The 72,089-nt window shown below is 44.2% G+C and overlaps 3 non-coding genes across 3 annotated transcripts; all 3 read right to left on the bottom strand.

Moving 5' to 3' along the window:
- Positions 1-14,488: 14,488 nt before the first annotated feature.
- trnas-gcu (transfer RNA serine (anticodon GCU)) lies at positions 14,489-14,570 on the bottom strand. Its single transcript has one exon. It is a non-coding gene; the product is annotated as a tRNA-Ser (tRNA).
- Positions 14,571-17,566: 2,996 nt separating this feature from the next.
- Positions 17,567-17,648, bottom strand: trnas-gcu (transfer RNA serine (anticodon GCU)). Its single transcript has one exon. It is a non-coding gene; the product is annotated as a tRNA-Ser (tRNA).
- Positions 17,649-35,144: 17,496 nt separating this feature from the next.
- On the bottom strand, positions 35,145-35,227 carry trnas-cga (transfer RNA serine (anticodon CGA)). The gene has a single exon. It is a non-coding gene; the product is annotated as a tRNA-Ser (tRNA).
- Between the last annotated feature and the right edge of the window lie 36,862 nt (positions 35,228-72,089).

A 72,089-nucleotide genomic window follows, 5' to 3' on the forward strand; every position in this document is an offset into this window, starting at 1 on the left:
CTTGCCTACTATGGGGAAACCGAGTAGTCATGTCCCAGAGGGGCAGAGAGGTGTTTATCAGAGAACTTCACAATGAGCACCCGGGCATTTTCATGATGAAGGCAATTGTCAGGTCACACATTTGGTGGACAGGAATTGATGCAGACCTGGAACTTTGTGTACGCAGGTGCAACACGTGTGCTCAGCTGGTCAACGCACCTAGGGAAGCCGCCCTTGGCCCCTGGTCCTGGACTGCCGAACCATGGTCACGCATCCATGTGGACTACGCAGGTCCTTTCATGGGAAAACTGTTTTTAGTTGTAGTAGACGCCTACTCCAAATGGATTGAATGTGCCATTTTAAATTCAAGCACATCCTCTGCCATGGTAGAAAGTCTACGGGCAATGTTCGCCGCCCATGGTCTACCGGATGTCATGGTCAGCTACAATGGCCCGTGCTTCACAAGCATTGATTTCCAAGACTTCATGGCAGGCAATGGAATCAAACATGTCAGAATGGCACCGATCAAGCCGGCTTCAAATGACCAGGCGGAACGAGCAGTGAGAATAATCAAACAGGGGATGCTCAGAATCCAAGGGGGTTCCCTTCAAAGGTGCTTTATCACGCCTCCTGTAGGCCAATAAGTCCCAACGACACTCGCTCACAGGGGTTCCACCCGCAGAGCTGCGAATGAAAAGGACTCTTAAAACCAGGTTGTCCCTATACACCCTGCTATGAAATAAATTGTTGAGAGCAGGCGTCAGTGACAATGTGACTACCATGACAGGAATGCGAGTGCGCCATTATTGATGTCAATACACTGTTTTTGTCCTTAATTACGCTGCAGGGCCCAAATGGCTTGCAGGCACTGTGATTGCCAAAGAGGGGAATTGGGGTTTTGGTAGTTAAACTTAACAATGGACAAATCTGCCGCAAACACGTGGAGCAAACTAGAAGGAGGTTCAGCAACCCCATAGAAGAAGCAGAGGAAGAACACGATGAAGACTTTACTCCACCACAGGTGATTGAACACCGGAACCAAGTGGAGGAGATCCCAGTCACTTTGGGCAGTCCAGACAGGCCTGAAGCACCGCAAACGGCAGACACTCAGGCCAGCGCCCAACAACCGGAACACCAACTCAGGCGCTCAACTAGGGAGTGTAAACCACCAGAGATACTTAACCTGTGATCTCAATAAGACTGTGAGAGGGGAGGTGATGTCATGTATTCAACTATCATTGTAACACATGTATAAGCTGACCGAAGTTGTACACCTTGAGAACATTGACCACAATGGGGTGAACTTGTGGGAGACACTCCTAACCTGGACTTTCAAGTATAAAAGGGGAAGCTCCACCCACCTTCATCACTTGAGGTATTGGTAATAAAGGTAACTGGTCACAGAGTGACCTTCTCTCAAGTATGGGCTTCGTGTGCATTTACACGGTATAGTAAGGACATATCAGATTTGGTGTCACAATGTAAGTGGTCCCTGGATTTGGTGTCACAATGTAAGTGGTCCCTGGATTTGGTGTCACAATGTAAGAGAATCCTGGATTTGTTGTCAACAGCACCTCATCATTGGGACTGTGGACAATCCCGCAGACCAGCAACGCAAACAGCACAGAATGATCCCACTAAAACCTATTCCCAATTCACACTACCCACATTAATTCACCAGAAAGAGCCCAGTGCCTGCAAGGAACTGCAGCCCCATGTCTAACTTCAGTGGAACACACAATACAAAACAATTTAAATTAAAAATAAACCCATCATGGTTCAACAAAGGCAATTAATGGGTAGTAAATACCCCTCACTCATACCCCTCCTTCACCTCGACTCTCCAACTACCCCTCCACAACTACTCTTTCGCACCTACTCTCCAAACCCCTCACCCCAACTCCTCTATCACCACATTTCTGTCAAACCCTCAGCCCAACTCCTCTTTCACCCTTCTCTCCAAACCCCTCCCCCAACTCCTCATTTCCCCCGACAATTTCATTTTCCACATCACTTACACAAGTAATCCACACTGGAAGTAAATCTAGGAGCTTCTATGAAATGGTAAGGTGATCACTGGACAATAAAGTGCAGAGACTGGTGGGTGGCTGCTCATTACCCTCGGTGAGATTTAATCTCCTGACCACTGAATATTGCGGACAGACGGTCACCTTGGTAACGGAATCGTCATTGTGACATCACTTTCTAAACAAGGGCACACAGGACAATGGGTCATCAATAAATGGTAAAGGGATTAAACACTCTGCAATTACATCATTAATAATAGGAAATAAATGCTGAAAAATAACTGGCGAAGATAATAGCTTATCTCTGTGGAATTCACGAGCAAACAATAAGAGTGATGTGTTTAGGTTACACACACACACACTTACACATATATATATGTAGCAAAGACTTTGTGTGCACACTTTTCATTTGTTGTGCTTAAGCTGATCCAATATGTTTTATTAGGTTTTGCTGCGTCAGGATATAAAGATACCGCACGCTATTGCTCCTCCTGCTGCCTGGAGGAATGGAGCAGATATTTAAAGGGACAGGGACTCCATTTTATCTAACTAATTATACTTAAAAGAACAGTCCAGTTTATCTCGCAATGTCGGAGGACTTCACAAGCCGAGTTCCCATTAACAGTCGCTTCCTTCTGTACTGTGCAGTGATTGTAAAGCTATTTATTTTCAGTGACTTGAGCCTTTCTATAATGTTTCAGTTGTTTTTGATGATCCATTTGAATTGCTTTTATATGTGAAATGATTTCAGAATTGTGCATTGCGACGAAGGTTTTGTTTAAAGTTGGATTTAAGTTTGTTTCAAAATATTCTTTCTAACCCTCCCCCAACCCCACAAATTTTAGAAGACTCTGCAATAATGACTGGGAAGGTCCCAAGTTGGGTCCTTGATCTGGGCTGTATTTTGTTCTCAGTCAAAGCAGCAGTTCAGGGGTTCTAATTGTCCTCACTACCACTGGGCTAAATATATGTAAAAATTATCCAGTGCCCTTGCTTTTGATACCGATCCAGTGACATCAACAGGGACGTATGTGGATGACACTTGAGGGAAGGATTGAACTCGGCTCTGATGCCTATCACAGTGGAAATTTCTATCCTGTACTTAAAGTAACAACTTTTGTAAGCTCCATTCGCAACGTATGAGAAGGGGAGGATCTGCAGCTTGGAATCTCAAATCAACCATCACGTCAAGATTTGAGGGAATCATCGGATTCATCATGATCACCTTATCATCAGTCTTTGGAAAAACACCAATCACAGCGGGGAGAAACAGGCCATATGTTCTGTGTGTGGATGCACCATCAACCAATCGTCTAGCCTGTGAGAATCGTGTGCCCAGCTGACTCAACACTGTAAATGTGGGGACAGTGGGAATAGATGGAGATGCGCGTCGGGTGAAAACACATCAGGGAGAGGCCGTTTATCAGCTGAGAGTGGAAAGAGATGCAGTCGCTTATATCAACAACTGCTGTAGGCACATGCTAAGTCCTGTCACTGAAAGTGATTAACAGACTGAATTTTGTGTTCAGTGATCCCGGGCTTGTTAGCTATCCCTAACCTGGACACCAAGGCAAAGAGAGGTACTCTGGAAGGTGTGTGGAACTGGGACTTGTCCCTGAGAGTAACCAAACGCATGAGAATGGAAACAATAGAGAGTTAGAAAGGAGAAAAGGCCTCAAATGGAGCAGTTGGTAACGCGACATCAATAGTCGCCTCTTATCACAGAGATATCAAATATTGACACATTGTGTAATTTTAAATATCAAAATATTAAACTCCAGCCCAGTTTTCAGAATGATTAACATCAGCAGAAACAAATCCCAACTGAGAGAACAAACATGATTCAGTCATACTGTGATTAACAGCAGTATAACAGTAGAACCAATCCCCTGCGGTTATTTGTGAACTCGCAATTCAGATAACTGAATGAATCTCTTCCCACACTTCCCCAGTGTGAAATCGCTGGTGTTTCAGCAGATGATGGAGTGAAACCCTACCCACACACGGAGCAGGTGAACGGCCTCTTCCCGGTGTGACTGTGACAATGAATTTATGGACCACACGGGGAGGTGAATCCCTCCCCACAGTCTCCACATTCCCACGGTTTCTCCATGGTGTGGGTGTCCTTGTGTCTCTCCAGTTTGGACGATCAGTTGAAGATTTCTCCACACACACGACACGTGTAACTTCTCTCCGCTGTGAATGGTGCGAAGTTTTTTCAGGCTGTGTAACTGGTTGAAGCTCTTTCTAGTGCACTGGAGCAATCTCACGCAGATGTTTGTGTGTCGTGGTGCTTTCTCAGATGTTGGAAATATTGTCCCACAGAGAGAACAGACAAACATTCCTGCTTCAACATTCAAAGGCCGAGGATGTTGATCATTTCCACCTTACATGGTTGGGTTCAGACCTGCACCAGCTGTGTGCAAAGTGAGAATAAAATCAATGAGATGCTGATTTTCTCTGCTGGCCACTGGGTCTTTTGCGCTGGCCCAATAGGGTGAGACTGTGTTGCCCGATAGGCTGAGCCTGGGCTGGCCCAATAGGATGAGCATGTGCTGCCCGATGGTGTGAACCTGTGCTGGCCCGATAGTGTAAAACTCTGCTGGGCCGATCGGGTGAGACTGTGCTGCCCGATAGTGTAAAACTGTGCTGGGCCGATCGGGTGAGACTGTGCCGTCCCGATAGGGTGAGCCTGGGCTGGGCCAATAGGGTGAGACTGTGCTGGCCCGGTAGAGTGAGACTGTACTGGCCCGATAGTGTGAGACTGTGCTGGCCCGATAGGGTGAGACTGTGCTGGCCCAATAGAGTTAGACTGTGCTGGCCCAAAAGTGTGAGCCTGTGCTGGCCCGATAGTGCGAGCCTGGATTGGCTCGATAGGGTGAGGCCGGGTTAGCCCAATAGGTTGAGCCTGTGCTGGCCGATAGTGTGAACCTGTGCTGGCCCGATAGGGTGAGACTGTGATAGTCCAATGGGATGAGCCTGTGCTGGCCCAATATTGTGAGACTGTGCTGGCCCAAAGGTGTGAGCCTGTGCTGGCTCAATGGGGTGAGCCTGGGCTGGCCTGAGAGGGTGAGGCCGGCGTGTCCCAATAGGGTGTATCATTGCAGGCCCAATAGGGTGCGATCTCTTCTGTATAGCGTCCATATCTCTGAGCCATACAGAGGGGGTGTATTACACAGTCCTGAAGACCATGTGCTTGCTGAAAGCTTTCAACTCAAATTGCTGGTGAAATACCATCAACGATGTCTTCACAAGATCCTGCAAATCCCCTGGGAGGACAGATTTACCAACGTTAGCGTCCTTGACCAGGCCAATATCCCCAGTATTGAAGCACTGACCACACTCGACCAGTTCCGCTGGGCGGGCTGCATTGTTCACAAGCCTGACAGAAGAATCCCAAAGCAAATGCTCTAGTCGGAACTCCTACATGGCATGCGTTCCTAAGGTGGTCAGAGGAAGCGTTTGAAGGACACCCTCAAAGCCGTCTGATAAAGTGCAACATCCCCATCGGCACCTGGGAGTTCCTGGCCGAAGACTACCCGAAGTGGAGGAAGTGCATCCGGGAGGGCATTGAGCACCTCGAGTCTCATCGCCGAGAGCATGCAGAAATATAGCACAGGCAGGGGGAGGAGCGTGCAGCAAACCAGTCCCACACACCCTTTCCTTCAACCACCGTCCATCGCAACTGGGACAGAGACTGTAATTCCCGTATTGGACTGTTCAGTCACCTGAGAACTCACTTTTAGAGTTGGATCAAGACCTCCTCGATTTCGAGCGACTGCCTATGCTGATGATGAATAGGGTGAGCTTTGGATGGCCCAATAGGGTGAGCATGGGATTGCCCAATAGGGTGAGCCAGGGTTGGACCAATAGGATGAGTCCAGGCCCAGGGTCACCAGACAACAATCAGCACAGCAAGGCTCTCTTTCTGGGGTCACTCACCTGGGCAAAAACATGTGACAAATCAAACTGACATACATCCTGAAGCCCCGCCCACACGTTTTCCCTACTCAAAGGAATACACAAGCGCCGTGAGACCCGCCCTGACCAAGATGGCGGCCGCTGAGCCCGCTCCCCGCCCGGGAAACAGTTACCACCAAGAAAGTAATCAAGAAAACATCACCGAAGGGCTGCAATGAGCGCAGAAGGGGGAGGAAGGAGAGTTACTCCATCTACATCTACAAAGTTAACCCCGACACTGGCATCTCCTCCAAGGCCATTGACATCATGAACTCGGTTGTGAACGATATTTTGGAGCGCATCGCGGGTGAGGCTTCCCGCCTGGCCCATTACAACAAGTGCCGCACCATCAGCTCCCGGGAGATCCAGACCGCCGTGCGCCTGCTGCTGCCCGGGGAGCTGGCCAAGCACGCCATGTCGGAAGGGACAAAGGCGGTGACCAAGTCCACCAGCTCCAAGTAAAACTGCGCGCTGTCCTGAGAGATCAAACCCAAACACAACTGCTCTTTTAAGAGTCATCCACAATTTCTCTGAAAGAGCTGCACGAACTCATCTCCCTTTAAACTTAAATCACTAATTATTTCCTGAACAATTGTGTGAGAACCTTTGGAGTTCCAGCTGTAGATTTAGTTTTGAATTCTCAGATAAGCAGCTTCACTCTCAGACCTGTTCATATACACCGCCTGCCGAATTAAAAGCAGGTTTAAGGGCTGAGACTCAGATTTCAGTCACACATTCTCTCTCGCAAGTACTTATCAAATTTATTTTTCAATTCCTGTTGCGTCATTTCGTTTATTAACCCGACACTCCCCGCAGTATAACAATCCAGAATGGGAGATCTGATATAGACCATAACCAGGGCAGATTGAACACTCTGTCTAATATGTCCTTACTATATAGTATAAATGCACAGGAGGCCCATACTTGAGAGAAGGTCACTCTGTGGCCAGTAACATTTATTAGCCAGCACTGAAGTGATGATAATGGGTGGAGCTTCCCCTTTTATACCTGAAAGTCCAGGTTAGGAGTGTCTCCCACAAATGCACCCCCTTATGGTCAATTTTCTCACGGTGCCCAACTTAGGTCCGTTTATACATGGGTTACAATGACAGTTGAATACATGGCATCACCTCTCCCCAAAGTCTTATTGGGATCATTGATTAAGTCTCTCTGGTGGTTTACGCTGCCTTGTAGAGCGCTTGAGTTGGGGATCCAGTTATTGGGCGTTGGCCTGAGTGTCTGCTGTTTGCCGTGCCTCAGGCCCGTCCGGACTGCCGACAGTCACTGGGCTCTCCTCGGCTTGGTTCCGATGTTCGCTCTCCTGGTGAGGAGTGAACTCTATATCGTGTTCTTCCTCTGCTTCTTCTATGGGGTTGCTGAATTCCCTTTTTGTTTAATCCACGTGTTTGCGGCAGATTTGTCCATTGGTAAGTTTAACTATCAGAATCCTATTTCCCTCTTTGGGCAATCACAGAGCCTGCAAGTTATTTAAGCCCTGCAGCGTAGTTGAAGACAAAGACAGAGTCAATACATCGCGCCCTCGCATTCCCGTCATGGTAGTCACATTGTGACTGGCGCCTGCTCTCAACAATTTCTTTCATGGTGGGGTGTATAATGGATAACCTGGTTTAGAGTGTCCTTTTCATTAGCAGCTCTGCGGGTGGAACCCCTGTGAGCGAGTGTGATCGGGATCTATTGGCCAACAGGAGGGATGATTAGCGGCTTTGTCGGGAACCCCCTTGGATTCTGAGCATCCCCTGTGTGATTATTTGCACTGCTCGTTCCACCTGACCATTTGAGGCCGTTCTGACATGGTTGATACCATTTCCTGCCATGAAGTCCTGGAATTCAATGCTTGTAAAGCACGGGCCATTGTCGCTGACCAAGGCGTCCGGTCGACCATGGGCAGCGAACATTGCATGTTGACTTTCTACCTTGGCGGAGGATGTGCTTGAATTGAGAATGTCACACTCGATCCATTTGAAGTAGGCGTCTACTGCAAACAAAAACATTTTTTCTCATGAAAGGACTTGCGTATTCCACATGGATACATGACCATGGTTTGGCGGGCCAGGACCAGGGGCTAAGGGGGGACTTCCCTGGGCGCATTGCCCAGTTGGGAACACGTGTTGCATCTGTGAACTCAAAATTCCAGGTCTGCATCTATCCCTGGCCAACAAACGTGTGACCTGGCAATTGCCTTCATCATGACAATGCCCGGGAGTTCATTGTGGAGTTCTCTGTTGAACATCTCTCTGCTCATCTGGGGCATGACTACACGGTTTCCCCACAGTAGGCAATCGGCCTGAATCGAGAGTTCATCCTTGCGTCTGTGAAATGGTTTGAATTCCTCAGGGAATGCCCCGTACGTGGCTGCCCAGTCCCCATTTAGGACACATTTCTTGACTAAAGACAGTAGTGGGTCTCTATTTGTCCAGGTTTTGATCTGACAGGCTGTCACAGGTGAGCCTTCGCTTTCGAAAACTTCAACAACCATGACCATCTCAGCAGCATGCTCAGTACGCCCCTAGGTGGTGTTAAGTGGGAGCCTGCTAAGTGCATCGGTGCAGTTTTCAGTGCCCGGTCTGTGCTGAATTGTGTAGTCATCGGCGGCTAACGTGAGTGGCCCGTCTGTATGGCGGCCAATGCATTTGCATTTATGGCCTTGTTGTCAGCCAAAAGGGACGTTCGGGGTTTGTGATCTGTCTCCAGCTCAAACTTCCTGCCAAACAGGTACTGGGTCATTTCTTTTACACCATGTATCCATTCAAGCGCTTACTTTTCTACCATCCCGTTGCCCCGTTCTGCCTGGGAAAGACTTCTGGAGGCATAAGCTACCGGCTGTAACTGACCATTGGAATTCACATGCTGCAACACATACCTGACCCCATAGAACGACGCATCGCATGTTAAATCAAGTTTCTTACATGGGTCAAATAGCGTTAACATATTGTTGGAGCATAACAAATTTTGTGCTCAATCAGAAGCCCTTTCCTGGCTGTCCGCCCCCCCCCCCCCCAGACCCATTCACGACCTTTGTGCAGGAGCACGTGTCGCGGCTCTAACAGCCTGCTCAATTTTGGAAGAAAGTGACCAAAATAATTCAGGAGCCCCAGGAATGAATGCAACTCCGTCGTGTTACGGCGTCTGGATGCTCTCTGGATCGCTTCCGTTTTGGACACAGTAAGTCTGATCCCGACTGCTGCTACCCTCATCCCCAGCAATTCAACTTCTGGAGCTAGGAAGATGCACTTCACCTTTTTCAGTCGCAGACCTACCGGCCATCGCAATCGAGGTAAGTTTGCCGCCTCGCAGGCCAGAAATGATTTATGGTACCTCACAGCAGGATTTTATAACAGCAAACCTGTTGCACTGTCTGTCAGCGGTGACCAGTTCATAAGCAACAATGTCTGAGGGTCATTTCTGATCAGGAAACTAACCGCTTAATTGCAGAGATTCAATGTTAATTTAGATCTGGGATAAATGTGATCCATAAAGCATTAACCTGCCCTTACATAGATACTGTGGGTGGCTCGGAAAGGAGCCTTTGGTTTATTAGATTAAATCCTGTCCACTTTACTTGCTCTTGGACACACTGGTGGTTTTCTTGGGCAGCAGCACAGCCTGTATATCAGGCAGCATCCCGCCCTGAGCGATGGTCACCTTTCCCAGCAGCTTGTTGAGCTTCTGTCGTTGCGAATGGCCAGCTGCAGGTGTCTGGGGATGGTTCGGTTCTTCTTGTTCAGCCGGTCAGATACTCGAGCACAGCAGTCATGTACACCGCCACCGGCACCCACACGCTCAGCGTAGTTCCCCTTCCGCAGGAGCCTGTGAACACGGCCCACAGGGAACTGCAGTCCTACCCCAGAGGACCGAGACTTTGCCCAGGCCCGAGCATTACCGCCGGTTTTTCATCTTCGAGACATTTCCACAATCTGCACGTTCATTGAAAGAATGAGAAACTCCTCCCACATCTGCCTTCTACCTTCTGGAGGAATGCAGCGAGCGAACTGGTGATTGGTCGCTCTGTGGTGAATTTCATTGGTCCTTTCGGATGACCAATCGCAGCCTGTTTAGCCCACCAAAGAAACCTGTGCGGAAATGACTGTTCTGAACAGTCAGTCTTCGAAGGATTTAGAAATTCAAAAATCCCGCCAATAATTGTTAAAATTGCGGATTATGTTAGTAACTTCCCCATTAGCCAAATATTTCCAAACACTTTTTGTTTCCCTTTGTTTTAATCAACATTTCACTTGCAAATTCCAGGCTGTTACAATCAGGATTAAATTCGGGTTCAGTTTCAAACGATATGTAATGGGAGGGAATCACTCCCCACTTATTCTGTAACGGGACACAATCCACTCAATCTTTGTAAAAGTTAGATTTCATAGATTATCGATCGATCCCCCGCACAGGCAGCAGTGAAACCAGAACTGAGAGGTCTTCTGTGAAAAGGGAAGAGGGACAGAGTGTTCAAACTGCCCCGCTTCTGGTCTCTGTAAGAACTCCCATTCTGGGTGGTTACACTCGGGCTCGAAGGTTAATAAACGGTTTGACTCCTAAGTCGAATTTTCGTTTAAATTGAAAAGGGCGTGAGAGAGAACTAGTTGGCTAAAGTCTGAGTCTCATCCTAAAACAAGTTTCTAATTCTTCGGCAGGCGCTGTAAATAAACAGGTCTGAGAGCAAAGGGAAAGGGCGACCAGGGACCGTGTTTGTAGTTTAGGGCGGGAAAAGGTTGAACCGGACAGTAAAATCAGTTATCTGAGAATTTAAATCTAAATCTACAGCTGGAACTTCAAAGGTCCCCGCACACTTGTTCAGGAAATAATTACAGTAAATTGAGTCTAAAGGGAGATGGGTTTGTGCAGCTCTTTCAGAGAGGTTGTGGGTGTGTGCAGGGACAAAGGGTGGGCGGTGCTTCAGGATGTCTGTCAGTTTGATTGGTCACATGTTTATGTCCAGCTCAGTGGCCCCTGATAGGGAGCCTTGTTGTTCTGATAGTTGCCTGGTGACCCTGGCCCAGCACGCCTCACCCTATTGGGTCAGACCAGCCCACACTAACACTATTGGGCCAGCCCAGGCTCACCCTAATTGGCCAACACAGTCTCATCTCCTTGGGTCAGCCCGGGCTCACACTATTGGGCCAGACCGGGCTCACCCTATTGGGTCACTCAGGCACATCCTATTTGGCCAGCCCGGGTTCAACCTATTGGTCCAGCACAAAAGGCCCAGTGATCAGCAGAGAAAATCAGCAGCTCATTAATTTTATTATCACTTTGCGTACTTACCCAACCATGTAAACTGGAAATGATGAATACCATCTTCCTTTGAATGTGGAAGGAGAAAAAATTTTCAGTTCTGTCTGTGGGAAAATATTTCAAACATCAGTGTGACTGTAAAAGCACCGAGACACACATACCCTTTCCGAGTGAGAATGTTCCAGTGTACTGACTGTGGAAAGAGCTTCAACCAGTTACACAGCCTGAAAAACATTGCACCATTCACAGCGGAGAGAAGCTACACGTGTTCTGTGTGTGGACGAAACTTCAACTGATCGTCCAACCTGGAGAGACACAAGGACACCTGCTCCATGGAGAAATCATGGAAATGTGGAGACTGTGGGAAGGGATTCAGTTCCCCGTCTGATCAAGAAATCCATCATCACAGTCACACTGGGATGAGACCATTCACCTGCTCAGTGTATGGCCATGGTTTCACTCAGTCATCTGATTTGCTGAAACTCCAGCGAGTTCACACTGGGGAAGTGTGGGAAGGAATTTACTCAGTCATTTGAATTTCGAGTTCGCAAGTGACTGCAGGGGTTGGGTTCTACTGTTATTACTGCTGTTAATCACATCCTGACTGAATCTTTTTCATTCTGTGAGTTGGGGTTTGTTTCTGCTGATGTTAACCACCCATAAAACTGGGCTGGAGTTTACTATTTTGATATTTCAAATAACAGTGTGTCGATACTTGATGTCTCCATGATAAGAGGAGACAAATTGATGTCTTGTTATCGACTGCTTCATTTTGCGCCTTTACTCCTTTCTAACTCTAGATTGTATCAGTTCTCAGACCTTTGGTTACTCTCAGGACAAGTCACAGTTCCCCATACCGTCCAGAGTGCCTTCCTTGATGTCCAGGGTAGGGGTAGCTTACACGCCCAGGATCACTAAACACAAAATCCAGTCTGTTAATTACTTACAGATACTGGAATTTTCGTGTGTCCACAGCATCTCTCTCAGCTTCAATGTGTGAATAGAGCATCACACCTGCAAAGCTGGTTTCAATTTAAATTTGAATCCACTCAGTAAATGTATTTTTTTAAATATCTACAAGTAAACCGATCACATCAACTAATTGTCAAAGGTTTACAGTCAACTAGATGGACACGTAAAAACATCATGGCCCAATAACACAGCTCGATATTCACAGGAGAAAGTCTCTTATCTAAGTCCTCGAATGTAAGTTGGTGAGATGAAAGACTGAATCTCTTTCCACACTCAGCTGGTAAATGGCCTCTCCCTGATGTGTTTCCACCGAAAGCATATCTGCATCCATTTCCACATTCCCCACATTTACAGTGTTTAGTCAGCTGGGCACACGAGTCTCAGAGGTTGACGAATGATTGAAGTTCTATCCACGCAGAGAACATGTCTACTGTTTCTCACCGCTGTGATTGGTGTTTTACCAAAGGCTGATGATAACGTGATCCTAATGAATCTGGTGAATCTCTCAAATCTTGACGTGATGTTTGGTTTGAGTTACCAAGCTGCAGATTCTCCCATTCTAATACCCTGCAAATGTAGGTTAAAAAAGTTGTCCCTTTAAGTACAGGTTATAATTCAGAATAGACAAATCTAGATTCTATAGGACATTCTGTCCCCTCCTGTCCCTCCAAAGATGTAAAAGCCATATTCTAGACACTCTCCCTCCATCCTTACTTTCTAAAATCAACTGCGAGTTACTTTCTCCAGGAAGTGCTGAATCTGGCTGGGTGCAATTCCACAGAAATTTGTTAACCTCTGGTGCTTCACCATTAGTCGACTCAGTGAGTGGCAGCAGGATTTCCACTGTGGTCTGCATCAAAGCCGAATCCAATCATACCTCCAAATGACATCCACAAACTTCCCAATTGATGTCACTGGACCAGTATCAAGATCAAGGGCAGTGGCTAATTTTTACTCATATTTACCCCAGTGGTACTGAGGACAATTATAACCCCTGAACTGCTGCCTTGGCTGAGATCAACTAACAGCCCAGACCAAGGACCGAACTTGTGAACTTCCCAGTCAGTATTGCAGAGTGTTCTAAAATGTGGGGGGTTGACGGAGGGTTGGAAAGAATATTTTGAAACACATTTTACTCCACCTTTAAACAAAACCTTCATCACACTGCACAATTATGAAATTTTTCCAAATTAAACAAGCAAGTCAAATGGATTATAAAAACAATGTGCCATTTTAGAAAGGCTCAAGTCAATCGAATAGACAGCTTTACAATCACAGGACAATACAGAAGGGAGCGAATGTTAATGGGAGCTCGGTTAGTGAAGTCCGCCGACACACTGAGAAAAACTGGACTGTTCCTTTAAGTATAAATCGGCAGAGATAAGAGAGTCCCTGTCCCTTTAAATAGCTGGCCCATTCCCCCGGGCAGTGGGAGGAGCAACGGCGCCCAACCTCTTGAGATACTGACACAGCAAACATCGCCGGAATGGTTCCCGCAAGTTCCTAAAGTCCTAAGAAATAAATTGCATCAGGTTAAGTAGAACAACTGAAAAGACTGCACACAGAGTCGGTGCTATGTGCTTGTGTGTGTGTACACAAAACACATCATTCTTAATCTTTGCGAGAGATAAGCTACTTTCTGCACCAGTTATTATCCAGCATTTTATTTCCTATTAATTACAATGTAATTGCAGAGTGTTTAATTCATTTACCAATTATTGATGACCCATTGTCTTGTGTGCTATTGTTTAGAAAGTGATGACAGAATGACCATTCCGTTACCAAGGTGACCAAATCTCTCCGCAGTATTCAGTGGGAAGGGAATTAAATCTTTTCTCTGGGATTTGGACGCTGTGGGAACATCGGCGCAAAATCACACGTTTAAATACGAAATGTGTCTGTTTTCTCACATGTCGACCGGCTGTGAGAAATGGAACTTTGAGTAAAAAATGGCTGTGCTCGTCCGCGAACCTCTCACATATCAAATGTGATCATCTCGCAGCAAGAATCATGCCCCTGGACCAACGAGCCGCCGACAGTGAAAAGCGCAGCTCTCAGATTCTGACGGTGGTGAGAAATGATATTATGGCCCATCGTGCATGTGCTGTCTCTCAGATACCTATCTAATTAGTGCCCCTCGCCATTGTACTGCAACTGTTCTCCTTTTGACGAATATATTATTAATTTGAGACATGACATGAGGAAAGTACAGCATCCCTGGAAGTAAAAGGGGAATTTGGCGATGAGGTGAAATGTGAATGTCAAAACGTGGTCAATCTGTAAGCCAACGACGACGAGGATGGGATTCGAACCCATGCGTGCAGAGCACAATGGATTAGCAGTCCAGCGCCTTAACCACTCGGCCATCTCGTCTCTGTTTTAACACATCGTCAGCCATTCAATCTCCTGCTTTTTGCATCCAATCAGAAATAATGTGCAAGAAAGTCCACTTCACAGCTTGCTCTGCCCTTGCATGCAGATCGACAATGACGAAAACTTGCCATGAGATTCTTGAAGCAAACAGCCTTCCATTGCTTCAGGTGAGTGACTGGAAGAGATGGTTGGTTTCTCGGCAGAATCACAACAAAGAAGATAAAATTTCACGTAGCGAGCTAAGTTGACCACGGCAGGACTCGAACCTGCAATTTTCTGATAAATTTGCGGCTGTAATGGAAATCAGACGCCTTATCCAGTAGGCCACACGACCTCTTCCAGCACCAGCTCTTGTGTTGTTGTGTATATTGTGAGCAAATTCAGGGCAACTGCAATATCAAGGAGTGGATTTAGGAAAAGATGAGCATATTTCGAGTGAATGAACAGATGCACTGCGATCTGGGTGCGCACCGGCGCAGGCAAGCCCAATGTAAATTGGAACACAGAGTTTAACAATTCGGTCATTGCAGCTGAAATCATACTCATTCTCAAACAATACAGGATGACCCGGGTTTATGAGAAAATCCGTTTTAAAGGGAAAGATTATGAACCGGAACTGACAACCAGCCCATTTAAACAGACACAGAATGATCCGGGACTGCAAGGACATCCCTTTTACCCAGATGCAGAATAACCCTTGACTGACAGCAGTTCCCTTTTAAAAGAATAAAGTGAGATTTCGATTATCCCTGAAGGCAATTGTGCAGTGGGGCTCAGGACCACGCGGGGCAGAGACTGTTATTGAAGCCACAGGTGATAATCAGGCAGGAAGGAGGGGGGGACGTAAAACCAGCCCAGTCTGAAATATATGAATATTTACATTTTAAGAAAATAAATGCATTTAAATTGTATTTTAAAAAAATGGAATTTGAGTTGTTTTAAATAAATAAATAATTGATTCATAATCTATGTATTTTTTGATTGAACGAAGGCTGTGTGACGAGAATAATTCCATTGGAAATGACGGGTGCAGTCAATAAATACCCAAACACAGTAAGCCCATGGAGGAAGACAAGCCATGAGGGAAGATGTGGGCTACAAGGGCGATCTTTTAAAGTCGCGTGTGTCTTTCTGTTGGATCTGACAGCAGTTGCTTGTGCTGTGAAAGAGGTCAAATGTAATAGAGCCCAGCGCAGGCAGAACAGAAAAAGTATATTTATTTTGGAAGTTAAAAATTTCGGATTATATATCAATATACACATGTATATATATATATGTGTAAACAAAGTCAGTCAGTCAGTCATGTCTTGTCTTGGTTTGATTTGATTTGAATTTGAAAATAAGGATGGAGGATGTCATCATATCACACAGCCCACACGCAAGCCATGCCTAAAATCGCTATATTTCAAACTTGTATATTTTCCCTTCTTTCAGATGTGGAATAGCAAAATCCCACAGCAGATTCTTCTACCGTCAGAGAGTCCACGAAAAAGTGTTCAATCAAATCAGTACGGTTTCAACTTGCATGTAATGCATTTTTCTCACATGACAGTAAGATCGCACAGCACGTTTGCACACACACTGGCTTACACAAACACACAAACAAACCAAAATTCCTGCACCCTCCAAAGGCAGTTTTTGAAATTTGGAATGTAAACTCCGGGTCAGACAGCACATCACTTTTAAACAGAGACAGAATGAAGCGAGTCTGATAGCACACCATTTTAAAGAGACAGAGAATGATCTCGGACAGACAGCACATCCCCTTAAAAGGGACACGGAAATAGAATGAATAAAAAGAGATAAATATGTAAAATTCGGCAGGTCGTGCAGATTCTGTGGAGGAAGATTCCGGTTTAACGTTCTCGCGGATGATCATTCCGATATTTTAGGAAAAAGTTAAAGATTACAGATTTTTTCAACAAAAATAGCGCCTGGAAAAAATACGCAGCGAGAAAGGTCAAATGGGAACGTCTGTGATACAGTGGAACGCAGGAGTGATGAAATAATAAATGGCACAATGGAGAAAGGCAAAGTGGGTGGTAATCGGGCAATAACGTAACAAAGGATGGTCCAGAGGAGGTGTTAGTGGGAATAGCAGAACCATTACCAGACAATGGCAGCGGTGCTTATCATCCGATACGTTGAACATAATGTTGAGGTCAGAAGACGAGAACATGCCTACAATATAGGGTGTCACCGCCTTTTAATCAGACCAGGCAGCTTTGCCAGCCCGGATTGATTTCCTGTCCGCTTTGAATTCGGCAGCCAAGGGTCGAATTCAAAAGGCAGCGTCTCTCATCTTTTCAGCTCGAGAGAAACAGGATGCACTCATATTCAGGGCAGAGGTGGAGATTGACGCTGAATGTATGCTTATCCCAATTGAGGTGAACTTATGCGTTCAGACAGGAAGATGTACTGATCAAGTGTTGGCTGGAACCTAACAAGGGTTTAGGTTACCCAACGAATCACAGAGCCGAGTACCTCTGAGATATTTTAACTTTACTCAGTTTGGCGGGTTTCACATTGCTCTGGGATTTGGATGCTAAGGGAATATCGGCGTAAAATCACACGTTTTAAGGTGAAATATGTTTGTTTTCTTACATGTCGAGCGGCTGTTAGAAGCGAAAATTTGAGTAAAACATGACGCGGCTCGTCCGGGATTTGGCCCGTGAACTCTCGCATTTCAAATGTGATCATTCCGAAGCGAGAATCATAACCGTGGACCAACGAGCCGCCGACAGTGAAAAGCGCAGCTCTCAGATTCTGACGGTGGTGAGAAATGATATTATGGCCCATCGTGCATGTGCTGTCTCTCAGATACCTATCTAATTAGTGCCCCTCGCCATTGTACTGCAACTGTTCTCCTTTTGACGAATATATTATTAATTTGAGACATGACATGAGGAAAGTACAGCATCCCTGTAGGTAAAAGGGGAATTTGGCGATGAGGTGAAATGTGAATGTCAAAACGTGGTCAAGCTGTAAGCCAATGACGACGAGGATGGGATTTGAACCCATGCGTGCAGAGCACAATGGATTAGCAGTCCAGCACCTTAACCACCCGGCCATCTCGTCTCTGCTTTAACACATCGTCAGCCATTCAAACTCCTGCTTTTTGTATCCAATCAGAAATAATGTGCAAGAAAGTCCACTTCACAGCTTGCTATGCCCGTGCATGCAGGTCGACAATGACGAAAACTTGCCATGAGATTCTTGAAGCAAACAGCCTACCAGCACTTCAGGTGAGTGACTGGAAGAGATGGTTGTTTTCTCGGCAGAATCACAACAAGAAGATAAAATTTCACGTAGCGAGCTAAGTTGACCGCGCAGGACTCGAACCTGCAATTTTCTGATATATTTGCTGTTGTAATCGAAGTCAGACGCCTTATCCATTAGGCCACACGGTCTCTGCCATATCGGCTCTTGTGTTGTTGTGTATATTGCGAGCAAATTCCGGGCAACTGCAATATCAAGGAGTGGATTTAGGAAAAGAGGAGCATATTTCGAATGAATGAACAGATGCACTGCGATCTGGGTGCTCACCGGAACAGGCAACCCCAATGCAAATTGGACACAACAGTTTAACAATTCGGTCATTGCAGCTGAAGTCAAACACCTTCTCAAACTATACAGGATGTCCCGGGTTTATGAGAAAAAGGGAAAGATTATGAACCGGAACTGACAACCAGCCCATTGAAACAGACACAGAATGATCCGGGACAGCAAGGACATCCCTTTCACCCAGATGCAGAATGACCCTTGACTGACAGCAGTTCCATTTTAAAAGAATAAAGTGAGATTTCTATCATCCCTGCAGTGGGGCTCAGGACCCTGCGGGCCAGAGACGGTTCTTGAAGCCACAGGAAATCGACTGGCAGGAAGGAGGGAGGGACGTAAAACCAGCCCACACTGGAACATATATATATTTGACATTTTAAGAAAATAATTACATTTAAATTTTATTTTAAACTCATTGAATTTGATTTTTTTGAAATAAATAAATGATTGAATCGTTAGCTGGATATCTTTTTTGATAGAACGAAGGCTGTGTGAGCAGAAGAATTTCATTGGAAATGAGGGGTGCAGTCAATAAATACCATAACACAGTAAGCCCATGGTGGAAGACAAGCCACGATGGAAGATGTGGGCTACAAAGTCGATCTTTTAAAGTCGCGTGTGTCTTTCAGCTGGATCTGACAGCAGCTTCTTGTGCTGTTGAAAGAGGTCAAATGAAATAGAGCCAATGTCGACAGAACAGAAAAAGCACATTTATTGTGAAAGTTAAAAAGTTCAGATTGAATTCATGTGTACATATATATATACACATGTATAAACACAGTCTGTCAGTGAGTTATGTCTTGTCTTGTCTTGATTTGATTTGATTTGAATTTCAAAATACGGGTGGAGGATGTCATCATGTAACATAGCCCACACGCAAGCCCTGGCTAAAATCGCTATATTTCTAACTTGTGTATTTCCCCTTCATTCAGATGTGGAATAGCAAAATCCCACAGCAGATTCTTCTACCGTCAGAAAGTCCACGAAGGAGTGTTCAATGAAATCAGTATGGCTTCAAGTTGCAAGCAATGCATTTTTCTCACATGACATGAAATGCACAGTAAGATCGCACACACGTTTGAACACACTCTGGCTTACACAAACAAAAAAACAAACTAAAATTCCTGCACCCTCCAAAGGCAGTTTTTGAAATTTGAAATTTCAAATGCGGGACAGACAGTACATCGCTTTTAAACAGACACAGATGCGGGACTGATAGCACACCATTTTAAACAGATAGAGAATGATGTCGGACAGACAGCACATCCCCTTAAAAGGGACACGGCAACAGAATGAATAAAAACAGATCAATATGTAAAACTCAGCAGGTCGTGCAGATTCTGCGGATGAAGAACCCCGTTTCAGTTCTGTCGGATAATCATTCCTATATTTTAGGAAAAAGTTCAAGAATACAGATTTTTTCAACTAAAATAGCGCCTGGAAAAAAATACGCAGCGAAACGTCTGTGATACATTGGAAAGCAGGAGTGATTAAATAATAAATGGCACAATGGAGTAAGGCAAATTGGGTGGTAATCGGGCAATAACGTAACAAAGGATGGTCCAGAGGAGGTGTTAGTGGGAATAGCAGAACCATTACCAGACAATGGGAGCGGTGCTTATCATCCGATACGTTGAACATAATGTTGAGGGCAGAAGACTATAACATGCCTACAATGTAGTGTGTTACCGCCTTTTAATCAGACCAGGCAGCTTGGACACCCCGGATTGATATCCTCTCCGCTTGGAATTCGGTAGCGAATGGACTAATTCAAAAGCCAGCTTCTCACATCTTGTCAGCTCTAGAGAAACAGGACGCACTCATATTCAGGGCAGAGGTGGAGATTGACGCTGAATGTATGCTTATCCCCTGTGAGGTGAGCTTATGCGTACAGACAGGAAGACATACTGGTCAAGTATTGGCCGGAACCAAACACGGGTTTAGTTTATCCAACCAGTCACAGAGCCGAGTCCGTCTGAGAGACTTTAACTTTACTCAGTTGCGTGAGTTTCACTTTGCTTTGGGTTTTGGACGCTGTGGGAACATCCGCGCAAAATCACACGTTTTAACATGAAATATGTCTGTTTTCTCACATGTCGAATAAAAAATGGCAGGGCTCGTTTGGGATTTGGCCTGAGACCTGTCGCATTTCAAATGTGATCATCTCTAAGCGAGAATCATGCGCCTCGACCAACGAGCCGCCACAGTGAAGATGGTAGCTCTCAGATTCTGACGGTTGTGAGAAAAGATATTAGGCCCCTCGTGCTTGTGCTGTCCCTCAGAGACCTATCTAATTAGTCCACCTCCCCATAGTCCTGAAAATGTTATCCTTTTGACGAATTTATTATTAATTTGAGACATGACATGAGCAAATACAGCATCCTTTTCAGTAAAAGGGGAATTTGGTGATGAGGATAAATGTGAATGACAATCGGAGCAGGGGTGTGTCAAAGCTGTATTACAACACCGACGAGGATGGGATTCGAAAAAATCCGTGTCAGAGTACAGTGGAGTAGCAGTACACCGCTTTCACCTCTCGGCCATTTCATCTCTCACTCAGCGCAGCCTCAGCCGTTCAATCTCCTGCTTTTTGTATCCAAACATAAATAATGTGCAAGGAAGTCCACTTCACAGCTTGCTCTGCCCGTGCATGCAGATCGACAATGATGAAAACGTGCCATTCGATTGTTAAAGCAAGCAGCCTTCCTTTACTTCAGCTGAGTGACTGGAAGTGATGGTTGGTGTTTTGGCAGAATCACACCAAAGAATATAAAATTTCTGGCAGCCAGCTAATTGACCGAAGCAGGATTCGAAGCCGAAATCTTCTGATAACTTCGTGCTTATAATCGAAGTCAATAGCCTCTGTCATCAGCGTCTCTTGTGTTGTTGTCTATATTGGGAGCAAATTCGGGGCAACTGCATTATCAAGGAGTGGATTTAGGAAAAGATGAGCATATTTCGAGTAAATTAACAGATGCCCTGCGATCTGGGTGTGCACCGGCGCAGGCAACCCCAATGTAAGTGTGAACGCAACAGTTTAACAATTCGGTCATTGCAGCTGAAATCATACTCCTTCTCAAACTATACAGGATGACCCTGGTTTATGAGACAATCCGTTTTAAAGGGAAAGATTATGAACCAGAACTGACAACCAGCCCGTTTAAACAGAATAAAAAATGATCCGGGACTGCAAGGACATCCCTTTTACCCAGATGCAGAATGAGCCTGGACTGACAGCAGTTCCCTTTTAAAAGAATAAAGTGAGATTTCTATCATCCCTGAAAGCAATTGTGCAGTGGGGCTCAGGACTAAGCGGGGCAGAGAATGTTATTGAAGCCACAGGTGATAAACAGGCAGGAAGGCGGAAGGGACGTAAAACCAGCCCAGACTGAAAGCCAATTTTTAAATATCGATATATTTAATATTTTAAGAAACTAAATACATTTAATTTTTTTTTTGAATTGAATTTGATTTGTTTTAAATAAATAAATAATTGATTCATAATCCATATATTTTTGATTGAACGAAGACTGTGTGACTGGAAGAATTCCATTGGAAATGAGGAGGTGCAGTCAATAAATACCCAAACACAGGAAGCCCATGGTGGAAGACAAGACACGGGGGAATCTGTGGGCTACAAAGGCGATCTTTTAAAATCGCGTGTGTCTTTCTGCTGGATCTGACAGCAGCTGCTTGTGCCGTGAAAGACGTCAAATGTAATAGAGCCCCGTGCAGGCAGAACAGAAAAAGTACATTTATTTTGGAAGTTAAAAAGTTGGGATTGGATAGAAAAATACATATAAATATATATATATATATACAAAGTCAGTCAGCCAGTCATGTATTGTCTTGTCTTGTCTCGTATTGTCTTGATTTTATTTTATTTGATTTGATTTGATTTGAGTTTGAAAATAAGGGTGGAGGATATCATCACATAACACAGCCCACACGCAAGCCCTCGATATAATCGCTATATTTCTAACTTGTGTATTTTCCCTTCTTTCAGATGTGGAATAGCAAAATCACACAGCAGATTCTTCTACCGTCCGAGAGTCCAAAAAGAGTGTTCAATCAAATCAGTACGGTTTCATGCTGCATGTAATGCATTTTTCTCACATAACAGTAAGATCGCACAGCACGTTTGCACACACACTAGCTTACACAAACACACAAACAAACTAAAATTTCTACACCCTCTCAAGGCAGGTTTTAAAATTTGAAATTTGAACTCCGCGACAGACAGCACATCGCATTTAAACAGACACAGAATGATGCAGAGCTGATAGTACACCTTTTAAATAGACAGAGAATGATCCCAGACAGACAGCACATCCCCTTAAAAGAGACACGGAAACAGCATGAATAAAAACAGATAAATATATAAAACACAGCAGGTCGTGCAGATTCTGTGGATGAAAAACGCGGTTTCACGTTCTGTCGGATAATCATTCCGATATTTTAGGAAAAAGTTCAAGATTACAGATGTTTCAACAAAAATAGCGCCTAGAAATAATACGCAGCGAGAAAGATCAAATGCGAACGTCTGTGATACAGTGGAATGCAGCAGTGATTAAATAATAAATGGCACAATGGAGAAAGGCAAAGTGGGTGGTAATCGGGCAAGAACGTATCAAAGGATGGTCCAGAGGAGGTGTTAGTGGGAACAGCAGAACCATTACCAGACAATGGGAGCGGTGCTTATCACCCGATACGTTGAACCTAATGTTGAGGCCAGAAAACGAGAACATGCCTACAATATAGGCTGTCACCGCCTTTTAATCAGACCAGGCAGCTTGGCCAGCCCGGATTGATTTCCTGTCCGCTTTGAATTCGGCAGCCAAGGGACTAATTCAAAAGCTAGCTTCTCTCATCTTTTCAGCTCTAGAGAAACAAGACGCACTCATATTCAGGGCAGAGGTGGAGATTGACGCTGAATGCATGCTCATCCCAATTGAGAAGAGCTGATGCGCACAGACAGGAAGATATACTGATCAATTATTGGCCGGAACTAAACACGGGTTTAGGGTATCCAACGAGTCACAGAGCCGAGTACCTCTGAGATACTTTAACTTTACTCAGTTGTGTGAGTTTCACTTTGCTCTGGGATTTGGATGCTGTGGGAACAATCGCCGCAAAATCAAATGTTTTAATGTGAAATATGTCTGTTTTCTCACATGTCAAGCGGCTGTGAGGAGCGGAACTTTGAAAAAAAAATGGCGGGGCTCGTTCAGGATTTGGCCCGAGACCTGTCTCATTTCAAATGTGATCATTCCTAAACGAGAATCATACCCCGAGACCAACGAGCCGCCGACAGTGAAGAGTGCAGCTCTCAGATTCTGACGGTAGTGAGAAAAGATGTTAGGACCATCATGCTTGTGCTGTCACTCAGAGACCGATCGAATTAGTCCCGCTCTCCGCAGTCCTACAAATATTATGCATTTGAGGAATATATTATTAATTTGAGACATGACATGATCAAAGTGCAGCATCCTTGTCAGTGAAAGGAAAATTCGGCGATGAGGTTAATGTATTTGACAAATTAACCAGGGGAGTCAAAGCTGAGCATAAATACGATGAGGATGAGATTCGAACCACTGCGTGCAGAACCAAATTGATTAGTCGTCCATCGCCTTAATTTCTCGGCCACCTCGTCTCTTATTCAACCAAGCGTCAGCCTTTCAATCTCCTGCTTTTTGTAACCCAACAGAAATAAAGTGCAAGAATGTCCACTTCACAGCTTGCTCTGCCCGTGCATGCAGATCGACAATGATGAACACGTGCCATTATATTCTTAAAGCAAACAACCTTCCTTTACTTCAAATGAGTGACTCGAAGAGACGGTTGTTTTTTCGGCAGAATCGCAACAAATATAAAATTTCACGCAGCGAGTTCATTGAGCGCGGCAAGATACGAATCTGCAATGTTTTGATAAGTTCGCGGTTATAATCGAAGTCAGACGTCGTATCCATTAGACCACGCGGCCGCTGCCATCAGCATACAATGTGTTGTTGTGTAAATTGCGAGCAAAATCAAGTAGTGAATTTAGGAAAAGATGAGCATATTTCGAGTAAATGAACAGATGCACTGCGATCTGGGTGCGCACAGGCGCAGGCAACCCCAATGTAAATTGGATCACAACAGTTTAACAATTCGATCATTGCAGCTGAAATCATACTCCTTCTCAAACGATACAGGATGACCCGGGTTTATGAGTAAATCCGTTTTAAAGAGAAAGATTATGAACCGGAACTGACAACCAGCCCTTTTAAACAGATACAGAGTGATCGGGGACTGCAAGGACATCCCTTTTACCCAGATGCAGAATGACCCTTGACTGACCACAGTTCCCTTTTAAAAGAATAAAGTGAGATTTCTATCATCCCTGAAGGCAATTGCGCTGTGGAGCTCAGGTCCACGCGGGACAGAGACGGTTAATGAAGTCACAGGTGATAGACAGGCAGGAAGGAGGGAGGGACGTAAAACCAGCCCAGACTGACAGCCAATTTACAAATATATATATATTAAACAACTTAAGAAAATAAATACATTTAATTTTTAATTAAAAAAAATTGAATTTGGTTTGTTTTAAATAAATAAATAATTGATTCATAATCTCGATATTTTTTGATTGAACGAAGGCTGTGTGACTGGAAGAATTTCCTTTGGAAATGAGGGGGAGCCTCTTATCAACAAAGGCAGACATTGATGTGGAGATTCAGCATCGCCACCAGTGATCCAGTGCAGTCTTCGGCCGCCTGCGAAAAAGACTGTTTGAAGACCAGGCCCTCAAATCTACCACCAAACTCATGGTCTACAGGGCTGTAATAATACCCGCCCTCCTGTATGGGTCTGAGGCATGGACGATGTGCAGAAGGCACCTCAGGTCGCTGGAGATATATCACCAACGATGTCTCCGCAAGATCCTGCAAATCTCCTGGGAGGACAGGCGCATCAACATCAGTGTCATCGACCAGGATAACATCCCAGTATTGAAGCACTAACCACACTCGAGCAGCTTCGCTGGGCAGGCCACATAGTACGCACGCCAGATGTGAGACTCACTGAGCAATGCTTTATGCGGAGCTTCTTCATGGTAAACGAGCCAAAGGAGGACAGCGTAAACGTTACAAGGACACCCTGAAAGCCTCGCTGGTAAAGTGCGACATCACCACTGATACCTCTGAGACCCTGGCCGCAGATCGCCCGAGGTGGAGAAAATCCATCCGGGAGGGCGTTGAGCTCTTTGAGGCTCGATGCAAGGAGCATGAAGAGCCCAGGCGCACGCAGCAGAAGGAGCGTGCGGCAAACCAGCCCTACCGACCCCTTCCCCTGACGAAAGTCTGTCCCACCTGTGAAAGGGTCTGTAGCTCTCGTATCGGACTGCTCAGCCATCAAAGAATTCACTTTGGGAGTGGAAGCAATCCTCCATAGGACCCCTGGACCTGATGGCTTATATCCTGTGGATACAACCAATGCATCCATAGGATATAAGCCATCGGGTCCAGGGGACTTGTCTGGCTTTAGTCCCATTATTTTACCTCATACTACTTCATTAGTGATAATGATAGTATTAAGTTCCTCCCTCCATATAGCCCTTGGATTATCCACTATTTGGATGTTTTTACTGACTTCTACCGTCAGAACTGAAACAAAATATTTGTTCAAAGTCTCTGCCATTTCCCTGTTCTCGATTATTAATTCCCCAGTCTCATCCTCCAGGAGACGAACATTTACTTTAGCCACACTTTTCCTTTTTACATACCTGTAGAAACTCGTACTATCTGTTTTTATATTTCGTTCAAGTTAACATTCATAATCAACCCTCTTTTAATCATAATTTTAGTCGTTCTTTGCTGGATTGTAAAAATGTCCCAATCCTCTGGACTCGCACGAGTGGATGATTGGCTGAGCATGACGGAACAGGTGGCCTAAAATTTGCTGCAAAATAATTCAGAACACTTGCACCTCAAATGACCTCCAAACAGAGCGGATTCCGTGCCAATGCCTACAGCTACTGATTCATGTGAACAGGGCTCGAACTTACTCAGAAGCAATTCAATTACATTCTTAATCCAATGATTTAACCACCCAGCCAAGGTAGCTAGCAGGTCGCATTTTATTAAACACACACTGAATGAAGCAGCACTGAGAGCGCAACCCTTTTAAACAGATAAAGACTGATCCGAGACTGACAGTGTAACAACTTGATGTCGCTGTATTAAACAATAGAAAGCGGGAATGGATGAATCGCATTCGGCGGGAATTAAATAATGTACTCCCTGCTTGTCTCAGCTAATCAGCTCGTTGGTCAAGGGGTATGATTGCCAATTATATAGCGAAAATAATGGAACCCTTAATAATGGAGAATATAGAAGAACATCTCGAAACCAAAAGTATAAAATGAATAATCAGCATGGATTTCAACAGGGAAAGTCCTGTGGACCAAACTCATAATTTTTGAAGAGGTTATAGAGAGGGTAGACATTGATCATGCAATAAGTGTAATGTATCTAGATTTCAAAAGACCCTCGCTATGAAACCCAATAATAGACTGCTAAGCAACGTCAGTGTATAAGCAGCAGAATGCATAGCGAGCTATCTTCAACACTAAAATCAAGATTGGAGATAAAAGGCAGATATTCATATTGGCAGAAGATGGGTAGCGGTGTTCCAAAAGGATCAATGCCGGAACCACTATTGTTCACAATTTATATTAACGACTTAGAATTTGGAACTAAAAACAGAATTTCCAAATTTGGCAATGATACCAAATTGGCGGAAATTTATACTGAGGAGGACTGCAACAAATTAAGGACAACATTAATAAACAAGCAGAATGGGCATATAATTTTCAATTAAGTTCCACACACATACATGTGAGGTATTACATTTTGGTGGGAAGAATATTGAGGTCACTTATTACTTGGCGCAAACGACTCTAGGTGTGGTCGAGGAACAATAGGATCTCTGAGTACAATTACACAAATCACAAAAATTGTGACAGAGTTTAGGAAGGAAGGATAAAGGTAACTAAGCAGTGGAGGTTATTTCTAGTGGTATAGAATTGCAAAAAAGGAAGGTTATGCTAAACCTGTATTGAACCACGGTTAGACCATACTTAGAGTACTGCATGCAGTTCTGGTCATCCTATTATAAAGATGATATAGAGGCACTTGGGAGGGTGCAGAGAAGAATTACACGGACGCTACCAGAAATGGGAGGTTATTCATAAGTGGAAATAATAAACAAGCTGGGTCTCTTTTCTCTTGAAGATTGATCTATAGGGGTGACCTAATAGATTTATCTAACATTATGAAAGATTTTGATAGAGTATTTACAGAGTGTTTTCACATGTGGGGAAGAGCATAACTGGAGTCCTCCATTAAAAGATAGTCAACTAGAAATCCAGAAATCAAATAGAGAATTCAGAAGCAACTTCTTTCTGGAAAGAGTAATGAGAATGTGGAACTGAAAAGCGTAAGAGTGGTTCAAGCGACTAGTATAGATACATTTAAGGAGAGGCTATACAAGCATATGAGGTAGAAAGGAATAGATGCCTATGCTGATAGATTTAAATCAAGAAAGACTCCAGAATATTCGAGTGGAACATAAACGCTAGCATGGTCAGAATAGCCAGAATGGCAGTATACGCTATGCTGTCCGCTGTAAGCCTATTTAATTCAGTTATCTGCAGGATTATGCATTGGATTCAATGATAAGCTCTCTGAGTATAGGTGGGAGTGTCTGGGTCACTGTAAGAGCTTTCTGTTTCTGTGTAATAGTTTCTGGGTCTCTTTAGGTGCTCTCTGGGTCTGTGTTGCAGCTGCCTGTGTCAGCTTATGAGCTGACTGTGTCTGTTTAAGTGTTGTCCGGGTTTGTGTAGGAGCGTCGGGGTTTGTGTTGCAGCTCCATGTGTCAGGTTTGGAGCTGACTGGGTCTGTGCATGAGTTGTTTCTGTTTGTGCCAGAGAGTCTGCGTCTATGTTGGAGTGTGTCTGTCTGTGGTTGATCTCCCTCGGTCAGTGTGGTTCTGCATTGAGCTTTTTGATTCAGTACCGGTGCTGTCTTGATCTTTAAATGAGGTGTCTGCATGTCCGAAGCGAGCTGTGTGGCTCGGTGAACGAGCAGTCTGGTCCTTTCTCGGAACAGTCTGCGCCAGTGTAAGAACTGCTTATATCTGTGCAGGAGCTCTTGGATCTGTGTTGGTGATGCCTTGGCCAGGGTAGAGCTGTCTATGTCTATGTAGGAGTGAATTAATCTGTCTCGGAGGTCCCTCTGTCTCTGAAAGTAGCTGTATGGGTCTGTGTATTAAAGTTTGTGCCTGTGCTATTAATCCCTGCTTCAGTGCAGCACCTGCCTGGTTCTGCACAGGAGCTGCCTACTTTCGTGAAGGAAATGCCAGTGTCTCTGTCGAAGCTCTCTGGAAATGTGTTGGTGTTGTCTGCGGCTGATCAGGACATGTTTGCTCCTGTGTAGGTGATGCGGGGTCTCTGAAAGGAACTGTCTGAGTCTGTACACAAGCATTTTGATGCTGTGTATGCGATTTGCCTCTCTGCACAGGAGTGTATGGATCTGTGCAGTAATGTCTGACTCGGTGTAGGATCAGTAATCCTCTGTACGAGAGCTGCCTGGGTCTGTTTAGCCGCTGTCTGGGTCGGTGCAGGAAAAGTCTGGATCTGTGAAGGTAGATTGTGGGACTGTGTCGGAAGATTGAGAATCTGTGAAGGTAGAGTCTGGGACTGTGAAAGAGGCGTCTGAATGTGTGTTGCAGCTGTCTGGCTCTGTGAAGGAATAGTCTGCGGCTGTGAAAGTACATAGAAATCTAGAAATCCACAGCGCTGAAGGTGGCCACTTCGGTCCATAGTATACATGCCAGCCGACAAAGAGCCAAAAGGCCCTTTGATCAACAACCCTGAAGGCTATATATGAACCTGTGAAGTATGACAGTGGCGGAAAGATAAAGAACGCCCAACCCAATAAGCCCGCCCCACACAACTTCTACACCCCTTGCACCGAAAAATTATACACACCACCACAACCCGAGCCATGCGAACGCATGGGAGAAGCAAAAAAGCAGAAAAAAAAACAGGCTAGTTTTGGGAAAAATTTGTGTTAAAATTCCTCTCCATCTACGCGATCAAAATTAGTCCAAGAGATCAACTTGGTCGTATTGGAATCCCTGCAGTACTTACCATTGTATCTGCGTCAGCCAACAAAAGGTTATCCAACCTAATCCCACTTACCAGCTCTCGGTCAGTAACTCTGCTGGTGACAGCAGGGACATTGGTTGGTTCGGCCGCTGCTGGAGTATTGTATGCAGTACTGGTCACCACATTTAAAAAAAAAAGATGTGATTGCGCTGGAAAGGGTACTGAGGAGATTTACAAAAAAAGTTGCCTGGACTGGAGAATTTTGTTGATGAGGAAAGATAGGAAATGCTGAGTCTGTTTTCTTTGGACCAGAGGAGGCTGAGGGGAGACTATATTGAGGTGCATAACTTTATGTGGGCCCTAGATAGAGTTGTATGGAAGGTCCTGTTTCCCTTTGCAGAGTGGTCAACAACCAGGGGGATTCGATTTAAACTAATTTCGGGGTGGACCAATTCCCCTATCTCGGGCGCCTCCTATCAACAAGAGCAGGCATTGATGACGAGATCCAACACCGCCTGCAGTACGCCAGTGCAGCCTTCGGCCGCCTGAGGAAAAGAGTGTTTGAAGATCAGTCCCTCAAAACTTTCACCAAGCTCGTGGTCTACAAGGCGGTAGTAATACACGCCCTCCTGTGTGGCTCAGGGATGTGGACAATGTACAGAAAACACCTCATGTCGCTGGAGAAATGCCACCAGCGATGTCTACTCAAGATCCTGCAAATCTCCTGGCAGGACAGACGCGCAAACATTCGCGTCCTGGTCCAGGACATCATCCCCAGCATTGCACAACTTACCACACTTGGTCAGCTCCGCTGGGCAGGCCATATGCCACAAACGAGACTGCCAGAGCAAGCGCTCTTCTTGGAACTCGTCCACGGCAAGTGAGCCAAAGGCGGACAGAGGAAACGTAACAAAGACACCCTCAAAGCCTCCCTGATAGAGTGTGACATCCCCACTGTGACCTGGGAGTCCTTGGCCATAGATCGCCCGAAATGAAGGAAGTGCATGCGGGAGTGTGCTGAGCTCATCGAGTATCGTCGCCGAGAGCATGCAGAAATCAGGTGCAGGCAGCGGAAGGAGCTGCGGCAAACCAGGCTCCCTGCCAATCCTTTCCCTCAACGACAGTCTGTCTGACCTGTGGCAGAGACTGTGGTTCCCGTATTGAACTGTACAGCCATCTAAGAACACATGCGAAGAGTGGAAGCAAGTCTTCCTCGATTCCGAGGGACTGTCTATGATGATGATTTAGGGGGAGGGTTAGACGAGCTGTGAGGATAAATGTCTTTATCCAGGGCGTCATGGTAGTCGCGAACTCAAAGCCTCAATGCGGCAGAAATCCTCACACATTTTAAAAATACTTGGATGCCACTTAAATTGCTTTAACCCATAGGACGCACTTAGAGCTGGGAAGTGTGAATTAGGCTGGAAAGCTCTTGATCGGCCTCCTCGGGCACTATTGGTTGAAATGGCCTCCTTCCAGGCTGTACATTTTTGCTTTTCCTACACTACAAAGTGATCACATTTTAAAAGTAATTAATTTGCTCTGAACTGCTTTGGGAAGTGCTGAGATGAAAGTCGCTATAGGAATGCTATCATTTTAATGCAAAAGTTCCATAAGAAAGTACATAGCATGAAGACCAGTTGCCTCACTCGGTTAGCGCTTGGTGTTACCAACGCCAAATTGGCGAGTTCGAACCCATTACGGGCCATTTATTTTATTTTTGGTGTTGCGGTTGGGCTGCAAGTATTTTAGAGCACCTTAAACATTCAGGGACGATACTCACACCAAACCTGTAATACTTTGAAGCAATGCTGCAAAACATTGGTTCTGCCGAGAGCTGGTGGCCCTGCCGAGTGTTTCCAGCATTAAATGACCAATTCCATATCCTCCGGGGATTTGTGACTTCTCGTATTTCAATCAGTGAAAGGCTCACTACCGCTGATTGGTTTGTAGTGCAAAGTATGGAACTGATCTAAATACAATTCCAATGCGTAATCCCTCATTATAAGAACATAAGAATTAGGAACAGGAGTAGGCCATCTAGCCCCTCGAGCCTGATCCGCCACTCAACAAGATCATGGCTGATCTGGCAGTGGACTCAGCTCTTCTGACCCGCCCGCTCCCCGTAACCCTTAATTCCCTTATTGGTTAAAAATGTATCTATCTGTGATTTGAATACATTCAATGAGCTAGCATCAACTGCTTCCTTGGGCAGAGAATTCCACAGATTCACAACTCTGCGGGAGAGGAAATTCCTTAAAACTCGGTTTAAAATTGGCTCCCCCGTATTTTGAGGCTGTGCCCCCTAGTTCTAGTCTCCCCAACCAGTGGAAACAACCTATCTGCCTCTATCTTGTCCATCCCTTTCATTATTTTAAACGTTGCTTTCAGATCACCCCTCATCCTTCTGAACTCCAACGAGTAAACATAGAAACATAGAAAATAGGTGCAGGAGTAGGCCATTCGGCCATTCTAGCCTGCACCGCCATTCAATGAGTTCATGCTGAACATTCAACTTCAGTAACCCATTCCTGCTTTCTCGCCATACCCCTTGATCCCCCTCGTAGTAAGGACCTCATCCAGCTCCTTTTTGAATATATTTAGTGAATTGGCCTCAACAACTTTCTGTGGTAGAGAATTCCACAGGTTCACCACTCTCTGGGTGAAGAAGTTCCTCCGCATCTCGGTCCTAAATGGCTTACCCCTTATCCTTAGACTGTGACCTCTGGTTCTGGACTTCCCCAACATTGGGAACATTCTTCCTGCATCTAACCTGTCTAACCCCGTCAGAATTTTAAATGTTTCTATGTTTCAACAATACCCTGTACAGTTGCAGCAGGACCTCCCTGTTTTATAGTCCATCCCTCTCGCAATGAATGCCAACATTCCATTCGCCTTCTTGAATACTTGCTGCACCTGCAAACTAACATTTTGGGATTCATGCACAAGGAACTCAAAAGAGTTTCATGCACAAGGACCGCCAGGTCCCTCTGCATGTTGTAATTTCTCCCCATTCAAATAACCTTCTTTTGTACTGTTTTTTTCCCCAAGGTGGATGACCTCACATTTTCCGACATTGTATTCCATCTGCCAAACCTTAGCCCATTCGCTTAACCAATCTCAATCTCTTTGCAGCCTCTCTGTGACCTCTACACAATCCGCTTTCCCACTAATCTTTGTGTCATCTGCAAATTTTGTTCCACGACACTCTGTCCCCTCTTCCAGGTCATCTATATATATTTTAAACAGTTGTGGTCCCAGCAACGATCCCTGTGGCACACCACTAACCACCGATTTCCAACCCGAAAAGGACCCATTTTTCCCGACACTCTGCTTTCTGTTCGCCAGCCAAATCTCTAACCATGCTAATCCATTTCCTAAGACTCCACGTACCTTTATTTCTGCAGTCACCTTTTGTGTGGCACCTTATCGAAAGCCATTTGGAAATCTAAATACACCACCTCCATCGGTACACCTCTATCCACCATGCTCGTTATATACTCAAAGAATTGCAGTAAATTATTTAAACATGCTTTCCCCTTCCTGAATCTATGTTGCGTCTGCTTGATTGTACTATTCCGATCTAGATGTCCCGCTATTTCTTCCTTAATGATAGCTTCAAGCATTCTCCCCACTACAGATGTTAAACTAACCGGCCTATAGTTACCTGCATTTTGTCAGCCCACTTTTTTAAACAGAGGCGTTACATTTGCTGCTTTTTAATTCGCTTGTACCTCCCCAGAGTCCAGAGAATTTTGGTAGATTATAACGAATGCATTTGCTCGAACGTCTGCCATCTCTTTTAATACCCTGGGATGCATTTCATCAGGAGCAGGGGACTTGTCTATCTTGAGTCCTATTAGCCTGTCCAGCACTACCCCCCGAGTGATAGTGATTATCTTAAGGTCCTTCCTTCCCATATTCCCGTGACCAGCAATTTTTGGCATGGTATTTGTGTGTTCCACTGTGAAGACCGAAGCAAAATAATTGTTTGAGGTCTCAGCCATTTCCACATTTCCCATTATTAAATCCCCCTTCTCATCTTCTAAGGGACCAACATTTACTTTAGTCTCTCTTTTCCGTTTTATATATCCGTAAAAGATTTTACTAACTATTTTTATGTTTCGTGCAAGTTTACCTTCGTAATCAATCTTTCCTTTCTTTATTGCTTTCTTCGTCATTCTTTGCTGTCGTTTAAAATGTTCCCAATCTGCTAGTTTCCCACTAACGTTGGCCACCTTATACGGATTGGTTTTTATTTTGATACTCTCCTTTATTTCCTTGGTTATCCATGGCTGGTTATCCCTTCTGTTACCGCCCTTCTTTTTCACTGGAATATATTTTTGTTGAGCACTATGAAAGAGCTCCATAAAAGTCCTCCACTGTTCTTCAATTGTGTCACCGTTTAGTCTGTGTTTCCAGTCTACTTTAGCCAACTCTGCCATCATCCCACTATAGTCACCTTTGGTTAAGCATAGTACGCTCGTTTGAGACACTACTTCCTCACCCTCAATCTGTATTACAAATTCAACCATACTGTGATCACTCATTCTGAGAGGATCTTTTACTGAGAGATCGTTTATTATTCCTGTCTCATTACACAGGACCAGATCTAAGATAGCTTGCTCCCTTGCATGTTCTGTAACATACTGTTCTAAGAAACAATCCCGTATGCATTCTATGAATTCCTCCTCAAGGCTACCCAGTGCGATTTGATTTGACCAATCGATATATAGGTTAAAATCCCCCATGATTACTGCCGTTCCTTTTTCACATGCCTCCATTATTCCCTTGGTTATTGCCCGCCTCACCATGAAGCTATTATTTGCGGGCCTATAAACTACGCCCACCAGTGACTTTCTCCCCTTACTATCTCGAATCTCCACCCAAAATGATTCAACATTTTGTTCATTAGAGCCAATATCGTCTCTCACAACTGCCCTGATATCATCCTTTATTAACAGATCTACCCCACCTCCTTTCCCTTCTTGTCTATCTTTCGAATTGTCAGATATCCTGTATGTTTAATTCCCAGTCTTGGCCACCCTGCAACCACGTTTCTGTAATGGCCACCAAATCATACCCATTTATGATGATTTGTGCCGTCAACTCATTTACTTTATTTCGAATGCTGCTTGCGGTTTGGTAGAGTGTTTTAGTACTAGTTTTTAAACCATGATTTTTAGTTTTGACCCCTCCTGCAGCCCCTTCATATTCATACATATTGTCCCTCCCTATCATCTTGTCGTTTACACTTACCCCAGTGCTAGTCTACTCTGTTGCCTCCTGCTTTTTGCATTTTTTCTTGGGGTCCTGTGATCTGAGCTCTCACCCACTCGAACTAGCTCAGAGCCCTCTCCTGGGTTCCGAATACTCCTTGCATTGCGGCACCGAGATTTCATGCTTGCCTTTCTATTACACTTTGACCCATTAGAATGTTGCTATCCATTAGTCTGCTGCAAACTGCAGGGGCCACGTCGCTTAATGGATAAGGCATCTACTTTGATGGAAACACTGATGTTATCAGAAAATTGCAATGTCAAACGCTGCCGTGGTCATTTTGGCAAAACTTGTTCATCTTTATAAAATCAAACCACGTTCGCACTCATTAACTAAAGGTGAGTTCCTCCCAAACAATGCACTGATCTTTATTAAAAGGCACTTTTTAATTCTGTGTATATTGCTCACTGATTTTTGGAGGTAGTGTCCAACAAACCAACAATTAATACCGATAAACTATTAATGTTTCCAGTTCGAACAACAGCTTCGCGTCAATCAGTGTAATGCAGGGCAGTGGAGGGAATTGTGATCAGATTCCAATGAGATCCCCGTGAGTCGATAAAAAAAAAGAGCATTTGCAGAATCGCTGCGAGCAGGGTTCGAACCTGCGCAGGAAAACGCCCATTGGATTTCGATTCCAACGCCTAAAGCACTCGACCATCGCAGCTACACAGAAGAGTTGCTTTAATGTCGAATCGTTGGTGCAATTTATCAGAGAGACCGCCTGCATGCTTGCCCTATTGTGTCTCCCAGACGATGTGAAAATTAAATCGTAGAATCAGAGAATCTTACAGCAAAGAAGGAACAATTTCGGTCAGAACTGAAATAATTTACATTTCGCGAAAAACTGAAAAGTCTGGAGAGCTTCTTTCTCGATAAACAAGTGAGATAAATGTTCACATTATGAAGGTATTTGATCGAGTTGATGTGGAGAAAATGTTTGCTATTGTGCAGGAGTTCAGAACGGGAGGTCACTGATAAACTCAGTGGACAATTCAAGAGCAACTTATTTACCAAAGAGTGGTTAGAATGTGGAAGATGCTACACGAGCAGTAGTTGAGGCGAATAGCAAAGATTCATTTTAAAGGGATTACCTCAGCACATGACTGAGAAAGCAATAGAGCAATATGCTGATAGGATCAAGTGAAGTAGGGTAGTGTGCAGCATGAACTCCACCAGCACCAGTTAGGTGCAATTGTCTCTTTCTGTGATGCAATCTCTATATAATGTTAAGTAACACACATGTTAAACAACAACAACTTATACATAATTAGCACCTTGAAATTAGCGAAACGTCCAAGGCGCTTCACAAGAGTTTTATGCGATACAAATTTGACACCGAGCCACTAAATACAAATTAGCGCAGGTGACTAAAAGATTGGGCAACCAGGTATGCTTGATAATGAGGAAGAAAGCTGTAGATTGCAGGAAGATATCAAAGAACTGGTCAGTGGTTTAATGGAATTCAACCCGGAGAAGTGTTAGTTAAAGCATTTGGGGAGTGCTTATAGGGAAAGCGAATAAACATTAAATGTTCGTCCACTGATAAGTGTAGAGGTGCAAATGACCTTGGAATGCATGTGCACAGAATCCTTGACGGTAGCAGAGCAGGTAGATAAGATGCTTATGAAGGATAGACAGAAAGGAAAAGGAGGCGGGGTGGCATTGCTGGTTAAAGAGGAAATTAATGCTATGATAAGGAGGGACATTAGCTTGGATGGTTTGGAAGCGGTATGGGGGGAGCTGCAGTATAACAAATGGCAGAAAACGCTAGTTGAAATTGTGTACAGACCTCCAAACAGTAGTAGTGAGGTTGGGGACAGCATCAAACAAGAAATAAGGGATGTGTGCAATAAAGGAACAGCAGTTACCATGGGCGACTTTAATCTATACATTGATTGGGCTAACCTAACTGGTAGCAATGCGGTGGAGGACGATTTCTGGAGTATATTAGGGATGGTTTTCCAGACCAATATGTCGAGGAACCACAGAGAGAGCTGGCCATCGTAGACTACGTGATGTGTAATGAGAAGGGACTAATTGGCAATCTTGTTGTGCGAGGCCCCTTGGTGAAGAGTGACCATAATATGGTAGAATTCTTTAGAAGATGGAGAGTGAAACAGTTAATTCAGAAACTAGGGACCTGAACTTTAGGAAAGGTAATTTCATGGTATGAGGCGTGAAGTCGCTAGAATAGACTCGCAAATGATACTTAAAAGGTTGACGGTGGATAGGCAATGGCAAACATTTAAAGACCACATGGATGAACTTCAACAATTGTACATCCCTGTCTGGAGTCAAAATACAACGGGGAAGATGGCTCAACCGTGGCTAACAAGGGAAATTAAGGATAGTATTAATCCAAAGAAGAGTTATATAAATTGGCCAGAAAAATCAGGAAACCTGAGGACTGGGAGAAATTTAGAATTCAGCCAAGGAGGACTAAGGGTTTCGTTTAGAGGGGGAGAAAAGAGTACGAGACGAAGCGTGCCCGAAGCATAAAAAATGACTGCCAAAGCTTCTATATGTATGTGAAGAGAAAAAGATGAGTGAAGACAAACGTAGGTCCCTTGCAGTCGGATTCAGGTGAATTTATAATGGGGAACAAAGTAAAGGCAGACTAATTGAACAAATACTTTGGTTCTGTCTTCACGACAGAAGACACAAATAACCTTCTTGATGTACTAGGGGACCGAGGGTCGAGTGCGAAGGAGGAACTGAAGGATATGCTGATTAGGTGGGAAATTGTGTTGGGGAAATTGATGTTATTGAAGGCCGATAAATCCCCTGGGGCCTGATAGTCTGCATTCCAGAGTACTAAAGGAAGTGTCCCGAGAAATAGTGGATGCATTCGTGATCATTTTCCAACAGTCTATCGACTCTGGATCAGTTCCCATGGACTGGAGGGTTGGTAATGTAAAACCACTTTTTAAAAACGGAGGGAGAGAGAAAATTGGTAATTATAGATCGGTTAGCCTGACATCAGTCGTGGGGAAAATGTTGGAATCAATTATTAAAGATGAAATCGCAACGCATTTGGAAAGCAGTGACAGGGTCAGTCCAATTCTGCATGGATTTATGAAGGGAAAATAAAGCTTGACGAATCTTCCAGAATTTTCTGAATATATAACTTGCAGAGTGGACAAGGGAGAACCAATGGATGTGGTGTATTTGGACTTTCAAAAGGCTTTAGATAAGGTCCCACACAAGAGATTTGTGTGCAAAATCAAAGCACATGGTATTGGTGGAAATCTACTTACGTGGATAGAAACATAGAAACAAAGAAAATAGGTGCAGGAGTAGGCCATTCGGCCATTCGAGCCTACACCGGCATTCAATCAGATCATGGCTGACCATTCGTTCAGTACCGCTGTTCTGCTGTCTCTCCATACCCCTTGATCCCCTTAACCGTAAGGGCCATATCTAACTCCATCTTTAATATATCCAATGAACTGGCATCATTAACTCTCTGCGGCAGGGAATTCCACAGGTCAACAACTCTCTGAGTGAAGAAGTTTCTCCTCATCTCAGCCGTAAATGGCCTGCCCCTTATCCTAAGATTATCTCCCCTGGTTCTGGACTTCCCCAATATCGAGAACATTCTTCCCACATCTAACCTGTCCAGTCCCCTCAGAATCTTTTTTGTTTCTATGAGATCCCCTCTCATCCTTCTAAACACCAGTGAATAAAGGCCCAATTGATCCAATCTCTCCTCATATGACAGCCCAGCCATCCCTGGAATCAGTCTGGTGAACCTTCGCTGCACTCCCTCAATAGCAAGAACGTCCTTCCTCAGACTAGGAGACCAAAACTGAACACAATATTCCAGGTGAGGCCTCATTAAGGCCCTGTACAACTGCATCAAGACTTCCCTGCTCCTATATTCAAATCCTCTAGCTACGAAGGCCAACATACCATTTGCCTTCTTTACCACCTGCTGTACCTGCGTAACCACTCTCAATGACTGATGAACCATGACACCCAGGTCTCGCTGCACCTCCCCTTTTTCTAGTCTGCCAACATTCAGATAATATTCTGCCTTCGTGTTTTTGCCTCCAAAATGGATAACCTCACATTTATCCACATTATACTGCATCTGCCATGTATTTGCCAACTCACCTAATCTGTCCACGTCACCCTGCAACCTCTTAGCGTCCTCCGCACAGCTCACACCTCCACTTAGTTTAGTGTCATCCACAAACTTGGAGATATTACACTCTATCCCTTTATCCAAATCGTTAATGTATATTGTAAAGAGCTGGGTTCCCAGCACTGAGCCCTGCGGCACTCCACTAATTACTGCCTGCCATTCTGAAAAGGATCCGTTTATCCCGACTCTCTGCTTCCTGTCTGCCAACCAGATCTCTATCCACGTCAGTACATTACCACCAATACCATGCGCTTTGATTTTGTATAACAATCTCTTGTGGGGGACCTCGTCAAAAGCCTTTTGAAAGCCCAAGAACACCACATCCATTAGTTCTCCTTGTGCACTCCACTAGTTACATCCTCAAAAAATTCCAGAAGATTCGTCAAGCACGATTTCTTTTTTAGAAACCGATGCTGACTCGTTTCGATCCTGTCACTGCTTTCCAAATGGGCGCCTTAATGATTGATTCCAATATTTTCCCCATTATGGATGTCAGGCTAACCGGTCTATAATTACCCGCTTTATTTCTCCCTCCATTTTTAAAAAGTGGCGTTATATTAGCTACCCTCCAGTCCATAGGAACTGATCCAGAGTCGATAGATTGTTGGAAAATGATCACCAATGCATCCACTATTTCTCGGGCCACTTTCTTAAGTACTCTGACATGCAGACTATCAGGACCCGGGGATTTATCGTCCTTTAATTCCATCAACTTCCTTAACACAATTTCCCACCTAATAAGGATATCTTTCAGTTCCTCATTCTCACTAGACCCACTTTTCCCTAGTACATTCGGAAGGTGATCGGTATCTTCCTTTGTGAAGACTGAACCGAAGTGTCGAGAACTGGTTGGCAGACAGGAAGCAGCGAGTCGGGATAAACGGGTCCTTTTCAGAATGGCCGGCAGTGACTAGTGGAGTGCCTCAGGGCTCAGTGCTGGGACCCCAGCTCTTCACAGAATACATTAATGATTCAGATGAAGGAATTGAGTGTAATATCTCTAGGGTTGCAGATGAAACTAAATTAGCTGGCGGTGTGAGCCGTGAGGAGGACGCTAAGTGGCTGCAGGTTGACTTGGAAAGGTTGGGTGAGTGGGCAAATACATGGCAGATGCAGTATAATGTTGATAAATGTGCGGTTATCCACTTTGATGGCAAAATAACGCAGGCAGAATATTATCTGCATGGCGGCAGGTTAGGAAAAGGTGAGGTGTAACGAGACCTGGGTGTCATGGTTCATCAGTCATTGAAAGTTGGCATGCAGGTACAGCAGGCTGTGAAGAAGGCAAATGGTATGTTGGCCTTCATAGCTAGGGGATTTGAGTATAGAAGCAGGGTCATCTTACTGCAGTTGTCAAGAGCATAGGTGAGACCTCACCTGGAATATTGTGTTCAGTTTTGGTCTCCTAATCTGAGGAAGGAAGTTCTTGCTATTGAGGGAGTGCAGCGAAGGTTCACCAGACTGATTCCAGGGATGGCTAGACTGACATATGAAAAGAGACTGGATCAACTGGGCCTTTATACACTGGAGTTTAGAAGGATGAGACGGGATCTCATAGAAACATGTAAGATTCCGACGGGACTGGACAGGTTAGATGCGGGAAGAATGTTCAAAATGTTGGGAAAGTCCAGTAAAGGGGATCACAGCCTTAGGTTAAGGGGTAGGCCATTTAGAACGAAGATGAGGAGAAGCTTCTTCACTCAGAGAGTTGTTAACCTGTGGAATTCCCTGCCGCAAAGAGTTGTTGATGCCAGTTCATTGGATATATTCAACAGGGAGTTATTGTGGCCCTCATGGCTAAAAGGATCAAGAGGTAGGGAGGAAACAGGAAAGCGATACTGAGGGAATGATCAGCCTTGACCTTATTGAGTGGTGGTGCAGGCTCGAACTGTCGAATTGCGTACTGCTGAATCTATTTTCGATGTTTCTATGTTGAGAAGCAACACGGAATACTTGCCTTTATTCGATGAGCCATAGAATATAAGATCGGGGAAGTTATGCTTCAAATGTGTAAAACTCTAGTTGGGCCACCGCTAGATTATTGCATGCTTCTCTGGTCACCGCATTACACGAATGATCAGACAGCACACGTGAGCATACAGATTAGATTTAGGCGGATGGTGAATTTAGCTCTGAGTAAATATTGCATCGGCTGGGTTTCTTTTCTTTGTAACAGAGGATGCTAAGGGGATCCGTATTGAAGTAAATAAAATCATGAGGGGTCTGGATCGAGTGCATAGAAAGGATCTATTTCCCTTAGCAGAGTGGCCAACAACCAGGCGTCATAGATTTAAAGTAATTGGTAGGAGGTTTTTCGGAATTTGAGGTACACTGTTTTCACCTAGGGGTGGTCAGAGTCTGGAACTCACTCCTGAAAGTGATTTAGAGGCAGAAGTCCTCAGCACTTTTAAAAGTCCTTGAATGTGCACTTCAATTCCAGTAACCTAAAAGGCTTTGGATCAAGAGCTGGAAAGTGGCATTAGTCTGGATAGGTCGGATTTTAGCCGGAATTTAGGTCATGATCTGGTGTTTCTTCGGCAGCGCAGTGCATTTTGCTGCAAATCAATACTTCAGAGAAGGGAAACTGCGTTCCCTGCAATTCCTCCTACACAGGTGGCTCCAATCCTATCCACTTTCCATTGAGTTCTCTTAGAACCTGAGTCTATTGCACAGGAAAAAGAGTAAGCCATCGAACCTGTTACAGAATGACAGCAGGATTCCATTAGCCCCTGGAGCCAGTTGCAAAGGACAAGAGGAAGTAATTCAGATCCTTGGGCTTTTTATACAAGAATAGTAGAACGCCTTCGGCCGCTCGTACCTGCTGCATAGATGACGAGGAGGCACACTTTCCTGTTACACAGAATTAGCTGGAGGCCATTCAGCCGCACTGCACTGTTGCACAGGGAAAGGAGGAGGTCATTAACGCCTCAAATTTGAGCCTCAGGAGAGGCAGAAGCCGATCAGTTCCTTGAGCTTGCTCTCCAAGAAGAGTATAAGTCCATTTAGATCCTAGAATATAGAAACATAGAAATCGGGAGCAGTAATAGTCCATTCGGCCCTTCGAGTCTGCACCGCCATTTAATATGATCATTCCTTATCCTCTATCTCAACACCATATTCACGCTTTCCCGCCATATCACTTGATGTCTTTTTTGTCTAGAAATCTATCTCCCTCTTAAATATATTCAGTGACTCGGCATTCACAGCCTTCTGTGGAAGGGAATTCCATAGCTGCACCACTCTCTGAATGAAAAACAAATCTCACCTTCTCCTTCCAAAATTTCCTACCCCGTATCCTAAGACTGTGACCCCTTGTTATAACCTTCCCAATCAGGTGAATCATCTTCCCCGCATCCAGTATATTCAACCCTTTCAGAATGGTATACATTTCAATGAGATCCTCTCTCATTCCTCTAAACTCTACAGGATACAGGCCGAGTCCACCCAATCTCTGCTCATACGACAGTCCTGCCATCCCAATAATCCATCTGGTGAACCTTCGCTGCACTCGCTCTGTGGCAAGTATATCCTTTCTTGGGTAACGAAACCAAAACTGCACACAATACTCCAGGTGCGGTCTCACCAAGGCGCTGTAGAACTGTAGTAACACATATTTATTCATTTACTCACATCCTTTTGGAATGAAGGCCAACTTACCATCTGCCTTCCTAAGTGCTTGCTGCACCTGCATGTATCCTTTCAATAGACTATTTTACAAGGACACCAGGTCCCTCTGCCCATCGATCCTGTTTCCTGTCCATTAACCAATTTTCAATCCATGCTAGTATATTACCCCCAATCATATATGCTTTAATTTTGCACACTACATCTTACTTGGGACTTTATCAGAGGCCTTCTGAAAATTCAAATACGCTATATCCACTGGTTCTCCCTTAACTTTTCTATCAGTTACATCCTCAAAAACTCGAGTAGGTTTGTCAAACATGATTTTCTTTATCATGAATTCATGTTGACTTTTTCTAATCCCTTTGGTATTATTTAAGTGTTCCGTTATAATATCCTTTACTATAGATTCTCACATTTTCCCTACAACTGGTGTTCGGCTAACCGGTCTGTCGTTCCTTGTTTTCTCTCTCCCTCCATTTTTAAACAGTGGGGTTACATTTGCCTCCGTGCAAACTGCAGGAACTGTTCCATAATCTAAAGATGTTTGGAAGTTGTCAACCAAGGCATGCACTATTTCCATTGCAACCTCTTTAAGTACTCTGGGATGCAGATCATCAGGCCCTGGGGTTTTATCGGCCTTCATTCCCATTACTTTCCTCAGCACTATTTTCTTATAAATAATCATGTCCCTTAATTCCTCTTGCTCATTAGACCTTTGGTTCACAAGCATATTTGGGATGTTATTTATGTCCTCCCTGAAGACAGAACCGAAGTATTTATTTAATTGTCCTGCAATTTCCTTGTTCCACATTATAAATTCCCCCGTTTCTCTCTGTAAAGGGCCTACATTTGTCTTCACTAATCTTTTCCTTTTTACGAACTTGTAGAATCTACTGCAGCCGGTTTTTATGTTCCTTGCAAGTTCACTCTTATACTCTATTTCTCGCCTCTCAATCAATCTCTTGGCACATTTTTGCTGAATTCTAAATTGTTCCCCATCCTCAGGCTTGTACTTTTTCTGGCAACTTTGTATAACTCTTCTTTGAATCTAATACTATCCTTAATTTATTTTGTTAGCCATGGTTGGGCCAGCATCCTTTTTTTTTTAAACCAGAAAGGAAAGTATAACTGCCGCAATTGATACATTCGTTCCTGAAATGTTAGTCCTTGCCCATCCACCAACATGACGTTTATTGACTCTTCCCAATCTATCATACCCCATGCAATTCATTCCCCATGCATTCGTAGTTTCCTTTGCTTAGCTTTAGGACCATAGATTCGGATTGAGCTACTTCACTTTCCATCTTAATAACGAGTTCAATCGAGTTATTGCCACTCTTCGCTAAAGGACCCCAGACAACTTAACTTTTAATTAACCCCTTCTGAAAAACAAGACCCAATCTAGGATATTCTATTCGCGAGTAGGCTCCGCAAAATACTGGGCTAAAAAAACAACTGGTACAAACGCCACGAATTCATCGGCCACATTATTATTACTTTAATTTAGACGTAGTTTAAAGTCACCTTCGATGATGGTAGTACCTTGTTTCATGCAGCTCTAATTTCCTGTTAAAGCTATCCTCTACACTACCACAACTGTTTGGATGCCTCTGGGCAACTCACACCAATCTTTTCTGGTCCTTCGTTCTCCTTAGCGCCATCCAACTGAATCTACATCTTGTCTTTATGAGCCGAATATCTTTTTCATTATTGCGCTAAGATCATCCTTTACCAACAACGCAACACAATCCGCTCTTCCTTTTTGCCTGTCCTTTCTAAATACCGAATATCATTTGATATTCAGTTCCCAACCCTAGTCACCGTGCAACCATATATCTGTAATTGCACCGATATTGTATCTGTTTACATCTGTTTGCGCTGTTAATTCTTCTACCTTATTACAGATGCTTCATCCATTCAGATACAATGCTTTTGGATTTGTCTTTATAAAATTATTAGAGATCATAACATTTTTTTGCACTATAGCTCGATTTAGCTTATCGCTTTTTTTGTTATCAGGATCCTATTTTTTAGTGCACTCTTTAGTTTGTATACTCTGTTCCTTCTTGACATAATGTGGTTACATTACAACAATCACTTTCCGTCATTGCTTCATTTTCATTTCTCTTTAGCATTCTAGATTTATCTGCACAACGAGCTCCGCCCAGCGCCCCCCGCGGCCCCACATCCTGAACCCCACTCCACTCTCCCCTTAATAGAACACGTTGCATAGAATTAGGACGAGGCATTTCAGACAAACCGACCTGTTATACAGGAACAGTTTGAGATTAATCAATCCCTAGAATCTGTTATCTAGGACGCGGGGGATGACATTCCATCCCTCAAACTATTGCACAGGAACAGCCTGAGTCATTCAGCCCCTCTAGCACATTACACAGCCGGAGCCCTGTGGCTCTGGACTAGTAATCCAGTGAGAGAAAATCACAGTCCACCAAGAGAGTAGGACAATTTAAATTCAATGAAATACATCTAGAATTTTAAAAGTATTAATAATGTTGACCAATAACGCAACACACCCATCTCGTTCAATAATCTCCTTGAGTGAAGGAAATCTGCAGTCCTTACAGGTCTGGGGCCAAATGTGGCTCCAGATCCAGAGCAACGTGGTTGGCTCTTTACGGCCCTCTGAAAAGGCCCAGCGAGAAACTGATTTGCATAAGGTGGCTAACCATCACCTTCACAAGGGCAATTAGGGAAGTGCAACAAAGGCTGCCCTTGCTAGCATTGTCCACATGCTAGAATTAATAAAATAAACAATAGGATCTCTAGATTGTTACACAGGATAAAGAAGAACCGCAAGAGAGGTCAGAGAATGTGGAGTCAGGAGACAACTAGATAAATGCACAGCTAGCTGACTTTAAGCCAGAAAGCCGAGAGTAGGGGTAAAAGTTAGCTTTTTAGAGAGGCAGAAGGTGGGTAGTGCTGTTCCACAAGGATCGGTGCTGGGACCACTGTTGTTTTCAATTTATATTAATGATTCTACCTGGGTTCAAAAACACAATTTCTCAATTTGCGGACGATGCCAAATTAGTTGGATATTCAATACTGAGGATGACTGCAACAAATTCGGTCGCGCAAACCTGTTGCATAGATCACGAGAAGGCAATGCCAAACCAACGAACCTGTTGCACAGAAAAAGTAGGAGGCAATTGAGCCTCTCCAGTCTGTTACACAAGAACAGGAGAAGGCCATTAACCGCTTGCTAGCGATGTCAACATGCTTGAATGAATAAAATAAAAAAATAGATTGTTACACGGTTACAACAAGAGTTGGAAAGTGGGATTAGGCGGGATCGCAATTTTCGGGCGGTGCGGGGTCGAAGTAGCCTCCTTCCGTGCTGAAAGGTTCTACCAGTCCATGACAAAACATCCCTTTCAAACATAATGATTCGAGTCAGACAGGGCATCCGTTTTAGACGGCGGAGGTTGATCCAATGTCTATGCAAGTTCATCGACCTCAAACGTTCACTCTGTTTCTATCTCTGCAGATTCTGCATCACCTGCTGAGTGTTTCGAGATTTTTTTTTAGCTCAGATTACGCATCAACACTATTTTACTTTTGTATTGATGCACAATTTGGCGACACTGTGGTGCAATGGATAGCACGTTAGATTTTTAATTCTTGGCATATTAAACATTCAAGGTTTTTGGGCTCGACTCCCACCAGAGTCAGAATTTGAGCCTGGGCCGCACAGTTAACTTTGCATCAAAGCAACACTTCAGAGAAGGCTAACTGTGGTCCCTGCACTTTCTGTTGCACAAGTGGCTCCAGTCCTTCCCAAGTATCATCGGAATATTTTCCACAGTAACAGATGCAAGCAATCGAGCCTGTTACACAGGGACAGGTGGAGGCCAATGAGTCACTTAACCCCTCAAACCAATTGCAAAGGGCAGGAGGAAGCCATTCAGCTGTGTGCGCCTGTTTTATAAGAAATGTCGGACTCCATTCGGTCGCTCGAACCTTTTGCATAGTTGACCATAAGGCAATGCCAAACCAATGATACTGTTGAGCAGAAATAGGAGGACGTAATTGAGCCTCTCCAGTCTGTTGCACAAGGACAGGGGGAGGCCATTAACCCCTCGAGCCTGAGGCATAGGACTGGCGGAAGCCATTCAGCACCTTATCTATAATAAGAATAGAAGTCAATGTAGACATTCGAAAGGCTGAGGATGAGGCATTTGCGACTCACGAACCTGTTATACAGGAACAGGAGGAGACTAATCAATCTCCCGATACTGTTGCATAGGAACAGGGCACACCAGTCCTTCCCTCAACCTGTTGCAAAGGAATAGGAGGTGTCTTTCAGACCCTTGAGCGCATTATGCAGATGGAGGTCATTCATAGTAGCATGATGGTTATGTCACTGGACTAATAATCCAGAGATAAGAAATCGTAGCCCACCACGAGAGTGGGGAAATTTAAATTCAATAAAGTAAATCTGGAATTTTAAAAGTATCAATAATGATGACCATTCTAACAAACTCCTCATCTGGTTCACTTGTCTCCTTTCGGGAAAGAATTCTGCTGTCCTTACCGGTCTGGGCCTATATGTGACTCCACACCCACGCAATGTCGTTGGCTCTGAACTGACCTCTGAAATGGCCTCGCGAGCCAGTCGGTTGCGTAAAGTGACTCACCAACAATTTCACAAGGGCAGATGGAGATGGGCAACAAATCCGGCCCTTGCTAGCGATGTCGACATGCTGGAATGAATAAAATGAAAAAAATAGATTGTTACATCGGAACAAGAAGAGCTTCAAGCCAGGTCAGAGAATGCGGAGTCAGGTGACAACTAGTAGAATGGATAGCTAGCTGGCTTCAAGACAGAAATCAAAGAGTACGTGTAAAAGTTAGCGTTTCTTAGCCGCAGAAGGCGGGTAGTGGCGTTCCACAAGGATTGTTGCTGGTACCACTGTTGTTCAAAATTAATATTAAAGATTTAGACCTCGGAATCAAAAACAACATTTCTAAATGTGCGGGTGACACCAAATTAGGAACGATAGTCAATAAGGAGGAACACTGCAACAACTTACAAGAGGACATTAATAAACTTGCAGAATGTGCATATAATTGGCAAATGAATTTCAAACCATATAAATGTGAGGTGTTACATTTAAGTAGGAGACTTAGTGAGGTCACTTATTATTGGAAGGTGCCAGTTTGGGTGGTGTGCAGGAAAAAAGGGATATCGGAGTACAAATACAAAAACTCTAAAAAATAACGGCATAAGTTAGCAAGGCCATAAAAAAGCAAACCAAACACGCTGATTCATTTCTGGACATATAGAATTGAAATGTAGCAACATTATGCTAAACCTGTATTTAACCTTCATTAGATCGCGCTTAGAGTACTACGTAGACTTCTGGTCGCCATATTATAAAAAGGACATAGAGGCATTTCAGAGGATGCAGAGAAGATTTTCAAGGATGATACCAGAACAGCCAGCGTACACAAATCAGGAAAGGATGAACAGGCAGTGTCTCTTTTCTCTTGAAAAAGGAAGGTTGAGGCGTGACCTGATACAGACATTTAACATTATGAAAGATTTTGATGGAGTGGATACCGTTAGAAAGTTTCAACTTGTGGGGAACAGAATAACTAGACGCTATCAATATAAGATAGTCACCATGGAATCAAAATAGGGAATTCAGAAGAAACTTATTTACCCAAAGAGTGGTGAGATTGTGCAACTCGGTACGACAGGGAGTGGTTGAAGAGAATAGTATGGAAGTATTTAAGGAGGGGATAGTCAGGCATATGAGAGAGAAGGAAATAGAGCATTAGGCTGTTGAGGAATGTTGAGCGGAGGCTCCAGTGGAGCATAAAAGACTGGCTGAGGCGAATGGCCTGTTTCAGTGCTGTATATCCGATGTAATCCAATGCTTGACATGAATGTACTTGACTCCATTCCGCAGAATGCTACCCGCCACCACCTCAATGAGACCCCAACACTACACGAGGTAGAAAACGCCATAAGAAAGCTAAAAATTAACAAGGCTACTGGGGCTGACGGAATCATTGCTGAGGAACTAAAGTATGGCGGTGAGGCACTGCTGGCGCGAATACCTGACCTTCTTTCGATCATCTGGAGGGAGGAAAACATGTCGGGAGATCTTAGTGATTCAGTGATCGTGAACATCTTTAATAAGGCAATAAGTCCGACTGCAGTAACTAAAGGGGAATCTCCCTGCTATCAGCCACTTGGAAAGTCCTCGCTAGCATCCTCCTCAACTGACTTCTCCCTGTGGCCGAGGAGCTCCTCACGGAGTTGCAGAGCGGATTTCGTCCCTTCCGGGGAACAACGGACATGATTTTTTGCAGCACGACAGCTGCAGGAAAAATGCAGGTAACATGGCCTTCTTCGACCTTACAAATGCCTTTCCCACTCTCAACCACGAGAGCCTAAAGAGCGTCCTCCTCCGTTTCGGACGCGACCAAAAGTACGTCACCATCCTCCGCCTGCTCCACGCTGACATGCAGGCCGTGATCCTTACCAACGGATCCATCAGAGACGCAATCCACTTCCGGACCGGGGTCAAGCAGTCTGCGTCAACGCTCCAACCCTCTTCTCTTTCTTCCTCGCTGCCATGTTCCACCTCACAGTTCACAAGCTCCCCGCTGGAGTGGAACTAAACGACAGAACCAGGGGAAACCTGTTCATCCTTCGCCATCCCTAGGCAAAGTCCAAGACCATCCCAACCTCTGTCGTGAGCTACAGTACGCGGATGATGCCTGCGTCTGTGCTCACACAGAGGCTGAACTCCAGGACACAGTCCAGGTATTTACTGAGGCACACGAAAGCATGGCGCTTGCGCTAAACATCAGTAAGACAAAGATCCTCCACCAAACTGTCCTCGCTGCACAGCACTGCCCCCAGTCATCAACATCTATGGTACGGCCCTGGACAACGTGGACCAATTCATTATTTCGGGCGCATCATATCAACAATAGTTGGCATTGACGACAAGATCCAACAACGTCTCCAGTGCGCCAGTGCAACCTTCGGCCGCCTGTGGAAAAGTGTGTTTGAAGACCAGAACTTCAATACTTTCACCAAGCTCATGGTCGACAGGCCGTAGTAATACCCGCCCTCCTGTACTGCTCAGAGATGTGGAAGATGTAAAGTAGACACCGCAAGTCGCTGGAGAAATACCACCAACGATTTGTCCGAAAGATCCAACAAATCTCCTGGGAGGACAGACGCACCAAATTTGATATCCTCGTCCAGGCCAACATACCCAGCATTGTAGCACTGACTACACATGATCAGCTCCGTTGGGCAGGTCACACAGTTCGCATGTCAGACACGAGACATCCAAAGCAAGCGCTCTACTCGCAACTCGTCCACGGCAAACGAGCCAAAGGTGGGCAGTGGAAACGTTACAAGGACACATTCAAAGCCTCCCTGATAAAGTGTGACATTCCCACTGACACTTGGGAGTCACTGGCCTATGACCGCCCTAAGTAGAGGAAGTGCATCCGGGAGGGCACTGAGCAGCTCGAGTCTCATCGCCGAGAGCATGCAGACATCAAGCGCAGGCAGCGGAAAGAGCGTGCAACAAACCAGACTCCACGTCCACCCTTTACTTCAAACAATGTCTGTCGCACTTGTGACAGAGACTGTGGTTCTCGTATTAGACGGTAAAGCCACCTACCAACTCATGCTAAGAGTGGAAGCAAGTCTTCCTCGATTCCGAGTTACTGCCTATAATGATGATGATGATGATGATGTGAGCACATTGCACAGGAAGAAGCCTTTCAATACCTTGAACCTTTTACGCAGGAGCAAGCTATTCATCCCCTCATACATGTTAAATAGTAACAGGTGGCCACCATTCAAATTTTCAAGCCTTTTTAATAAGAACAGGAGGTGGGTCATTCAGCACTTTCCAGACAGTTTTATAGTTATAGGAACAAGCAATTCTGCCCCTCGAATCCGTTGCATAGGAACATGAGGTTGTCATTAAATCCATAGATGCTCATGCACTAGAAAAAGAGGAGGACATTCAATCTTCCGAACTGGTGACATAGGAACAGGAGAAGAATATTCAACCCACAGAGGCTGGTTAATCAGGAACAGGAGGAGTTCAATCACTCCCTCAAGCTTGTTAGACAAGACAGCAGGAGGGCATTCAGCCACTCGAGCTTGTTACACAAGAATAGGAGGAGGCCATTCAGCCACTTGAGCCTGTTACGCTGGAACGGGTAGAGGCGATTCAGTACTTCGAGCCTGAGGCAGTGGAAAAAGAAGACGTAATTCAGCCCCATAAATTGTTACACAGAAGCACACTATTCGGCCCCTCAAAACACTTACATTGGAATAGAGGGGATGATTAAACGCTGTTCAACCTATTAGACATCAACAGGATACATAGAAACATACAAACCTAGAAAATGGATGCAGGAGTAGGCCATTCGGCCCTTCGAGCCTGCACCACCATTCATATGATGATGGCTAATCATGCAAAATCAGTACACAATTCCTGCTTTCTCTCCATACCACTTGATCCCGTTAGCAGTAAGTGGCACATCTTACTCCCTTTTGAATACATTTAACGAAGTGGCAACAACAACTTTCTGTGATAGCGAATTCCACAGCTTCACAATTCTCTGAGTGAAGAAGTTTCACCTCATCTCAGTCCTAAATGGCTTCTCCCTTATCCTTAGATTCTGATCCCTAGTTCTGGATTTCCCTAACATCGGGAACATTCTTCCTGCATTTAACCTGTCCAATCCCGTTAGAATTGTATCTGTTTCTATGCAATCCCCTCGTATTCTTCTAAATTCCAGTTAATATAAGCCAGTCGATCCAGGAGGAGGCGATTCAAGTCCTCGACCCTTGTACTTAGGAAGCGGAGCTGGTCATTCAGCCAATCAAGCCTGTTACATAAGAGCTGAAAGATGCTATTCATACCCTTGACCCATTTGCATAGGTAAAGGATGACGTTAAGTGTACGGTTGCACAGTGGTTATGTTACTGGTTTAGTAATTCAGAGGCATGTGTACACATTCAACCATGGCAGCTGTGGAATTGAAATTGAATTCATTAAATACATCTGGAATTAAAATGACGTTATTCTGTCCTTCCTCGTCAACTCTATCAGCCTAATGTTCTATTCCCTTTTCCCTCATATGCGTATCTCAATTTTCCTCGCCGCCATGCTCGGAAGCTGTTTAAACAACGCCGCCTCCAGGGCAGGTACAAGATCACCCCTACCTCTGTCATTCAGCTGCACTATGCGGACGACGCCTGCGTCTGTGCACAATCAGTGGCTGAACTCCAGGGTATAATCATTGTATTCCCTGATGCATATGAAAGCATGGGCCTTACGCTGAACATCCGTAAGACAAAATTCCTTCACCAGCCTGCCATCGCCGCACAGCACTGCCCTCCAATCATCAAGGCCCAAGGCACGGCCCTGGATAACGTGGACCATTTCACATATCTCGGCAGCCTCCTATCAACATAGGCATATGTGATGTGGAGATTCAGCATCGCCTCCAGTGCGCCAGAACAGCCTTCGGCCGCCTGCGGAAAGAAGTGTTTTAAGATCAGATCTTAACAAATCTATTACCAACCTCATGGTTCATAGGGCTGTAGAAATACCCCCCCTCGTGTATGGGTCTGAGGCATGCACGATGTACAGAAGGCACCTCAAGTCGCTGGAGATATATCACCAACGATGTCTCTGCTAGATCGTGAAAATCTCCGGGGAGGACAGGCACACCGACATCAGTGCCCTCGACCAGGCTAAAATCCACAGTACTGAAGCACTGTCCACACTCGATCAGATTCGCTGTGCAGACCACATCGAACGCATGCCAGATACGAGACTCCCGAAACAAATGCTTTAGGCGGAGCTCCTTCATGGTAACCGAGCCAAAGGAGGACAGCATAAACGTTATAAGGACATCCTCAAAGCCTCCCAGGTAAACTGCGACATCACCACTGAAAACTGGGAGACCCTGGCTGCAGATCGCCCGAGGTGGAGAAAGCCCATCCGGGAGGGCGTTGAACTCTTTAAGGCTTGATGCAAGCCGCATAAAGAGCCCAGGCGCACGCAGCGGACGGAGCGCGCGGCAATCCAGCCCAACTGACCCCTTCCCCCGTCGAATGTCTGTCACACCTGTGACAGAGTCTGTGGCTCTCGTATCGGACTGTTCAGCCATGTAAGAACTCACTTTAGCAGTGGAAGCAACTCCTCCTCAATTCCGAGGGACGGCCTATGATGATGGGGGAATTTTGGGATTTAGCAAAGTAGACCAATATGTGTTTAAATATGTCTGTGCTGTCAGTCCCGGATCATTCTGTGTCTCTTTAAATGGATATGCTGTCAGTTCAGTTCATTCTTTGTCAGTATAAAAGGGATGTGCTGTCTGTGCAGGATCATTCTGTGCGTGTGTCTGCTTAATATTAGTGTGATTACAGCTGTGAAGACCGAATTTCTAAGGTGATATATTTGAAAGCGAAATGGGTTTCCTTGCGTAGGAGTGAACCCAGTTGACAGCGCGTTTTTTGAATAATTCAAAAAGTATTTATATTTGAGTAAAACCCTTTCTCTAATCATAGCTGAAGCCCTGAAAAAGCTCCCAATTCTCTCCACAACAAAGTGACCAGCTGTGGACACATTGCCGAATGGATAAGGCATCCGCGTTCAGTTTTAATCGTGATGTTGTCAGAAGATTGCAGGTTCGGGTTGTGCTCCGGTTGTTTAACTCACCGGGCAAAACTTATTCTTCTGTGTTCCGAATCTCCCCTAAAAGCGATCAATTCTGACAGTTACTCAACTGAAGTTATGGAAACGTCTGCTTACAGAGACTGATTCTGCTTTTTCTATATTGTCGATCTGGGGACATCCGCAAGGCATGCGACGAACATAAGAAAATAAGCATTAGTAGAAAGGGTCGGCCATTCGGCCCTTCGAGCCTGCTCCGCAATGAAATCACCTCCTATTCTTCTCGACTCTGTAGAATATAGGCCTAGTCTACTCAACCTCTCCTCATGGAAAATAACATTGCGTTTCGAGTCCGTTGAGGTCGGTTTGCCCAGTGGCTTCCAACGTGGAAAGGAACTGTTTTTACCCGACTATTTCTAATAGTCTCTGACCTTACATAACGGACTTAGCGAAATTAATTTTGCTCACAGAAGCTGACTGTCAGTTTTTCACATTGTTCATCGGGGTGCACGGGCAGGTCTTGTGGTAAAGAGAACTGTCGTGCACGTTTTCTCTTTGAATGTTATTTCTTAAAAAATCTTTGTCAGTTCACTCCAGATGAATGATCTGAAGGAAGAAGTGAGGAAAAGTTCCATCGCCGATCCTGATCTCTGTTCCACCTTCATTCAAGAAGTGAAGAATTCCAATAGTCAGTGTTCATTTTAACAAGACGTGAACAATGCTGGGGCAGAGACCAGTGGTTTTCAGGAGATTTGGATTCAATGCCGATTGTATGTAAGTTTCAGTCGAATTCTGGGATGATTCACCAGCATCAAAGTTTACAATAACTGAGCACAACGGTTTAGGCGGCAATCGCCTGAACGTCCCGTCTACTGTCGAAGACAACTCAGCCATTCAATCTGGTGCTGTTAGTCTCCAACCAGAAATACTCTGCTAAAAGGTCCCCCTCACCTTCAAAGTCCTGCCCGTGCACCCAGATTGACAAAGTTCAAAATGTAGAATCAGATTCTGCAAGCAAAATACCTTCAGGAATGCTATAAACTATCTGATCGAATGAAGCCTCTTACTCTGATCAGAAAGCCTGGTGACGCCGGGTTCATTCCCAGTCATTACAGAATCCTCGACAGATCGACCACATTTGGCGTACTGTGTGCAAATCTGGTCGCCATATTATTTACAAAATTGATATAATGGATCTGGAGAGGGTAAAGAGAGGATTTACAAGGAGGATACATGAAATGCAAGGATATATATCAAGAAAGGATTAACAGGCCGCGTCTCTTTTCACTTGAAAAGAGAAGTCTGAGGGTGACCTAATGGAGGTCTGCTAGACATGAAAAGGGTTTTATAGGTTAAATGCACAGAGAGAGAGTTTCCACATATGGGGAGGACCGTCACTGGAGGGTATCAATATAAGATCGTCACCAACAAATCCAATAAAGAATTCACAAGAAACTTAATTATCAGAGATTGAGAATGTGTAACTCACTATCGCAGGGATTTGTAGGATATAATCATTTAAGCGACAGTAGATAAGTTTTTGTGCGAAAAAGGAAAATAGCGTTATTCTGATGAGAGGATGTCCAGTGGAGCATAAAGGTGGGAATCGATTGGTTGGGTCGAATGGCCTGCTCCTGCTCTGTATATCCTAAATAATCGTATGCATTCGGCACACATGATACTAATTCAAAGGCCAGCTCCTTCAAACCTTCAGCACTAGAGAATGGGCACTGACTAAAATACAGTGCTGAGGATTTTTCAAGATTATTTTGAGATAGACGCTGAATTTAAATGTATCCAAATTCAGGCGAGTTCCTGGGTGCCGAATGGAACACGGCTGTCAGACGTCAAGTCGACACAGCGCCGCATACACTGGGAAACATTTAACTTTACTCAGATGATTAGTTTGCATTAGTTGCTTATGCGAAGCTATGAGATTTCGGAAAATGTGGGGAAAATGGAGCAAATTCATAAGTTTATATTTACTTTTATCTAAAAGCCAGGGAGGCTCGCTTATTAATTTGAGAAATTTCATGAGCTGAATGTAACATGCTTGGTAGAAAACGATGAATTTGGACATGAGCTTCTAGGGCAAAGTGCAATGAAAAAAAAAACAGAGGCATGAAACATTCCACAAAAAAACTACGAGAATGGAATCCGAACCAACACGTGCAATGTATAAGGGATTAGCAGTACATCGACTTAACCACACGGCCACCTCGTCTGAGGACTAAAGTGTGAGCTGCCCTTCGGTTTCCTGTTTTTTGCATCCAAACATATATACCCTGCGAAAAAGTCCAGTTCACCACTTGTATGGCCCGAGCATCCAGGTCGACAAAGTTCAAAGTCTACAATCAGCTTCTGTAAGTAAAAGCCCTTCCAATACTTCAGGTGAGGGAGTATCAGAAATGGCCAGTTTTGAGACAGTTTCACAGCAGAATCGAAAAGGTATTACCCGCTGAGTTATACAGCCCCGACAGGACATGATTAGCACCAAAGTCAGACGCCTTATCCATTGGGCCACATCGCACTGCCGTTGTCAGAAGATGTGTTGTATTCGGAACATAAGAACTTAAGAAATAGGAGCAGGAGTAGGCTATTTAGCCCTGCTCGGCTATTCAATAAGATGATGGCTGATCTGATAATGGAATCAGCTCCACCTCCCTGTCCGCTCTCCATAACCCTTTACCCAATTATTGCACAAAAAGCTATCTATCTTCGCTTTAAATATATTCAGACCACAGCGCTCTGGGGCATTGTTTAACAAAACTCTGAGAGAGGAAATGTTTCCTCATCTCAGTTTTAAATAGGCGGCACATTATTTTAAGACTATATCCCCTTGTTTTATTTTCTCCTATGAGTGGAAATATCCTCTCTGCATCCACCGAGTCGAGCTCCCTAACGATCTTATACGTTTCAATCAGATCACATCGCATTCTTCAGAACTCCAATGTGTATATGGCCAACCTATCAAACCTATCCTCAAATCAACGCCCTCATCTCCGGAATGAACCTAGTGAACCTTCTCTGAGCAGCCTCCAATGCAAGTATAACCTTCCTTAAATACGGAGAACAAAACTGTACGCAGTACTCCACGTGGTGGCCTGTACAGTTGTAGCAGGACTTCATTGTTTTTATACTCTATCTCCCTTACAATAAATGCTAACAAGCTATATGCCTTCCTGATTACTTACTGTAACTGAATAATAACGTTTTTGTGTTTAATGCACAAGGACCCCCACGTCTCCTTTTATTGCATCACGTTGCAACGATTCTCCATTTAAATTGTGGGCCATGAAATACCGCTTTGGCCTTCCCGCGGGGATTTAGTGAAAAAATACCGATCTACGTTAAGCTGTTGCCCACGTTCGACTTTCTTGAGGACTCCTTCGACTGCGCTTCGCAGCGTGTGCACGGCCTGGAGCTGGAGTCACATGGCTTTGGGCAGCCAATCAGGTGATTTATCATAGTAAAAGCAGTTCCGCAGGATCCTATACTCCTGTTACTATGATTGTGATAGAGCCTGAAACACTAATAACACAGACCCAAACAGCTAAAACACTTATAAAAAAAATAATTATACTACTTCCATTTAAATTAAAGTTAATAAAGTCTTTACAAAATTAACAGTTTTTTAAAATATTCTATAACAATCTTACCGTTGTGGGGAGGGTTTTTAATGATAAAATATTTTTTAATAGCTTTATTTGATCTGTTTTTGTGTTTTGTAAAACACTTGCGCCTGTAAAAGTCGGCTATGCGCCTGCTTTTTCAGGCGTACGATTTTTGAGGCTATTAGTAAGAATCAATATCGGAAATTTCCACTTGCAAGTGTCCTTGCTGCAGAGATACGGCCATCTGTCAAGTCAGAAACTTGCACACTGAAAACCGGCATTTCCGATGTCTTCCTGGGTCCATAGGAACTCCATACAGACCCGGGGAAGCCGAATTGCAGGGCCAATATTTGCTTTTCTATTATTTCTGCCAAAGATGATAACCTCACATGTTGCCACATTATAATCAATCTGCCTAATTATTGCCCAGTCACTTAGCCTGAATATATCCCTTGAAGATTTTTTTTGTGCTGCTCACAATTTGCTTTCCCACCCATCTTTGTATCATCAGCAAACTTGGCTAAATTACACTCGGTCCTTTCATCCAAGTAGTTAATATAGGTTTTAAATAGTTGAGGACCCAGCACAAATCTCTGCGGCATCCCATAAGTCACTGTTTCCCATCCGGAAAATGACCCGTTTATCCTGACTCTCTGATATCTGTTAGTAAGCCAATCCTCTATCCATGCTAATATATTACCGCCAACCCCGTGAGCGTTTATCTTGTGCAGTAACCTCTTATGTGGCATCTGATCGAATGCCTTCTGGAAATCCAAATGCACCACATCCACTTGTTCCCCCTTATCCACTCTGCTCTATATATCCTCAAAGATTTGCAGGATAATTGTCAAACATGACTTCCCTTTCATAAAACAATTTTGACTCTGTTTGATTCAATCATGTTTTATCAAATGTCCTGCTACTGCTTCCTTAATAATGGACTTCAGCTTTTTCCCAACGACAGATGTTAGTCTAACTGCTTGATAGTTTCCTGCTTTGCGTCTGCCTCTTTATTTAAATAGGGGCTTTACGTTTGCGGTATTCCAATCCGCTGGGACGAACCCAGAATCGAGGGAATTTTGGTAGATTACACTAAACCATCCAGTATCTCTGCCGCTTTTCTCTTAAGACCCTAGGATATAAGCCAACAGATTCAGGGGACTTGTCCGCCTTTAGTCCCATTATTTTACCTCTTATTACTTCATTAGTGATAATGATAGTATGAAGTGCCTCCCTCCCTATAGCCCATGGATAATCCACTATTGGGATGTTTTTAGTGACTTCTACCGTGAGAACTGATACAAAATATTTGTTCAAAGTCTCTGCCATTTCCCTGTTCTCCAATAATAATTCCCCATTCTCATCCTCCAGGAGACCAACATTTACTTTAGCCACTCTTTTCCTTTGTATAAACCTGTAGAAACTCTTACTATCTGTATTTTATATTTCGTGTAAGTTAACATTCATTATCTATCCTCTTTTAATCATATTTTTAGTCATTCTTGGCTGGATTTTAAAATGTCCCAATCCTCTGGACTCACACGAGTGGACGATTGGGGGAGCGTAACATAATAGGTGGCCTAAAAGTTGCTGCAAAATAATTCAGCAGAATTTCAGCTCAAATGACCTCCAAACAGAGCGGATTACGAGCAAATGCCGCCACCTACTGATTCACTACGAGTAGGGCTCGAACCTACTCGGAAATAATTCCATTAAATTCCGAATCCAACTATTTAAGCATATTACCACTGCAGCTAGCACGTTGCATGTTTAAACACACACCGAGTGAAGCAGCACTGACAGCACAACCATTTGAAACAGACAAAGACTCATCCGAGACTGACAGTACAACTTGATGTCGCTGTATTACGCAGTCGAAAGCGGGATTGGCTGAATCGCTTTAGGCGGAAAATAAACTGTGCACTCCCTGCTTGTCTCAGCTATTCAGCTCGGTCGTCAAGGGGTATGATTGTCTCTTCGATAGGAAAATAATGGAACCCTTACTAATGGAGAAAATACAAGAACATCTAGAAACCAAAAGTATAAAAATCAATAATCAGCATTGATTTCAACAGGGAAAGTCCTGCTGGACCAACCTCACATAATTTTTGATGAGGTAATAGAGAGAGTAGACATTGATAAGGCAATAAGTGTGATGTATCGAGATTTTCAAAAGAGCTTCGCTTTGATACCAAATAATAGCCTACTGAACACGGTCAGGGGATAAGTAGCAGAATGGATAGCGAGCTCGCTTCAAGACTGAAATCAGAGATTGGACGTAAACGGTAGCTATTCACATTGGCAGAAGGTCGGTAGTGGTTTTCCAAAAGGATCAATGCCGGACCCACCATTTTTCACAATTTATAATAACGATTTACATTTGAAACTAAAAACAGAATTTCCAAATTAGTTAATGATACCAAATTGGAGGAAATTTATACTGAGAAGGACTGCAGCAAATTAAGGACAACACTGATAAACATGCAGAATGGGCACATCATTGTCAATGAAGTTGCACACACATAAATGTGAGTTATTACATTTTGGTGGGAAGAATATGGAGGTCACTTATTACTTGGCGCAAATGACTCTCGGCGTGGGGTGGAGAGGAACAATAGGATCTCTCAGTACAACTCACTAAAATTGTGATAGAGTTTAGCAAGGCAAAATAAAGCTAACTAAGAGTGGAGGTTATTTCTAGTGTTATAGAATTGCAAAGTAGGAAGGTTATGCTGAACCAGTATTGAACCTCGGTTCGACCACACTTAGAGTACTGCATGCAGTTCTGGTTATAAAGATGATATAGAGATACTTTGGAGGGTGCAGAGAGGATTACACGGACGATACCAGAAACGGGAGGTTATTCATAAGAGGAATTAATGAACAAGCTAGGGAATTCAGAAGCAACTCCTTTCTGGAAAGAGTGATGAGAATGTGGAACTCAAAAGTGCAGTAGTGGTTCAAGCGAAAAGTATTGATACATTTAATGAGAGGCTATACAAGCATATGAGGGAGAAAGGAATAGACGGCTATGCTGATAGATTTAAATCAGTTAATACTCGAGAAGATTAGATTAGAACATAAACGCTGGCATGGTTGGATGCTGCAGAAAGGCAGCTTAGGCTATGCTGTCCTTTGTAAGCCTATACATTTCCGTTGTCTGCAGCATTCGGCATTGGATTCAATGACAAGCTCTCTGGGTATATGTAGGAGTGTCTGGGTCACTATAAGAACTTTCAGTTTCTGTGTAATAGTTTCTGGATCTCGTTAGATGCTGTCTGGGTCTGTGTTGCAGCTGCCTGTGTCAGATTGTGAGCTGACTGTCTGTCTAAGTTTTATCCGTGCTTGCAGAGAGTGTCGTGGTTTGTACTGCAGCTCCATGTGTCAGGTTGGGAGCTGACTGGGTCTGTGCAAGAGTTGTCTCTGTTTGTGTCGGAGAGTCTGCGTCCGTGTTGGGGTGTCGGTCAGTGTGGTTCTGTATTGGCGTTTTTGATTCATTGCCGATACTGTCTTGATCGTCAAATGAGGTGTCTGGGTCTCCGAAGCTAGCTGTCTGGCTCGGTGTAGGAGCAGTCTGGTCCTTTGCTGGAACAGTCTGCGCCCGTGTAAGAACTGTTTATATCTGTGTAGGAGCTCTTGGATCTGTGTTGGTGATGCCTTGGCCAGGGTACAGCTATCTACGTCTATGTAGGAGGGAAATAATCTGTCTCGGAGGTCCCTATGTCTCTGAAAGGAGATGTATGGGTCTGTGTAGGAAAGTTTGTGCCTGTGCTGTTGATCCCTACTTCAGTGCAGCACCTGCCTGGTTCTGTACAGGAGCTGCCTACTTTCACGTCGGAAATGTCAGTGGCTCTATCGAAGCTCTCTGGAAAGGTGTTGGTGTTGTCTGCGGCTGATGTGGACATGTTTGCTCCTGTGTAGGTGATGCTGGGTCTGTGAAAGGAACTGTATGAATCTGTAAACAAGGATTTTGATGCTGTGTATGAGGTTTGCCTGTCTGCACAGGAGTGTCTGGATCTGTGCAGTAATATCTAACACGGTGTAGGATCAGTACCCCTCTGTACGGGAGCTGCCTGGGTCTGTTTAGCCGCTGTCTTGGTCAGTGCAGGAAAAGTCTGGGTCTGTGAAGGACAGGTCTGGATCTGTGAGGGAACATAGAAACTTAGAAATCCACAGTACTGACGGGGACCACTTCGGCCCATAGTATACGTGCCGGCTGAAAAAGAGGCACAAGGCCCTTTGAACAACAACCCTGAAGGCTATATATGAACCTGTGAAGATTGACAATGGCGGAAAGATAAAGAATGCCCAGCCTAATAAGTCTGCCCCACACAACTGCTACACCCCTTGCACCGAAATATTATATACACCACCCCAACCCGAGCCATGTGAAGACATGGGAGAAGCAAAAAACAGCAAAAAAACGCAAGATAATGTGGGGAAAAAATCTGTGTAAATTCCTCTCCATCTTGTCGATTGAAATTACCCTGGCCGTATTGGATTCCGTGCAGTACTTACCATCATATCTGCGCCAGCCAACAAGAGGTTTACCAGCCTAATCCCACTTACCAGCTCTCGGTCCATAACTCTGTAGGTTACAGCAAGGACATTATAATTGACTGTATAAAACATTGGTCAGGCGGCAGCTGGAAAACTGTGTGCAGTTCTCGTCATCACATTTCAGAAAAAAGGTGTGATTGCGCTGGAAATGGTATTGAGGAAATTTACAAAAAAAGTTGCCTGTACTGGAGAATTTTGGTGATGAGGAAAGATTGGAAATGCTGAGTCTGTTTTCTTTGCAACAGAGGAGGCTGAGGGGAGACTATATTGAGGTGCATAACTTTATGAAGGCCCTAGATAGAGTTGGTAGGAAGGACTTGTTTCCCTTTACAGAGTGGTCAACAATCAGGGGGAATAGTTTTAAAGTAATTGCGGGGTGGACCATTTCCCCTCTCTCGGGAGCCTCCTATCAACAAGAGCAGGCATTGATGATTAGAGGCAACACCGCCTCCAGTGCGCCAGTGCAGCCTTCGGCCGCCTGAGGAAAAATGTGTTTGAAGATCAGTCCCTTAAAACTGTCACCAACTCATGGTCTACAAGCCATAGTAATACCCGCCTCCTGTATGGCTCAGAGACTTGGACCATGTACAGTAAACACCTCAAGTCGCTGGAGAAAACCACCAGCGATGTCTCCGCAAGATCCTGCAAATCTCTTGGGAGGACAGACGCACAAACATTATCGTCCTCGCCCAGGAGAACATACCCAGCATTGAAGCACTTACCACACTTGATCAGCTCCGCTGGGCAGGCCACATGCCAGACACGAGATTGCAAAAGCAAGCGCTCTTCTGGGAACTCGTCCATGGCAAGTGAGCCAAAGGCGGGCAGAGGAAATGTTACAAGGACACGCTCAAAGCCTCCCTGATAAAGTGTGACTTCCCTACTGACACCTGGGAGTCATTGGCCATAGACTGCGCTAAGTGGAGGAAGTGCATTCGGGAGTGTCCTGAGTTCCTCGATTATCGTCGCCGAGAGCATGCAGAAATCAAGTCCGGAAGTAGCGTGCGGCAAACCAGGCTCCCTTTCCATACTTTCCCTCAACTAATATCTGTCCGACCTTTGACAGAGACTGTGGTTCCCGTATTGAACTGTACAGCCACCTAAGAACACATGCTAAGAGTGGAAGCAAGTCTTCCTCGATCCCGAGGGACTGCCTATGATGATGAATTAGGGGGAGTGTTCGACGAGCTATGAGGATAAATGTCTTTACCCAGGGGGTCATGGTAGTCGGGAACTCATTGCCTAGATGGGCGGTAGCGGCAGAAATCCTCACACATTTTAAAAATACTTGGATGCCACTTAAAGTGCTGTAACCTACTTAGAGCTGGGAAGTGAGAATTAGGCTGGAAAGCTCTTGGTCGGCCTGTGCGGACACGATTGGCTGAAATGGCCTCCTTCCAAAAGATACATTTTTGCGTTTCCGACATGACAACAGTTAATTAACTGTAATTAGTTTGCTCTGAACCGCCTTGTGAAGTGCTGAGGTGAATGTCGCTGTAGAAATGCTAGCATTTTAATTTAAAAGTATCCTAAGAAAGGGCACAGTGTTAAGGCAGGTTAGCTCTGTTGGTGAGAGCGTCGTACTAATAACACAAAATTTGTGGGTTCGAACTGATTACAGTCCATTTATTATATTTTTGGTGGTGCAGTTGGGCTGCAAGTATTTTAGAGCAGCTTAAACATTCAGGAACGAAAATCACACCGGAACTATAGTATATTGAAGCAACGCTGCAAAACATAAGTTCTGCCTCGAGCTGATGGCCCTGCGGAGTGTTTCCAGCATTTAATGAATAATTCCATATCCTCCGGGACTTTGTGTCTTCTCGTATTTCTATCAATGAAAGTATCACTGCCGCTGATTGGTTTGCAGTGCAAAATATGGAACTGATCAAAATACAATTCCGCTGTGTAATCCTTCATTCTCATCATTAGCCTGCTGCAAAGTGCAGGGGCAACGTCGCTTAATGGATGAGGCACCTCACTTTGATGAAAACGCTGATGTTATCAGAAAATTGCAACGTCAAATGCTGCCGCGGTTATTTTGTCAAATCTTGTTCAACTTTATAAAACCAAACCACGTTCCCACTCATTAACTGAAAGTGATTTCCTCCCTTACAATGCAGGGATCTTTATTAAAATGCATTTTTTCATGCGGTTTATATTTCTCACTGATTTTTGCAGATAGTTTCCAACAAACCAACAATCAATAATTAATACCGATAAATTATTAGTATTTCCAGTTCGAACAACAGCTTTGCTTCGATCAGTGGAATAAAGGGCAGTGGAGGGAATTGTGGTCAGATTCCAGTGATATCCACAGGGAGTCGAGTAAAAAAACAGTGACCTGTTGAATCACTGCGAGGTTTGAACTTGCGCAGAGACCCCGCCTTGGATTTTAAATCCGACGCCTTAACCACGCGGCCAGCGCGGTTACGCAGTTTTAATAGTCCAATGGTTGGTGCAAATTATCAGAAAGTCCGCCTGCACACTTGCCCTGTTGCCTCTCCCAGACGATGTGAAAATTAAATCGTCGAATCAAAGAATCTCATTGCAAAGAAGGAAACATTTCGGTCAGAACTGAAAGGATTTACATTTCGTGAAATGTAAATGAACAGACTGGGGAGCATCTTTCTAGAAAAACAAGGGAGAAATATTTTTTAAATTATGAAGGTATTTGATGTGGAGAAAATGTTTGATATTGTGCAGGAATTGAGAACGGAGGTCACCGCTAAATTCAGTTGGCAATGCAACAGTAACTTATTTACCAAAGAGTGGTTAGAATGTGGAAGATGCTACACGAGCAGTAGTTGCGGCGAATAGCACAGATTTATTTTAGAGGGAGTACCTAAGCACATGACTGAGAAAGCAATAGAACAATAGGATCAGGTGAAGTAGGGTAGTGTGGAGCATGTACTTCAGCAACACCAGTTAATGATTTAGATGAGGGGATTAAATGTAGTATCTCCAAATTTGCGGATGACACTAAGTTGGGTGGCAGTGTGAGCTACGAGGAGGATGCTGTGAGGCTGCAGAGCGACTTGGATAGGTTAGGTGAGTGGGCAAATGCATGGCAGATGAAGTATAATGTGGATAAATGTGAGGTTATCCACTTTGGTGGTAAAAACAGAGAGACAGACTATTATCTGAATGGTGACAGATTAGGAAAAGGGGAGGTGCAAAGAGACCTGGGTGTCATGGTACATCAGTCATTGAAGGTTGCATGCAGGTGCAGCAGGCGGTTAAGAAAGCAAATGGCATGTTGGCCTTCATAGCAAGGGGATTTGAGTACAGGGGCAGGGAGGTGTTGCTACAGTTGTACAGGGCATTGGTGAGGCCACACCTGGAGTATTGTGTACAGTTTTGGTCTCCTAACCTGAGGAAGGACATTCTTGCTATTGAGGGAGTGCAGCGAAGGTTCACCAGACTGATTCCCGGGATGGCGGGACTGACCTATCAAGAAAGACTGGATCAACTGGGCTTGTATTCACTGGAGTTCAGAAGAATGAGAGGGGACTTCATAGAAACATATAAAATTCTGACGGGATTAGACAGGTTAGATGCAGGAAGAATGTTCCCAATGTTGGGGAAGTCCAGAACCAGGGGTCACAGTCTAAGGATAAGGGGTAAGCCATTTAGGACCGAGATGCGAAGGAACTTCTTCACCCAGAGAGTGGTGAACCTGTGGAATTCTCTACCACAGAAAGTTGTTGAGGCCAATTCACTAAATATATTCAAAAAGGAGTTAGATGAGGACCTTACTGCTAGGGGGATCAAGGCGTATGGCGAGAAAGCAGGAATGGGGTACTGAAGTTGAATGTTAACCCATGAACTCATTGAATGGCGGTGCAGGCTAGAAGGGCCGAATGGCCTACTCCTGCACCTATTTTCTATGTTTCTATGTTAGGTACAATTATCTCTTTCTGTGGTGCAAACTCCATATAACGTTACATAACACACATTTTAAACGACAACTTATATACAATTAGCGCCTTGAAATTAGAGAAACGTCCAAAGTGCTTCACAAGAGTATTATACGATACAATTTGACACCTAACCGCTGAATACAAATTAGCGCAGGTGACTAAAATATTGGTGAACCAGGTATGGTTGACAATGAGGAATAAAGCTGTACATTGCAGGAAGATATCAAAGAACTGGTCAGGAGTTTAATGGAATTCAACACGGAGAAGTGTGAGATAATGCAATTGGGGAGTGCTTATAGGGAAAGCGAATAAACATTAAATGTTAGGCCACTGATAAGTGTAGAGGTGCAAAAGTCATTGGAATGCATGTCCACAGAATCCTTGAGGGTAGCAGGGCAAGTAGATAAGAGGCATGGGAAGGATAGACAGAAAGGAAAAGGAGGCGGGGAGGCGTTGGTGGTTGAAGAGGAAATTAATGCAATAGTAAAGAGGGACATTAGCTTGGATGATATGGAAGCGTTATGCGTCGAGTTGCGGAACAGCAAATGGCAGAAAACGGTAGTGGGAATTGTGTACAGACCTACAAACACTAGCAGTGAGGTTGGTGACTGCATCAAACAAGAAATAAGTGATGTGTGCAATAATGGTACAGCAGTTACCATTGGGCTGAATAAACTGGTAGCACTGCGGTGAAGCACGATTTCCTGGCGTGTATTAGGGATGGTTTTCGAGATAAATATATCGACGGACCAACTAGAGAGCTGGCCATCCTAGACTGGGTGATGTGGAATGAGAGGGGACAAATTGGCAATCTTGTTGTGCGAGGCCCCTTGGGGAAGATTGGCCATAACATGGCCGAAATCTTTATTAAGATGGAGAGTGACACAGTTAATCCAGAAACTAGGGACCTGAAATTAAGGAAAGGTAATTACGACGGTATGAGGCATGATTTGGCTAGAATATACTGGCAAATGTTACTTAAAGGGATAACGATGGATAGGCAATGGCAAACATTTAAAGACCACATGGATCAACTTCAACAATTTATATTCCTGCCCAGAGTAAAAATAAAACGGGGCAGATGGCTCAACCGTGGCTAACAAGGGAAGTTAAGGACAGTGTGAAATCTAAGGAAGAGGCATATAAATTGGTCAGAAAAAGCAACAAACCTGAGGACTGGGAGAAATTTACAATCCAGCAGATCAGGACTCAGGGTTTAATTAAGAGGGGGAAAATAGAGTAGGAGAGGAAGCTTGCCGGAAACATAAAAAATGAGTGCAAAAGCTTCTGTCGATATTTGATGTGAATAAAATTAGTGAAGACAAAGGTAGGTCGCTGGCAGTCGGATTCAGGTGAATTGATAATGGGGAACAAAGAAATAGTAGAGTAATTGAACAAATACTTTGGTTCTGTCTTCACGATGGAAGGCACAAATATCCTTCCGGATGTGTTAATGGACCGAGGGTCTCGTGAGAAGGAGGAACTGAAGGATATCCTTATTAGATGGGAAATTGTCTTCGGGAAATTGATGGAATTGAAGGCCGATAAATTCCCGGGGCTAGATAGTCTGCATCCGAGAGTAGTTAACGAAGTGGCACTAGAAATAGTGGATGCATTGGTGATCATTTTACAACAGTCTATCGATTCTGGATCAATTCCCATGGACTGGAGTGTAGCGAATGTAACATCACTTTTTAAAAAAGGAGGGATAGAGAAAATGGGTAATTATAGAATGGTTAGCCTGATATCAGTAGTGGGGAAAATGTTGGATTCACTAATTAAGGATGAAATAGCAGCGCTTTTGGAAAGCTGTGACAGGGTTGGTCCAAGCCAGCATGTATTTATGAAGGGAAAATCATGACTGAGAAATCTTCTGGAATTTTTGACGATATAACTTGCTAAACGGACAAGGGAAAATCAGTGGATGTGATATTTGGACTTTCAAAGGGCTGTTGACAAGGTCCCACATAAGAGATCGGTGTGCAAAATCAAAGCACATGGTAATGGGGGTAATGTACTGATGTCGATAGAGAACTGGTTGGCAGACAGGAAGCAGAGAGTCGGGATAAACGGATCCTTTTAAGAATTTGCAGGCAGTGATTAGTGGAGTGCAGCAAGGTAAGTGCTGGGATCACAGCTCTTCAAAGAATACATTAATTATTTGGATGAAGGAATTGAGTGTAATATCTCCAGGTTAGCAGATGAAACTAAATTGGGTGGCGGTGTGCGCCGTTAGGAGGACGCTTAGAGGCTGCAGGATGAATTGGACAGGTTGGTGCGTGGGCAAATACATGGCAGATGCAGTTTACTGTTTATAAATGTGAGGTTATCCACTTTGGTGGCAAAAACACGAAGGCAGAATATTATCTGAATGGCGGCAGATTAGGAAAAGTGAAGCTGCAACGCGACCTGGGTGTCATGGTACATCAGTCATTGAAAGTTGGCATGCAGGTACAGCAGGCGGTGAAAAAGGCAAATGGTATGTTGGCCTTCATAGCTTGGGTATTTGAATATAGGAACTGGCTGGTCTTACTGCTGTTCTACAGGGCCTTGGTGAGATCTCACCTGGAATATTCTGTTCAGTTTTAATCTCCTAATCAGAGGAAGTACATTCTTGCTATTGAGGGAGTGCTGCTTAGGTGCACCAGACTGATTCCCGGGATGGCTGTATTGAAATATAAGGAAAGACTGGATCAACTGGGCTTTTATACACTGGAGTTTATAAAGATGAGAGGGGATCTCATAGAAACATATAAGATTCTGGCGGGAATGGACAGGTGAGATGCGGGAAGAATGTTCCTGATGTTGCAAAAGTCCAGAACCAGGGGACACAATCTTAGGATAAGGGACAGACCATTTAGGATAAGAGGAGAAGAAACTTCTTCACTCAGAGAGTTGTTAACCTGTGGAATTCCCTGCCGCAGAGAGATATGAATGCCAGTTCATTGGATATATTCAACAGCGAGTTAGGTATGGCCTTACGGCTAAATGGATATAGGGGTATGGACATAAACAGAATCGGGGTAATGAGGGAATGATCAGCCATGATCTTATTGAGTGGTCGTGCAGTCTCGAAGTGTCAAATGGCGTATGCTGCGCCTAATTTCTATATTTCTATGTTAAGAATCAACACGGAATAGTTGCCTTCATTAGATGAGCCACAGAGTATAAGATCGGGGAACGGGGAAGTTATGCTTCAAATGTGTAACACTCTAGTTAGGCTACAACTAGAGTATTACATGCTGTTCTGGCCACTGTACTACAGGAAAGATCAGACTGCACTCGTGAAGATACAGGGTAGACTTAGGCGGATGGTGAATTTAGCTCTGAGTAAATATTGCATAGACAGTGTTTGTTTTCTTTGGAACAGAGGAGGCTAAGAGGTGTCCGTATTGAAGTGAATAAAATTTTGACTAGCCTAGATAGAATGCATAGAACGGATCGATTTCCCTTAGCGGAGTTGTCAACAACCAGGCGGCATAGATTTAAAGTAATTGGTAGGAGGTTATAAGGGAGTTGAGGTGCAATGCTTTCACTCATGAAGTGGTGAGAATCTGGAAATCACTGCCTGAAAGGACTTTAGAAGGCGAAGTCCTCACGACTTTTAAAAAGTCCTTGAATGTGCACTTGAATTCCAGTAATCTAAAAAGCTACGGTGCAAGAGCTGGAAAGTGGCATTAGTCTGGATAGCTCGGATTTAAGTCGGAATTGAGATCATGATCAGGTGTTTCTTCGGCCGCTCAGTGCATTTTGCATCAAATCAATACTTCCGAGAAGGGAAACTACGGCACCTGCACTTCCTGTTACACAAGTGGCTCCAATCCCACCCTCTTTCCTATTGAGTTCTCTTAGCACACTGAGTCTGTTACACAGCAACAGGAGCAAGCCATCAAGCCTGTAACAGAAGGACAGTAGAATTTCATTAACCCCTCGAGCCAGTTGCAAGGGACAAGAGGAAGCTATTCAGATATTTGCGCTTTTTATACAAGAATAGTAGAACGCCATTCGGACGCTCGTACCTGCAGCATAGATGACGAGGAGGCACACTTTCCTGTTACACAGATTGAGGAGGAGGCCATTCAGCCGCGCCGCACTGTTGCACATGGAAAGGAGGAAGCCATTAACGCCTCAAATTTGAGCCTTCAGAGAGGCAGAAGCCGATCAGTTCCTTGAGCTTGGTCTACAAGAAGAGCAAAAGTCCATTTCGATCCTAGAACATAGAAACATAGAAAACGGGAGCAGTCGTCGTCCATTCGGCCATTCGAGTCTGCACCACCATTTAATATGATCATTCCTAATCCTCTATCTCAACACCATATTCACGCTTTTCCCCCATATCACTTGATGTCTTTTGTGTTTAGAAATCAATCTCCATCTTAAATATATTCAGTGACTCGGGCTTCACAGCCTTCTGTGGTAAAGAATTACACAGCTGCACCACTCTCTGAGTGTAAAAAAACCTCCACTTCTCCTTTCTAAACTTCCTACCCCGTATCCTGAGACTGTGACGCCTTGTTAAAACCTTCCCAATCAGGTGAATCATCTTCCCCGCATCCAGTCTATTCACCCCGGTCACAATGGTATAAGTTTCAATGAGATCTTCTCTCATTCTGATAAAATCTACAGAATACAGGCCGAGTCGACCCAATCCCTCCTCATACGACAGTCCTGCCATCCAAATAATCCGTCTGGTGAACCTTCGCTGCACTCCCTCTATGTTAAGTATATCCTTTCTTGATTTACGAAAACAAAACTGCACGCCATACACCAGGTGCGGTCTCACCAAGGCTCTGTATAACTAGTAACACATCGTTGCTCCTTTACACAAATCCTCTTGCAATGAAGGCCAACATATCATCTGCATACCTAACTGCTTGCTGCACCTGCATGTATGCTTTCACATTTCAGCTTTACAAGGACACCGGTCCCTCTGCCCATCGATCCTGTTTCCTGTCCGTTAACCAATTTTCAATTCATGCTAGTAACTTACCCCCAATCCGATGTACTTTAATTTTGCACACTACATCTTACGTGGCACTTTATCAGAGGCCTTCTGAAAATCCAAATGCACTATATCCACTGGTTCTACCTTATGTTTTCTATCAGTTACATACTCATGAATTCTTTTCATGAATTCATGTTGACTTTTTCTAATCCCTTTGATATTATGTAAGTGTGCCGTTATAAACTCCTTTATTATTGGCTCTCGCATTTTCCCTACAGCTGTCGTTAGGCTTACCGGTCTGTCGTTCCTTGTTTTCTCTCTCCATCCATTTTTAAACGGTAGGGTTACATTTGCACCGTCCAGTCTGCAGGAACTGTTCCATAAACTACAGATTTTTGGAAGTTGTCAACCAATGCATGCACTCTTTCCATTGCAACCTCTTTGAGTACTCTGGGATGCAGATCATCAGGCCCTGGGGATTAATCGGCCGTCATTCCCATTTGTTTCCTCAGAACTATTTTCTTACAAATAATAATTTCCTTTAATTCTGCTTGCACATCGACCTTTGGTTCGCAAGCATTTCTGGAATGTTATTTGTGTCCTCGTCCTTGAAGACAGAACCGAAGTATTTATTTAATTGTCCTGCCATTTCATTATTTCCCCATTCTAAATTCCCCCGTTTCCGTCTGTAAAGGGCCTACATTTGTCTTCACTAATCTTTTCCTGTTTATGAACATGTAGAATCGACTACAGTCGGTCTTTATGTTCCTTGCAAGTTCACTCTCATATTCTATGTCTCGCCTCTTAATCAATCTCTTGGCACATTTTTGCTGAATTCTAAATTGTCCCCCATCCTTAGGCTTGCTACTTTTTCTAGCAACTATGTATAACTCTTCTTTGAATCTAATCCTATCCTGAGTTTATTTTGTTAGTGATGGTTGTGCCAGTACCCTTTTTTGTGTTTTTCCGCCAGAAAAGAAAGTATAACTCGCAATTCATGCATTCGTTCCTGAAATGTTAACCATTACCCATCCACCAACATGACGTTTATTGACTCTTCCCAATCTATCACATCCAATTCATTCCCCATACATTGGTAGTTTCCTTTGCTTGGATTTAGGACCATAGATTCGGATTTGAATGCTTCACTTTCCATCTTAACAAAGAATTCAATCATATTATTGCCACTCTTCCCGAAAGGACCCCGGACAACAAGATTGTTAAATAACCCCTTTTCATTACATAATACCCAATCTAGGATATTCTGTTCCCTAGTAGGCTCCGGAAATACTGGGCTAAAAAAACATCTCATACACATGCCAGGAATCAATCGGCCATATTATTATTACTTTAATCTATATGTAGTTTAAAATCATCTTCGATTATGGTAGTACCCTTGCTACATGCAGTGCTAATGTACTGTAAATGTTATCCACTATATTAACACACTGTTTGGAGGCCTATAGACAACTCCCACCAATCTTTTCTGGCCCTTCGTTCTCCTTCGCGCCACCCAGACTGAACCTACATCTTGAATTTCTGTGCCGTATTTCTCATTATTGCGCTGATTTCAGCCTTTATGAACAATGTCACACAACCCGCTCTTCCTTTCTGCCTGTCCTTCCTAAATACCGGATAATGTTTGATAATCAGTTCCCAACCCTGGTCACCGCGCAACCATATCTCTGTAATTGCAACGATATTGTAGCCGTTTACTTCTATTTGAGCTGTCAATTCTTCTACCTTATTACAGATGCTTCGTTCATTCAGATACAATGCTTTTAGATTTGTCGTTTTAACATTATTAGAAATCGTAACATTATTTTGTATTATAGCCCTATTTATCTTGTCGCTTTTTTTTCTTATCAGGATCCTTTGTGTTAGTGCCCCCTTTTGTTTCTATGCTCTGTCCCTTCTTGACAGAATGTGGTTACATTACAACAATCACTTTCCGGCATTGCTTCCTTTTCATTTCTTTTTAGCTTTCTTGATTTCTCTGCACCACGACCTCCG

Source organism: Pristiophorus japonicus, unplaced genomic scaffold, assembly GCF_044704955.1.
Source record: "Pristiophorus japonicus isolate sPriJap1 unplaced genomic scaffold, sPriJap1.hap1 HAP1_SCAFFOLD_61, whole genome shotgun sequence".
Lineage (NCBI taxonomy): Eukaryota > Metazoa > Chordata > Chondrichthyes > Pristiophoridae > Pristiophorus > Pristiophorus japonicus.